General features: G+C 39.1%; 6 protein-coding genes across 6 annotated transcripts; all 6 read right to left on the minus strand.

Annotated features, from left to right (window-relative positions):
* Positions 1 to 6,705: 6,705 nt before the first annotated feature.
* On the minus strand, positions 6,706 to 7,326 carry LOC141641772 (uncharacterized). The gene has a single exon (XM_074450421.1). It carries the CDS (start codon positions 7,324 to 7,326, stop codon positions 6,706 to 6,708), a length of 621 nt encoding a protein of 206 aa, XP_074306522.1.
* A 29,665-nt stretch (positions 7,327 to 36,991) lies between these two features.
* On the minus strand, positions 36,992 to 39,168 carry LOC141643706 (putative xyloglucan endotransglucosylase/hydrolase protein 6). Its single transcript, XM_074452977.1, has 4 exons — positions 38,851 to 39,168; positions 38,544 to 38,644; positions 37,949 to 38,145; positions 36,992 to 37,604 (listed from the first exon to the last, which is right to left on the minus strand). The coding sequence occupies exons 1-4, from the start codon at positions 39,026 to 39,028 to the stop codon at positions 37,208 to 37,210; spliced, it is 873 nt and encodes a 290-aa protein (XP_074309078.1). The 5' UTR covers positions 39,029 to 39,168; the 3' UTR covers positions 36,992 to 37,207.
* A 3,229-nt stretch (positions 39,169 to 42,397) lies between these two features.
* Positions 42,398 to 43,168, minus strand: LOC141643704 (uncharacterized). The gene has a single exon (XM_074452975.1). The coding sequence runs from the start codon at positions 43,085 to 43,087 to the stop codon at positions 42,590 to 42,592; it is 498 nt and encodes a 165-aa protein (XP_074309076.1). The 5' UTR covers positions 43,088 to 43,168; the 3' UTR covers positions 42,398 to 42,589.
* A 640-nt stretch (positions 43,169 to 43,808) lies between these two features.
* On the minus strand, positions 43,809 to 47,572 carry LOC141643705 (uncharacterized). Its single transcript, XM_074452976.1, has 2 exons — positions 46,061 to 47,572; positions 43,809 to 44,600 (listed from the first exon to the last, which is right to left on the minus strand). The coding sequence occupies exons 1-2, from the start codon at positions 47,273 to 47,275 to the stop codon at positions 44,322 to 44,324; spliced, it is 1,494 nt and encodes a 497-aa protein (XP_074309077.1). The 5' UTR covers positions 47,276 to 47,572; the 3' UTR covers positions 43,809 to 44,321.
* A 3,228-nt stretch (positions 47,573 to 50,800) lies between these two features.
* LOC141643707 (plant-specific TFIIB-related protein 1) lies at positions 50,801 to 54,867 on the minus strand. The gene is made up of 3 exons (XM_074452978.1): positions 54,171 to 54,867; positions 52,526 to 52,684; positions 50,801 to 52,016 (listed from the first exon to the last, which is right to left on the minus strand). The coding sequence occupies exons 1-3, from the start codon at positions 54,849 to 54,851 to the stop codon at positions 51,240 to 51,242; spliced, it is 1,617 nt and encodes a 538-aa protein (XP_074309079.1). The 5' UTR covers positions 54,852 to 54,867; the 3' UTR covers positions 50,801 to 51,239.
* Positions 54,868 to 55,592: 725 nt separating this feature from the next.
* Positions 55,593 to 59,852, minus strand: LOC141643708 (uncharacterized). Its single transcript, XM_074452979.1, has 3 exons — positions 59,194 to 59,852; positions 58,512 to 58,727; positions 55,593 to 55,880 (listed from the first exon to the last, which is right to left on the minus strand). Exons 1-3 carry the CDS (start codon positions 59,446 to 59,448, stop codon positions 55,812 to 55,814), a joined length of 540 nt encoding a protein of 179 aa, XP_074309080.1. The 5' UTR covers positions 59,449 to 59,852; the 3' UTR covers positions 55,593 to 55,811.
* Between the last annotated feature and the right edge of the window lie 8,981 nt (positions 59,853 to 68,833).

A 68,833-nucleotide genomic window follows, 5' to 3' on the forward strand; every position in this document is an offset into this window, starting at 1 on the left:
TCATCTCGCCCTCTTCAGCGGTTATTTTCCTCTCCGACCTGTGGTTATGTTGCCATTGAGGGAGCCTTTTCTAGTACCAAAACCCGTTGCTGCAGCATGTCTATTGTACAGAGTGAGTAAGTATTCCCACTTTGTAGCCTTCAATCCGACGAGAGAACCAGAGGTATCAAAATCTGATAAATTGCAGACAAAAGAAAAAAATGAACGATTAAAATCAGACGAAAGAACCTTGAACATCGTATAATTTTGGACGATTTGGATTATTTTGAACCAGAGTTATAAAAAATGAACGAATTAGGAACATTGAACATTGAACATCGTATGATTGAACATCGATGAATTTTCGAGCAAGGACTACAAAAAACGTTCATTTAAAGATAAGGGTGCATACAAAAAACGTTTAACAAAAATCGTTCAATGAAATCGGTAATTATCAATGAAATGAGACGAAATTAGGGTACAAAAAACGTTATTACCTTCTTTTAAACAAAGAATTGATGCGTCCTTCAATATAATAGAACCGGGATTAGCATCTTCATCTACAGATGGGCTGACAATATCGTCGTTATGGAGTGCGGGTATTGTATCATCATTGTCATTAATCATCTTTTAGAGAAAAAAAATGGATGAAAAGAAAGGGATGGCAGAGGTAGAAGATGAAACTGATAAAATATAACGTGGGATAATACAAAGTCAAAAGGGAATATTGTAAATAAGGTATGTGTATTATTTAGTTGCTAATTTTGTGGAAATTATATTTTTTTAATATATGCCTAATTAAATCAACCCATTTCACTTGTTATTTGGATTTAAATAACTAGTATCCGAGTCCGTTTCACTATTGTCGTGTTTACAACGGTTGTAAACAAGAATTTGTGTAGTTTTAAAAGTGTTTTTGTAATTGAAAAAGCAGAAACTAGGCCAAACAACAGAAATTAGGGAGGATTAAAACTGTTTTTAAAAAGCCAAAAGTTGATAACTAACCCTCAAAACAAATTGCTACTTCTACTTCTATTTTTCACTAAAGTGCCTAAAACGCCCAAAAAAGTTGTTAGGCCAAACATAAAATTTTATTAAAAAAAAAACGTTTTTACAAAAGTTTGGCAAAACAACCGAAATGGTTCCAAAATGTAACTTGTAAATAAACTCATTTTAAAAAAAAAGAAAAAAAAAAGAAAAAACAAAAAAAAACTTTGTGGCCTAATTAAGGCCAAACAACACCATAATGTCAATGTTATTTAGGAATTTTTCCGGGGAAGTGGTAAATGACCCCCTTAACTTTACTTGATAGTGAAATCAACCCCCTTAAGTTTGGTTTGTTGTAATTTACCTCTTAATTTTGCATTTAAGTGAAACTAAGCCTCTCACCCAAGATCTCATGAGAAATTCAATATCACGTCACAAAAAGTGAAATCAATTATACTTTTTACAAAATATACTATTAGAATAAAAAAGTTAACAAATGGAATCAAAATTTAAAATGAATTAAAATTAATTAGAGTTTTATGTTATTTTATAAAATCAAACTTTTTATGTTTTATAAAAGAACTGAATATTTTTCCTAATTTTTTTTACAGTTCTTTACAAATAAACATATATATATAAAAAAAATTAGTAGAGAAACTCTAAAAATATATGTGTCTGTTGGGAAGCGTGAGGCAGAGAGGATGCAGAAGATTAGTGAACCAATCGTATATCTTGTTTTATTGATTAGCATGGTATTTATAATACATTTAGAAGTAACAGAATGATTTGTTACTAAAACTACTAGCTAATAATACGTAGAGAATCGCTAGAATATCGCTAAATATGAGGCAATAATATTGTGCTGACTTTCAACAATATTCTCGCCTAATACCCCCCCCCCCCTCCCCCCCAACCCTCTCAAACTGGAGCGTGGAGGTCTAGAACGCCCAGTTTGCGAAGTAAGTAGTGAAATTGTCGGACCCCTAAAAGCTTGGTAAAGATGTCAGCGACTTGTTCATTTGTGGGACCATGTGATGGCGCCACAAGACCGTCGGTAATAGCGTCCCGAACAAAGTGACAATCAATCTCGATATGCTTGGTTCGTTCATGAAAAACCGGGTTCTGAGCTAGGTGTATCGCAGATTGACTGTCACAAAATAACTTCATAGGAGCAGAGATAGGAACATCCAAGCTGGCTAACAAGCCCTTAAGCCATTTAAGTTCACACACAATAGCTGCCATTGAACGGTATTCGGCTTCGGCCGATGATAGGGACACCGTATGTTGCTTCTTGGTCTTCCATGAAATGGGAGAATCACCGAGGAAGACAAACCATCCTGTGACGGAGCGACGAGTTAAAGAACACGTGCCCCAATCAGAGTCACACCATCCGGAGATTGTCAAAGAGCTGTTGGAGCGAAGAAAGACTCCCTGACCGGGACTGCCTTTAAGGTAACGCACAACACGCAAAGCCGCTTCCATGTGAGCTTCACGAGGGTGATAAAGAAATTGCGAAAGAACATGAACGGAGAAAGACAAGTCTGGTCGGGTTACGGCCAAGTAAACAAGCCGGCCGATAAGACGCCTATAGCGTTCGGGATCGCCCAAAAGAGGACTCTCAGTACTGCCAAGTTTATGATCAGTTTCCATGGGAGTAGAGGCGGGTTTTGCACCCAAGAGGCCCGATTCAGTGATGATATCAAGTGTGTATTTTCGCTGATTAAGGAAAATGCCATCCGGATTCCGTGCTACCTCGAGGCCAAGGAAGTATTTCAACGTGCCCATGTAACACCCCGTAATTTCGGACCGTTATTATATTGCGGAAGTAATTTATTAATCAAGTTGAATTTAATATTAATGTATTTGAAGTAAAAATAATTCAAAGAAATATAATTTTATTATATTTTGAAGTAAAGTATTTATTTTGATAGTTTCGAAATGTTTAAAAATAGTTTAAACCGTGTAAAAACTTTTTATTTCGAAAAATGGGCATATCGGGAAAAATGACAACTCTTTTGAAAATTGGGCAAACGATTTTGGAAATGGGTCATATGAGTACTCAATCTTCTTGTAATCTCGTGTTTAAGAACTTTGGCCTTGTCGGAATTTGCAATTGACAAACGGTTCTAATTATCGTCGTAACGAGCCAAAACCGACTCATGAAATTCCGCCAAATCCCGCTCCTTTCCTCTCCTTTCCCACGGCACACCTCCCCTTCCCCTTTCCTTCTGATTTTTCATTGTCTATCTTCATCACCTTGAACATTCTAGCATATCCCAAACCTAAAAACACCATCTTTATACAAAAACCTAAGATTTCTAAGGTAATTTCATCATAACTTCCTCATTTCTAGTCCGATTTTCGCAAAATTTATATTTTCGGAATCCTCTCTTCAAGATCTACATCCTAGTATGTTTTAATTTCAGTTTTCTTTATGTCATTTTAAGACGATTTTGGGCATAATTTCGGTTTTATGCTTATAATTGTGTTCTTATTGTTTATTTAGGTGAAGGTTTAGAAGACGAGTTTGGAGACTCGTATATAGTTGAAGATAGTGGTTAGTTGGCAGATTAGGGTTGGTGTTCAAGGTTCTAATTGCTCATTTTGTTGCTAAAGGTAACATATTTCGAGTTACTCGACGAATTAATGTCACATCCTTGTTTTCTTGTATGATTTTGTGTATGTTAATTGAGTGGTTTATTTCACATGTTACATTAAATATGACATTTCGTGGCTGGGAGGACTCGAAGTTACTCCCCACTGAATTGTGGCTTTCGTGTTTGTATAAAATGCGATTGACAGGTTGGTGATGCTTAGATGGGGTACACAGACGAGTTAGTGAGCAAAAGAACCTTGGACTTAGTTTGGCTATTTTTGTAGTAAACCTTTAAACTTTTGGTTGTGTTTATATTTTGAAGGGACATATGTCTCCCTCTTTTTCTTTGGTTTGTATCACTTTATTCTCGCAGCTTTAGCATAGTTATGTAAATTAGTTTGTTAGTATTTGCAGGTTTTGGCACTCTACATTTGGAAATGTTTGTGAATGGTTTAGAAAAGTTTTAAAAATTACAGGTTTTTAATTAGTTGAACCAATTACAAACATATCCTGTCAGTTTTTCTGTAGAATTTACGTGTTTATTTAACGCTAAGTGTGAGGGTGTCACAGCCCAGATCTTTGATTTTAAAACATTGGTGCAAGTAGTCTTTGAAAACGGAGATAGCCGTGGAGTTATTACCCGCAATGACCAAATCGTCCACATAAATTAAAACATGTAAACGAATATTGTTCATGGAGTAAGTGAATAGAGAATAATCGGAGTAAGATTGCCGAAAACCGTAACTTCGAAGGGCGCCAGCTAGCTTAGCAAACCAGCAGCGAGGAGCCTGACGAAGACCATAGAGAGATTTTTTTAAGCGACAAACCTTATCATCATGACCACGGCTAAAACCCGGAGGGAGCTTCATATAGACCTCTTCACTTAAATCACCATGCAAAAACGCATTATGGACATCCATTTGATGCAATTCCCAATTTTTGACAGCTGCAACAGCTAAGAAAGTGCGTATGGTGACCATCTTAACAACCGGAGCAAACGTCTCGCCATAATCAAGTCCCTCAACTTGGTGATTGCCAAACACAACAAGTCGTGCTTTTAATCTTTCAATCGAATCATCAGATTTGTATTTGATCTTATAAACCCATCGACACCCAAGAGCTTTTTTATTAGGTGGCAAATCGGTTAATTCCCAAGTATCATTTGACTCGAGGGCATCAATTTCTTCCTTCATAGCTTTACACCACCCAGCATCGTTAATGGCGATTTTGAAAGAAGGAGGTTCGACACCCATAGTGATGGCCGCAAGAAAATGTTTATGGCGAGGAGAAAATTTATTACAATTTACAAAATTAGCTAAAACATAAGGCGTACCTGAGGAAGATGATGGAGATTCAGGTGAGTCGGGTGGTGATGGACTGTTAATTGAATCGAGCACATAGCCTTGCAGGCGCGAGTTCAAAAATTTTAAGCGATGTCCGCGGCCAATATTAGGAGGGGGAGAAGTGACGGGTTCTGCTGCTGTAGTAGCGGCCTCGGATGTTGGTGGTTCAGGGGAAGTAACGGGGTCCGCAGGGACCTCTACGGTGGAAGCATGGGCTGCCATTTCCGTGGGGTCGTCAGGAATCGAAAGTGGCTCATTGTCAGGAGAGCCATCAGGCTCATCATTAGCATTGTTAAAATGAAATAAATCCTCATGGAACACAACGTCGCGAGAGACAGTGATAGACCCGGTTTCAATATCATAGACCTTCCAACCTTTTTTTATCATGTGGGTACCTGAGAAATATACACTTCCGACTACGAGGCTCAAATTTATCACCATGGGTTTGTTGATTATGAGTAAAACAAATGCAGCCAAAAACTCGCATATTTTGGTAAGACGGAGAGACACCAAATAAAATTTCGTATGGTGTTTTATGATGAAGAAGTTTAGAAGGAGTCCAATTAATTAGATAGGCAGCAGTAAGAATGCACTCACCCCAAAATTTCTTCGGGAGACTTCCCTGAAAAAGCAAGGCGCGGGCAACATTTAGGATATGTCGATGCCGTTTTGCTGGGGCGTGCCAACGCAAGAAGTTTCGAACCGAATACCTTGTTGTCGAAAATAAACCGCCATATGATTGAACTCCGTCCCATTGTCACCGCGCACCACTTTTACCTGTTTCGAAAATTGTGTGTGTACCATGGATAAAAAATGCATAAACACACTGCTAACTTCCGTTTTAGCGAGTAATAAATAAACCCAAACCGAACGAGAGCAATCGTCCACAATAGTAAGGAAATACTTGGCACCACAAGTAGAAGGAGTACGATATGGACCCCAAAGATCACAGTGAATCAAACTAAAAATTTCGGATGCAATATTGTCACTTAAATTAAAACTGGCACGAGTTTGTTTTGCTAGGTGGCACACGTCACACACCAAGCTCTTATTAGCGGAAAAAGATTGAGCTAAAGGTAAAAATTTAACCACATTGCCTCCCGGATGGCCAAGTCGTCGATGCCATAGTTCATAGGACCCATGGATGTCCACTGTATGCACCGTAGTAGCTGTACCCGTCGAAGGCAATAAGAACAGTCCATCCCGAAGCTCACCAACTCCAATCATCATCCTCGAGGAACGGTCCTGTATAAGGCAGCGATCTTTAGTAAATTGTAATACATAATCATTATCAGCCTTTAATTGGGAAACGGAAATTAAATTACAAGTCAAATGAGAAACAAATAGAACCCGACGTAAAATGATATGCTTGTCGATACAAACAGTTCCCATTTGAGAAGCCAAAATCCGCTTCCCATTAGGCAGGCCCACGGCCCGTGGTGGAATCACCATACTATCCGTAAACAGAGATAGATCACATGTAACATGGTTAGAGGCACCGATATCTATAATCCAAGAGACACACGTACCAGATAATCGATCGGAGGAAATAGTTTGGAGAGCATTAGCATGCACCAGGCCATCAACATTGGGAACCGAACCCGATCCCGAACCTGCCCCGGAACTCGAACCCGTGTTCTTGCGTCGACGCAATTCGGCCAAAGTGCGAGGCCTACTACCCCACCAGTCCGGAAAGTTATTAGTTTTGATAAAGCAAGATTTTATATCATGGCCATGAATTTCACAGTGAGTGCAAAATAGCTTTCGACGCTCCGCTTTTTCTTTTTCGCGTGAAGCCTTTCATTCGGCTGGGGTACGGGTAACTTCAGGAACCGCATACGCGACAATGTCAGTCGCATCGATAGGCGCGTCATCCTGAAGGAGACGCTCAACCTGGAGCACGGCGTGATAGCCGCGGTTAAGTGTAGGCAACGGGTCGAGTTGAAACTGTTGATTACGGAGAGGTTCATACAAGTTACGGTCTAGTCCCATAAAAAATTGATGGAGTCGTTCATTATCGAGTCGCTTAATAGCTTTGGCAGCAATATCGCAAGTGCATTTACCGCACTCACATGCAAACGGAGGTTCATGTATGGAAAGGGCGTCCCAAAGAGATTTTAATTTGCCATAATATTCAGTAACGGACATACCTTTATTTTGGCGACATTCACTGAGTTCGGATTTTAAGGAGTGAATCGACGTACCATCGACGACAGCAAAGCGCTCCTCCAAATCCCGCCACATAGCCGCGGCATCCTCCACATATGGCACGCTCTCGAGGACGGAAGGATCAATTGTAGCCCGAAGCCAGGAGACAATGGTACAATTAACAACTTCCCATTGTCCTAGCATAAAATCATCAGTAGGTTTTTTAATTGTGCCGTCGCAGAAACCAAATTTCCGACGAGATTTCAATGACATCCTCATCGAACGACTCCAATCGTCGTAATTACGATTGTTCAAAATAATAGTAGAAAGTTTGAGGCTTGGCAAATCCCCGGAGCCGAGGTAAAACGGAGAAAGGGGATCGATTTTGGGTACGGAATTATCCGTATGTGAAGCATCTCCGCCAGTCATGGCAAGGAGAAAAAAAATAGCAGGTTTGTGTTTTTAGGGTTTATTGGCTCGATACCATGTTGGGAAGCGTGAGGCAGAGAGGAAGTAGAAGATTAGTGAACCAATCGTATATCTTGTTTTATTGATTAGCATGGTATTTATAATACATTTAGAAGTAACAGAATGATTTGTTACTAAAACTACTACCTAATAATACGGAGAGAATCGCTAGAATATCGCTAAATATGAGGCAATAATATTGTGCTGACTTTCAACAATATTCTCGCCTAATATAATTTTGACTACCAAATATTAGTGATATATCCTTACCTTATAAAAGAGGGAACTTGGCTGCACTGTAGCAATGAATAGTGCACAGCCAAGTCTCCCCTCAACCGTTGGATTGTCTATTTTGATCCCCTCCCTCTATTTCTCCTTTAACTTACAACCACATTCTCATCCAACTCTCTCAATGCCACATTCTCAGCAAACTTTAGCAGATCTCACCCAAATCGAAAAATTCGAAGATCCTCTTCAAGGTATTTCTCCGAAATTCAATTCTGTTTGATTTAATTATAATTTTAGGGTTTTATAAGGATTCCTCTGTTGGATATTGGTTGTTGTTGGTGTTGTGTGAGATCTTGATTCCTTATCTCATCTTGATTTTGGCTCATTATTATTTCCAAGCATGTAAATAGTTTAGATTATTATTGTTATTATTTATTGTTGCTCGTCTCAGAGTTCTTGTTCGGAGTTTATTAGTCTCAGAGTTTTTGTTCAAAGCTTGTTGTTGTTGTTGTTGTTGTTGTTGTCGTGGTGGTGGTGGTGGTGGTAGCTGTCGAACTCTTCATTGTTTTTTAGTATAGGGTTTCCGGGCATGTGTTTACAGGGCATGAGGTTGTTGTTGGGGAGTGGCCTGAGGCGGAATTTATTATTATTATTATAATCATCAATGCTTCAATTGCTTTATGCTTGATACTGTGTTACTATTAGTATTGTTCCATTCGTTTTGAGGTTCTAAATTTTGATCGTTGTAGTTGTAATTGCAGGTGTCGTTGACTCTAGAGATCGGGAGTACAAGGCGATAACCGAGCCTCGTTTTAATTGCTATAACAATATTTGGTGTGTAAAATGGTAACGGGCATGAGGTTTTCTTGTTGAGTATGGTGATCGGGTTGCCGAGTAATGTTTGAATATTTGCTTATCTCTGCTGGTTTTTTGTTTACCCGTTGGGTTTCATTTTGATAAGGTTAAGTTCCTGCCTATTTAATAAGTTCAATCCTGAATCCGTAGAATACCACCCTTATTCTTGGTGCCCATGCATCCTTCCAGCAACTTCCACTATGTTAACGTTTCTGCCTGTTTAGAAGGTATTCTTTTGCTGATTTAATGCTCATGCTTTCGTTCCTGATCGTTCTCTGGTTTGAATACCTTGTGTCCAACAGAAAGGATGTTGCAGATATTCGAGACCTTACACTGCCATTGGCTAGCTGGGATAGCGTAGGTTTATCTCGTTGATCTGCTTTTAGTTAATGTACAAAGTATAGTTGCCTTTGTGCTGATTGCGTGTGTTTTTGACTATTTATAGTGCATTTGGAGCTGGCTACCTTTTAGGTTCTTCTAGCATTGAGGTACCATGCTTATTGGATACGTAAATGCTGCACCTGTCATTTGTGGGTCCTGGACATGTTTGTGGGATTTATAGTTTTATGATTTAATGTCACTATTTACAGGTGTGCTCTACCATGATAGTTCCTATTCTATTCTAAAGGTTAGCGATTTGTCGATCAATCTATTGCTGGTTTCAAGGTCTTAGCTTACCTAATTGCTGTTGTATTGTATATCGTAAATGTTTTGTTTAGCTTGTTTGATTTTGAAATTGGTTGTGTGTTTCATTTAGGATGTTCAATTGTCTACGTGTTTCTCCTTCTTATCGTCTATTATTGTGTTTTTGGGTTTCTAGGCCAATTATTTACTGGGGCTGAAAGTGCGGGAATCGGTTTGTAGCTGGAGCTTTGTTTAATTCTCCTAAAAGGTCAGCGATATCATTTTTTCTCAAGTTGTCCGCCTGCTCATTTTACTGTGTCTCCATTATCATTTGCCCCTATTTTTCTTGATATTGACCTAAATATTAGCAGGTTACTCTCCAGGGTTTGTATTTATGGTGATGGGTGTAGACACCTCGTTTCTGCACCTCCCGCAAACCACCCGGTGATGATTGGGCCGCATGTTTGATTCGCGGAGCGATTTGTGACAGTTCGTAAGATTATCGTCAAGTGTTTGCTCAAATATTAATGTCGACCTCTTAGTTGTCATCTACGTCCTGATACGGTCGTTTTGGCAGTAATTAGAGTACATTCGGAGTCCGGGTCAAAAACCGTCTCCATTTTCTGATAACTGTTAAATCCCGAGTCGGAATGTTCTGGAATGTTCCGGATATTTCTATTCCATATTTCACAAATTTTATCTTTTGGCAAATAATATCCCGTAATATTTATGATAACTATTAAGGATAATCGAATTATTTCCGTCCTACCATAACTCAAACACGGAAATCTTTCTTCAGCAGGAGGAAACCTCCTGGGAATAGACGCAGCAGGTGCTGCGCCTCTTCCAAGAGACGCAGTGTCTGCTGCGCCTCTTCCCAGGCCCTTCTCTGCATGATTTACGTATCTTTTTCATATCTTTCCGAGATTCACTTCCAAAGAGTCTTCGAAACCCTAAACCTTCACGTGATTAGTATAAATAGGAGCCTTCGCTCCTCATATTTCTCACGCGAGTGTCCGCCCTTCTCTTCTCCCTTTGCATTCTAGACTTCGTTCTTACTAATTGGCGCCTACGTGCTTGGACTTCCGACCACGTAAGCTCGGATCCTTCCGGGTACCAGCCTCTCCGTTGCATGACCAACCAATTTGACCAACTACACTCAATCAACTTAAATTAATCAATCGTTTTCCTCTTACGAGGGCACTCTTTCCTTGCATTCGCGTCGAGCATTCACTAGTCGATTCTTAGTTCATCTCGTTCCGTCAACATGTAAGTCTGAGGGTGTATAATCCTTGTTTATTTATTGTATTTATTTATTGTATCAACTCATGTAAGATTTATGTCGAATACACCATTAAAACCGATTTCTAAAACCGTCTTTAAAATCTCTTTTTTACGGATTTCCAGTAGACAGACGAAGAGAAAGGACGCAACAACTGCTGCGCCTCTTCGAAGGAGCGCAGTTCCTGCTGCGCCTCTTCGTGAGGCTGCCGCAGTTCCTGCTTCCTTTCTTCTTCCTTCGTCCTCTGTAATCCGTCAAAGCTTTTTTGTTTTCATTCGTTTGTTCTTTATTTCGTTCATATAATCATCGTCCATAATTCATATGTATATTATTTGTTCATCATTAACATGTTTTGATTATTCAAATCCGACTTAAATCCCTTGTAATCTAATATTTGCGGGTTTTCGTCATAAATTCAATCCGGGTTTTAGAGATTCAATTCGTTCATATTGAGTTTCTGGGATTCATCGTTGATATAGTTTTCATCTGTTTAGTCATCAATTCGTCAAGTTTCATCATGTTTAGTCTAATTAGTTCGTTCGTTTAGTTTGTTAAATCATTCATTAACATCGACCCTTCACATAATTAATCCGTTTAATTCCGTCTCATTCACGTTTCATTGCTTTTATGACATCTTCATATGTAAATAATACATTAAATCACTTTCATCCGAAGTCAATTAATTTAAATCAACCCTTAAAATTAGCAATTGACATTAACGATTTGCAGTTCCGGCTTCACAGCCAGAACTCACCCTTGGAACAGACGCAGCAACTGCTGCGCCTCTTCCAGAGGGTGCAGTCCTGCTGCGCCTGTTCCAGGTTGAGTTCTGTCTCTGAACTCCTCTTCTGCCTTGACCTAGTTTAGTCTACGTAATTAATTAACTATTATCCGTAATATCGCTAATTCCTGTTCGTTAATTTCATCCTTTTATTCTTTTATTTCTTTTTCTCAAATCATCCATTTTAAAGGTATTTTCGACATAAATCGCCTATCCGTTGTAATTAATGTAATTTCCATTATTGTAATTTTTCTTTTATTGTATTTCTTCTTTTGTTTGTATGTTTCCACATGTAAATGAGCGTTAAATCCAACTTCGACTTAATTGTATGCCTAACTACTTGTCTCACCGACTTAGCTAATTCTTCACATGTTAGGATTAAAACTTGGATGTTGCATTGCATGCATATAGCCGACGATATATCAAGTACGAATAAACTCCCTAATCATTAGTAGAGGCCGCTATCGAGGCGGGCGGGATTAGGTGTTCGATCAAAAGAGCTTCCTAATACGTACCCTCACCCCTTACTCCAGATCTCCGTGAGCACCCGTGTTCATTGGCATCCACGAGAGTCATTCTAGACATAGAATGCTAAGGGTAACGATTGCTTAGTGTTCATGTCACTACTTTATGTCTTGACATGACATGAGGTATTCGAACGGTTCCAATTTCCCATAAAAATTGGTGGCGACTCCATACAAAATGCAAACACTTGTTTCTCGCTCCTCACCAAGCGCCCCCGTGGGCGGCCCGCTGTCCACAATGGGTTTCCTTTAATGGGCTTCCGCATTTGTCCATGCGGTTTTTGCTTCCCGATATTAGGGGTTTGTTTTGGTTCTCCGTTGGTCTTCCACTTATTGCCACACGTTTTACCGCAGACGATGGGCAGGTAGTTTTTCCAGTTGCGGGATTTACATTTCTCACTGGTTATAGTCACTTATAATTGTCGCTTGATACCGGTTTGAACCCCGGTCCTATTATTGTGTTCTTTGGTTTCTAGGTCAGTTATGTACTAGCTAAGTCTGGAATTGTGGGCATAGGACCGTAGCTGGAACTGCGTTTAATCCTCTTAATAGGTCAGTGAGCTATATTTTGCTTGAGTTTTATGTTTGCTCATTTGGTTGTGTTTCCTTTATTGTTTGTCTTCCTTCTTATTGCTACCGTTCTGTATATTTGCAGGTTCTTAACTTAGATTTGGTGTTTCTGGTAATGGGTTTACTTGAAGGGGCCTTCTCATTTGTCGAGGCGGTATTGGCTTCCAGATATTTAAGGTTCATTTTGGTTCTCTTTTGGGCTTTCACTCATTGTCATATGTTTTGCCTCAGACGATGGGTAAGTAGTTTAGCCAATTGCGGAAATTACATTTCTTACTGTTTTGGAACTTGAGTACTCTTATCGTTGCTTTAAAATGGGTTTTGGTTATATTTGCTTGGAATTGCCCGTTAGTGTCGTTTGTCGACCGGTGTTTTTATCATTGGTATATAATGTGTTCGAGGTACATTTTATTAGTTGGATATAGTTCGTCCATTTTTCTGCCGCCAAAATTATTTGCTGTTTGGGTTGCGTGGGTTTTAGGTACCTAGGTTTTTTACGGGGAGCTGACTTGATTTGAGGATTGTTTTATTAATTTAGTTTTTAAGGCAGTCTTAAAGAGCACAATTCTTTTTCATTTCATATTTACTTCTTCATTTTTTCAGTTGTGTGTAGCTATTAACAAGTTAAGCGATCCAAAGTTTATGACATGCGAGTGGTATAGCGCTTATGTTTCTTGCATACTCTCCCGACTTTCTCTTATCAATCTCATCCACTCATTTCCGTCACCCTCTTCATTACTTAACAGGTAAGCGATTGTTTGACCTATTTAATGTTCCCTCCCAGACTATTTAACATTGCTTTTGCTTTTGCTTTGATTTCATTCAGGTCGTATGTTTGGCTACGTATTTCTCCTTCTTATCGTTTATTATTGTTGTTTTCCAGATCTATCGATATTATCTGCTACGGCTTGTGTTGTCGGTGTTATACTAGGATTGAGGCACTGCTGCTAGGTATGGCACCTATTTTGGACGACCAATTTTGGGTTTTTTTAAGGTGGTTAATTCAATTTTAGGGCTGTTTATTTCAATTTTGGGTTTTTTGGGGTGAATGCTCCGATTTCCGAACAATTCGACTTTTGTTTGACTACCATGCTTCTCATAACAGCTTTCATATATATTTTAATCCATCAACCTTATACCTGCTTTCATTATATATTTTTAGCTATCCAGTTCTTTGTCTTCCTCATTTATCACTTGATTTAGTTATGTTTGGTTTACAATAATCAGTTGATTTAGTTTTGTTTGGTTTACAATTAGGTATATATATTGTCGGATCTGATATTTGGTGGGGTGATTATTGCTACACCTTCTTCACCCATACTCTTTCTTCCTTTCATTTTTAGCCTCTTTCTTCCTTTCATTCTCCGCCTTTTCTCCTTTTTTTCTCATCTTTTCCTCTTTGTATCATGAGGTTTATAAACTGTGGCGAGCTAAGGAACGATTTAATCAACAAGTTGCAATGATTGGCAACATCATCGCACGTCACTCCAGGTTGTAAACTTTTGTCCTTTAAAATTGTGATTCCGATTGCCATGATGTGTGTATCCCTATCAATTCGTCAAGTTTCATCATGTTTAGTCTAATTAGTTCGTTCGTTTAGTTTGTTAAATCATTCATTAACATCGACCCTTCACATAATTAATCCGTTTAATTCCGTCTCATTCACGTTTCATTGCTTTTATGACATCTTCATATGTAAATAATACATTAAATCACTTTCATCCGAAGTCAATTAATTTAAATCAACCCTTAAAATTAGCAATTGACATTAACGATTTGCAGTTCCGGCTTCACAGCCAGAACTCACCCTTGGAACAGACGCAGCAACTGCTGCGCCTCTTCCAGAGGGTGCAGTCCTGCTGCGCCTGTTCCAGGTTGAGTTCTGTCTCTGAACTCCTCTTCTGCCTTGACCTAGTTTAGTCTACGTAATTAATTAACTATTATCCGTAATATCGCTAATTCCTGTTCGTTAATTTCATCCTTTTATTCTTTTATTTCTTTTTCTCAAATCATCCATTTTAAAGGTATTTTCGACATAAATCGCCTATCCGTTGTAATTAATGTAATTTCCATTATTGTAATTTTTCTTTTATTGTATTTCTTCTTTTGTTTGTATGTTTCCACATGTAAATGAGCGTTAAATCCAACTTCGACTTAATTGTATGCCTAACTACTTGTCTCACCGACTTAGCTAATTCTTCACATGTTAGGATGAAAACTTGGATGTTGCATTGCATGCATATAGCCGACGATATATCAAGTACGAATAAACTCCCTAATCATTAGTAGAGGCCGCTATCGAGGCGGGCGGGATTAGGTGTTCGATCAAAAGAGCTTCCTAATACGTACCCTCACCCCTTACTCCAGATCTCCGTGAGCACCCGTGTTCATTGGCATCCACGAGAGTCATTCTAGACATAGAATGCTAATGGTAACGATTGCTTAGTGTTCATGTCACTACTTTATGTCTTGACATGACATGAGGTATTCGAACGGTTCCAATTTCCAATAAAAATTGGTGGCGACTCCATACAAAATGCAAACGCTTGTTTCTCGCTCCTCACCAAGCGCCCCCGTGGGCGGCCCGCTGTCCACAGTTTGACGACTCCGCTGGGGAATACACTTACGTGTAGCTAGGGTGAAACTTGAACAAGGTTAGGGAATAAGTTTGTACAAGACAATTGTCGGTTTTCATGACTCGGTCTTCCTAGATCGTTTTATTCGGCTTTCCTAGGCCCAACCCAACCCGTTCGACCAATCGTCCCGTCTAAACGGTCCTAATTCTTATTTGGGCCTAAGGATGGATAGCGATTGACGTCATCCATACCATGATGCTTACTCTTGTTTGTATCAAGGGCCTTCACTACTTGAGGAAATGGACTAGGAATCGGCCTTACTCTTGTTTGGCACGAGCCTCTCCACAGACTTCGGGTTTGATGGTTCGGTATGGCAACCCACCCTTTAAACCAAAACCCTTTTAAATGCACTCAGCATCCCGTTATAATGCTTGTACAAATGTGTAAACCTTACGTGATCACCATTTCTAAACAAAACTATGACAAATTTTCAAAAATCAAAATCCTTTCCTTCAAAACAAGAATTTCGAAAAGGGCCTTCAATTAGCGCAAATCCGGTCAAAACTCTGTCCGTTTGTCATGTCAAAATTCGGGCCACGAGCCCATTTCAAAACCTCACTTCGAGTCCACTCCTACAACTACACTACAGTTGACTAGGACACACATTTTCAAAGACCTTGTCTTTCTTCAAAACTCACTCAACACAAGTGGCACACACCCACTTCAAGAGTCAAAACTTTTCCTCTTTTAGCAAGTGTGATAGAATGGTCGATCGTGTTTTGATCCGTCGCCGATCTCTTATCCAGTTTCCAAGATGCCCGGATCAAGTGATGAAACAAATCTCCAGCAACTTCAAGAGAATAGTGATCGAATCCTAGCCGCGCTGGCCCAAATGCAAATCACTCAAGAACAAACCTATGACCGCCTTGAACTTATCGAAGGCCGTATCTTTGAGGTAGAGGGAAGATTGCCTTCCCCTAAAAGTGAAGTACGTTTTTCTGATGACGAGTCTAAAGATGAAAATCCTCCCGTGGGGATGACTATAGCTGAGAAAAGACTCCAACATCTGGAGGAACAATTGATGTACCTTAAGGGAAATGACATTTACATGGAGAACAATCGCAAGTATGAAGCCGTCAACTCCAAATTACCAACTAACTTTAGCATGACGGATATCCCTAAATTCAAGGGGCACGAGAACCCTTTGAACCACATCCGTGCCTTCAAGGATTACATGTCTATCAAAGGCATCAAACCCGAGATGTTCTTAAGGATCTTTCCTTCATCTCTTGACACCATCCCGAAGCAATGGTTCTACACTTTAGATCATAAGAAAGTCGCTACTTGGGAGGACGCCGCAATCGAGTTCTCTAAACAATATGCGGATAATGCCGAGATCCAAGTTAACATGCGTACTCTAGAGGTTCTTACCCAAAATGACAAAGAAGGATTCACCGACTTCCTAAGTAGGTGGAGGAAGACTAGTACTCAACTAGTCGAACGCCCGGATGAGGCTACTCTTGTGGAAAAGTTTGTGGATAATCTCAAGCCCATATATGCCAATCATTTGAGATACCAAAACATCAAAAGCTTCAAAGACTTAACTGTACTAGGGACACGAATTGAAGATGACATCCGTAAAGGACTCTTGTCCAAAACGGTAGGTAGGGGATATCAAGGGTCCACAAGTCGTTCATACGGCTCTACTAGCAAGACCGATGAGGTTAACCTTCTCGAGCCATCCAAGAAAACTAGCCCACTAAGGAAGTTCACAAACCTTGGGGATACTTACTCCAACGCCCTAAAAAGGCTAATGAAACAAGGTAAACTCCAACCCATTGGACCAACTCCCGAACCCGAAAAGAAATCCAAGTTCTGGGATGAAAATTCGTACTGTGAGTACCATAGGGGCAAGGGGCACGACACAGAAAAATGTTACAAGTTGAAACACGTGCTTCAGGATATGATTGAAGATGGTCGACTCCCAATACCACCAGGAGGTAAACCCAACAACACTCAGAATCCTCTTGGAGTTCTAGTGATTACAAGTGATGAATCTACCTTAGATTGCTCACACCTCATTTCTCCCACCGAAAATGAAATTCATGCGATCGAGAAAGAGGGGTTCTACTCTACTATCTCCCCTACCATTTCCGACTTCATCACATGGGCGAGGAGTGTAGATAGACAAGTTTGGGAGCTAGAGAGCATGGTGACAATCTTACGCAATCCCAACGCAATACCCGAAGGACATGCGCCACTAACCTTCTCTCAAAATGCCACTATACAAGAAGTAGTTAACGAGGTTGATAAACTAGTTGATCAAATCATACGACTAGAAAGCGACATCATGAGAATGAGGGAACTAGCTGCAATCAATGGGGTTTGGGCCGATAATGATGAAGACGAGTATCTCATTGAAAACTCCGTAGTCAAGGAAATAGTCCAAAATGGCAAAGACCAAGATGTGGATCACCTAACTCGCTCGGGTCGCCCATATCAAAATGCTACTCAAAACGGTCCAACCAACGTCATAACACCAAATGACAACGAAGATGACCCCACTGATCATTTGCTCAAGCAACTACAAAAGACCAAGGCTGATCTTTCAGTCTGGCAATTAATAGCAAGCTCATTCCCGCATCGCCAAGCTTTACTGCAAGCTTTGGCCAAGCTAAGTGTAGCAAATAACTCTACTCCCGAAGATGTAGTCAACTTGGTCTTCCAAGAATCACCAAAGCTAAGTAATCCTATTACTTTCTCAGACGAAGACTTGCCACCTTTTGGCGCTAGTCACAACCTTGCTCTATACATCACTGTCATTTGTCTAAAGAAGAATGTGCCAATGACTTTAGTGGATGATGGCTCCGCGGTCAACGTCATACCCCTCAAAACGGCATACAAGCTAGGCATGAAAGAGTCGGATTGGACTCCCACCAATCAAGGTGTACGTGCATATGACGGTACACGACGAAAAGTGGTTGGACTTGCTAGCCTAACCATAGCCACGGGACCAATCGAACGAAAGGTTAACTTCCAAATAGTGGACATCGAAGCTTCATTCAACATACTTTTGGGAAGGCCTTGGATTCATGCTTCCAAAGCGGTAACATCCACCCTTCATCAAAAGATCAAGATCCCACTAAATGGCAAAGTAGTGACGATCACTTCGTCACCCATCAAGGCAATAATCGAGAAACAATCAAACAATCAAGTTCTTGCGGATCCCGTATACGAACTTGGGGGCTTCCAAAGCGTAAATGTCATAGAAAGTGAGTTGGCACCCTTATACTACAATCCCTACTCCAACTTAGTGGTCAACCACATACTCAAGTCCCAGGGATACTTCCCTGGAATGCCTTTGAACCCAATTCGGAAGAATACCTTCGCACCACACAAGAAAGGCAACTCAACAAGGATACCACTTGGACTAGGGTACAAACCCACAAAAAAGGAAGTCCTCGAAATGCTGGCCCAAGTCCAAAATCGCAAGCATGTAGGAGTCCAAATGAGGCCCTATCTCCCTACCTTAAATGGATACTTTGTTCAAGAAGGAAGTTCGGAGCTCTTTCATGGATTTCCCGAACCTTGGCATTACCTTGAGAGGAAGCTAGCCGGAATCGAGATCTTTCACGATTGCTACTTCATTCCTCCATAAACGGTTCCTACCGTCAAAACCCGTCAAGCACCTTGCTTAGACGAACAAGCTGTTAGCCTTTTGTTTGGAGAAGACCGATTCATTAGGGCCGCGCAGGATGAGATCATCACTATGATACTTCAGGACGATCGCTTCAACCCTACCGCATTGATCACAGAAACCGACCTAAAGCAGCAGAAAGGATGGAGAAAGTCAATCAAGTGGACCAACAACCAAGGAAGGCTCTTCAAGCTCACCACTGGAGAAGGAGAGATGTTCAAAGGAGAACCAGAAGACGATGAGTTCGAGTCGGAGTCGGAGTCAGAGTCGGAGTCTAGAGAAGTCATTAGAGAGTCTACTCCTGTTGTCATCCCCACTCCCTTCATTTCTCCTAGCTTAGCCTCGAGTAGTCACGGTAGTTCGGGGAATGCCCCAACTACTGTCCCTTTGCCGCCACTGACCATGGATCAGTTGGCTTCTTTCTTTCAACTTTACTCAAATTTTAATATGAATAAATCAGGTTCTGCTTACTCTCTGTGTTCTTTCGAGTGCAATTCTGTTTATGATGATACTGAGGACGACCAAAACCCAGATTTGACCGAAATACCTCCCTACGTAGCCAAAGAAATACTACAGGAAGGGGAAGGGGGACCAGTAATAGAGGACACCGAACCCATCAACGTAGGAACCGAACTAGAACCCCAAGAACTTAGGATAGGGACTACCTTGAGCTCTACCGAAAGGGCCGATTTCATAGACCTCCTAAATGAATTCAAAGACGTTTTCGCTTGGTCCTACAAAGACATGCCAGGGATCGACAGGGACATCGCCGAACATAGGATTCCGATTAAGCCGGGTTTCAAACCTGTGAAACAGAAACTTCGACGAATGAGAACAGAATGGGCTCTAAAGATTAAGGAAGAAGTTGACAAACAATTCAAAGCCGGGTTCATCAAAGTTTCCGAGTATTCTGACTGGGTAGCTAACATAGTACCCGTACCCAAAAAGGATGGGAGAATCCGTGTTTGTGTTGACTTTAGGGACTTAAACAAAGCAAGTCCGAAAGATGACTTTCCTCTACCTTAGTGGACAATACTGCAGACCACGCATTACTATCCTTCATGGATGGATATGCGGGTTATAACCAAATCAAGATGGCCATGGAAGATATGCATAAGACCGCATTCGTCACCCAATGGGGAACCTATTGCTATACGGTAATGCCGTTTGGATTAATCAACGTCGGAGCTACATACCAACGCACCGCAACTACACTCTTACATGACATAATGCACAAAGAAGTTGAGGTATATGTAGATGACATGATCGTCAAATCCAAAGAAAGAGAGGGACATATCGCGAACCTTCGCAAGTTCTTCGCGAGGCTACGAAAGTACAACATGAGGCTCAATCCTCAGAAATGCACGTTTGGGGTAACATCTGGCAAGCTCCTGGGATACGTGGTTAGTCAAAGAGGAATAGAAATAGATCCTTCCAAAATCAAAGCTCTGATCGAAATGCCGCAACCCCAGACAGAAAAAGAAGTCAGAGGATTCCTGGGAAAGGTACAATACATAAGTCGATTCATATCGAAACTTACGATGATTTGCGAACCTATCTTCAAGAAACTCAAGAAAACAGACCATACCATGTGGGACGATGATTGCCAAAAAGCGTTTGACCGAATCAAGGAGATATTGGCCAAACCACCAGTGCTCATGCCACCACAACGAGATCAACCTCTTGGTTTATATCTCACAGTAACTGAAACTGCCATGGGTGCCATGCTGGCTCAAATTGTAGGAAGTGAAGAAAGAGCTATTTACTATCTAAGTAAGAAGTTCTTGGAATATGAGTGCAAATACTCACAGCTCGAGAAGACATGCCTCGCTCTTGTGTGGGCAACGAAGAAGCTACGTCATTACATGCTTAGCTACTCCGTCAAAATATACTCCAAAATGGACCCAGTCAAATACCTCTACGAGAAACCCGTCCTCAACGGACGTCTGGCAAGGTGGACTCTAATGCTCTCAGAATTCGACCTCAAATATGTGCCACTGAAAGTCATAAAGGGTCGCGCCGTCGCCGAATTCTTCGCAGAAAATCCTATCAACGACGCACAAACAATAGATACTTGGTCATTTCCCGACGAGGATATACTTCAAACAGATGTAGACTCCTGGGACCTATACTTTGATGGAGCATCAAACTTAAGAGGATTTGGAATAGGAGTGTTGCTCATTTCTCCTGAAGGTGATCATACACCGATTGTTGTCAAACTCGACTTCGAGGTGACAAACAACGCCGCAGAGTACGAAGTTTGTCTCATCGGACTACAGGCGGCAGTAAGCTTAGGCATCAAAAACCTCCGAGTACATGGGGATTCATCGCTGATCATCAACCAAGTTACAGGATCTTGGAAAATCCGAAGTGAAAGCCTTGCACCCTATCAAGCTAGGATAGACCAAGTGGCTCAATTCTTTGATCACGTAACCTACTTACACCTACCTCGAGAAGAAAATCAATTTGCAGACGCTCTTGCGAAACTTGCATCTTTGATAAATATGCCAGACCACATGATGGACATGCCCTTGTGCATCGAACGACGGTCAGAACCGGCTTATGTCCACCAAATCACCGATGAAGAAGAAATCGCACAGGAACCCTGGTTCCAAGCAATCTTGAATTTTAAGCTCAATGGTACCTATCCACCGGATATGGACAAGAGGGGACAACGTGCTATACGCCTATTAGCTTCCCAATACATTCTCATGCAAGGAGAACTATACAAAAGAACACCTCTTGGTGTAGTCCTACGTTGCCTTGATCATTCACAGGCACGAAAGGTGATGGAAGAAGTCCATGATGGAGAATGCGGTCCTCACATGAGTGGGCCCATGATGGCAAAGAAAATCACACGTTTGGGATATTATTGGACCACCATGGAATCTGATTGCATCAAATACGTGAGACATTGCCACAATTGCCAAATCTTCGGGAATGTACAACATGTCCCTCCTTCATTGCTCTATACGATGACATCTCCTTGGCCATTTTCCGCATGGGGAATTGACATAATCGGAAAGATAACCCCAGCCGGAACAAGAGGTCACTGTTTCATTCTAGTAGCAATTGACTATTTCACCAAGTGGGTAGAAGCGGCTTCCTACACCGCTCTTACGGCTAAGAATGTGGCAAAGTTCATACAAAACAACATCATCTGTCGATATGGTTGCCCACATGAGATCATCAGTGATAATGGGTCACACTTCCAAGATGAAACCGAGCAATTGCTAGCCAAATACAAGATTAAGCATCACCACTCTTCGCCCTATAGACCACAAACTAACGGCGCGGTAGAGGCGGCAAACAAAAACGTTGTCACAATTCTCAAGAAAATGACTGACAACTATAGAGATTGGCCAAGCAAGATACCTTTCGCCTTATGGGGGTATCGTACATCAGTTAGGACGCCCACTGGGGCTACTCCTTTCTATTTGACCTACGGCATGGAAGCCGTACAACCCGTCGAACTAGAAATACCATCCTTGCGTATTCTACTCGAAAGCCAAATCCCTGAAGCCGATTGGAAGAGGGATAGATATGAAGAACTCATCCTCTTGGATGAACGTAGGCTACGCGCCTTGCATAATGTCCAGACATATCAAGCACGTATCAAACGAGCTTTCAACAAAAGGGTTAGGCCAAGAAACATCAAAGAAGGAGACTTAGTACTCAAATCGGTTAGAGCTCTTTTACCTGTCGACCCAAGGGGAAAATTCAAACCCAATTGGGCCGGACCATATCTAGTCAAATCCATACTCCCAGGGGGTGCGGTTAGAATCACAAACCTAGATGGGAATGAGTTTTCGAACCCCACCAACCTTGACCAACTGAAACGTTACTATGCCTAGGATAGGACCAAACACGCGTCTCGCGTAAACCCATGTGTCGCTCTTGTGGCACTAAATAAACGGCCCCTGGCCAAGCTTAAATAAGCTAAGTGTCACTATGCTCTTGCATTTTGACAAACTTGTCGTCCTCATATCATCAAACAAACTAAATTCGCACCTTGAGAACAAACAAAAGCTCATGCTTATTTTCTATGTTCATTACAAGCTCTTGCTTCGAACAATTATTCTTTTACATTTACTCGAACTACGCGCAAGGGTTTGATTTCGCTTTTTAAGTGAATACGTAGGCAATCCTTCGCGGGATTCAACCCATCATATCCAAAATGTAAATAGAAAGACATTTGCATTGCATTTGAAATTCGACAAGAATAATAAAAGAAAATCACAACGGTTTCTTAACCATCCAACCTTTTTTATTCCATTCCTTTTCTAATAATAATAGTACGTTACATAATGAAAATAGAATAGGCTAGGATTCTAAAAATCCCTCCATTTTTACAACAATAATAATAATCAAATAGTAAATAAAGACTAGGGCTATTCATCCATCTTCCCTTTGCCCTTGTCACTCTTCTCATACTTCTTGTCACGACCTCGAGCCGGGCGCTCATGCACCACTTCCGACCTAATCACCAACGGTCTTTCTCGAGGCCTAACTCTTCCATTCTTACCAACCACCACCTCTGCAACAGGAGTAGTCTTTGATTTCTTCGAAGGACGAATGACCTGAAGCCCGGCTTCTTCTTCTCCCTCTGTCAGATGCTTCTCTTTCTCTTTCTCTCCCTCGCGCACCTTGTAGTCTACAGGTTCGCGTTTCCTCAGTTTCTCGCGCTCTTCCGGAGTTGCAGCCTTTCTCCACCTCAGATAGGAATCCGACACCCACAAAGCATTGGCGGAGAAGCTCAAGAACCACATGTTCCTTTGGGCCCATTTGATAGCCCACTCTCTTCGACTCTCGGTGGTAAGCGCTACAGCAGTCTGCGGAACAGTATCAAGCCTCGGGATAGTCTGCTTCAACCCAACTTGCCTCATCAATCTTTCCGGAAAGATGCATACCATGAACTCCAATCCCGGAATGCGGACGGACCTAGTGGGATCCAAAGAAGACGCTCCAGTGACAGACTTGAGGTGCCACCACGGTACGACCCACCTAATCAACGGGCCATCATCACTCTTCAGCTTGTTCTTCCAATAATCACAGACCCGAGTGAAATCCACCATGTACAACCGTGTCCTCATCGCAATCATACGGGAATGATAGGAAAGTGCATGAACTGGGGGCTCGAGCAGTCGGAGCCGTTCCATGAGCCAAACCTACCAAAAGCAGGTATTAGACACCAGCCAAAAAAAAAAAAAAAAAAAACGAAGGGTGTCTTTACCTGTAAGATAACGGGACTCCCCAAATACGGCAACTCGCGGTTGGATTTCCTATTATCCAAACCCAAGATAATCTCTCCTAAGCATAAGCAAGCTGGGCTCCTGCGCAGCTCCATTTGCTCGATAAGGCACAAAAGACGGGGATCACCTCGCAAATCTTCATCAACGTGTCCGTGAAAGACATACACATGCAGCAAACAGAAGCCAAATGCTCTCCTCCTAGCAACATAAGAGACAGTGGGGTCAGCCCTGTTGATGAATCGGTCTACAAAGTCCAGCATTCTCACGCCTTTCGGGGTAACCAAGCGATCCACCTCAAGTCTAGTCAATCCAAGCAGGTCTCTGAATTTGGTCTTATACCCTTGTGAAGTGGAAGGAATAGCGGGTAAATGCTCGGGATCCCACCCACCAATAGCAGCAATTTCCTCCGGAAAAGGACAAATATCGCCACCTGGGAACGCGAAAACATGACAATTTGGGTCCCAGTAGTCAAGGCAAGCATCCAAGAAAGGTTTTACAACCTTAATGAGTTTCAAACTCAATAGAGACCCAAGGTTATGAGCACCCATGTCGTGCTTCTCAATATTCGAGAATTCATTAGTCCATTCCTTCAAGCGGATCTCCAAAGTGTTCATGATGGCAAATTTTCTCTTGAAAATTTATTTTGAGAGTTTCTATGAGATTAACGGAGAAGAGACGGAAGAATTATATGATTTAAAGCTTCGTCGACGCTTCTATATATACTAATCGCTGTTTCCAAAAATCCGCCAGAAGAGACACACTTGGGAACAGGCGCAGCTCCTGCTGCGCCTATTCAAAGCAACGCAGCTCATGCTGCGCCTATTCCCCACTCTCACTTCTATGATTTCCGCGTTTGGATCTTTCCTAATTCTATAACGAATAATCTCCTATTCTTACGGGATTTTATTTTGGTAAATACGAGCAATTTACCATGTTTCAAACTTCCTAAAATCGCGGGCACACATTTCGAGGCGACGTCGACACCTTCGCCATTTTCATCGCACTTAATTCTTCTTTTATTTTTATTTTAATTCATTTATTTATTCTTAGGAAATAAAATTTCATTTTAATTAAATTTCATAAATTTCATTTTAATTTCATTTTTATTTTTTTAGGAAATAATTCTCTTTTGTGTTCATTTCAACATTTTCATTTCTACACTTACAGATTTCTATTTTTTCTCTTTTTTAGGGGGTAACCCTCCCTACCGTCCGGTCATTTCCGACAATATTTTTGCATTTTTTTTTTTGCACCTTTTGTATCCTTTCGAGTCTCTTTTTGCGCTAATTAAGGCCATATGTGTATAAAATGTATGTTTTGCGTAATTTCCATGTAGATTTCGGCAGCACGACGGCGCAAACCGTTGTCTACCAAACCTGTTCAAAAACTAACCTGCAGGTACAAGCAACACAACCCAGCAGCAAAGGCACTCAGGCCGTCGTATATACAAATGTACAAGCCAACTGGGGGCTTGCGCCCCGAACAAAGTCCAAGTCCGAGTAAACTGGGGGCTTGCGCCCCGAAATAAAGTCCAAAAATGTTCAAAATCAGAAGTCAAGATGTACAAGCCTACAAAACTACGCCAGACTACTGCTGGGCACCCTCCAACTCAGCAACCCTCGCCGTAAGAGCGGCAATCTCGGCATCCCGAAACTCGAGCTCCCTCAACAAGCGAGCTGTCTCCTCCCGAGCCTGGGTCAACTCTCTCTCCGACTCACAGCCAGCCTGTAAACAACAACAAATTGGCTCATGTCAATCAATCCAAACAAAATTAGAAATCAGAAATCAAAAGAAATCAAACGAGGTTCGTACCTGACGACCTCGACCACCGACGAGTGCCTCGATGGCGGTAGCTCGTAGCCGGTTGGCCACCCTCCATAGTGCCACGAACCGAGATGGCGCGACCTGCATTTCAAAGAAAGTCTCAGTATATTGAACAAATTCAATCAAGTGTGTTCTTACACGAAAGGTAAATAAGCTGGAGGCTCACCCTCCGAATCAGATGCTGCCAGTCGTCTAGGCCAGCATCCGCCACCGCTACGTCAAAGTCACGCAACTCGGAGATCGTCGTCCTCCCAATCGCGTCAGTGTACTCAAGGGTCTCGGGGTACACTGGGGGCTCGATGCCCGCCGCCTCGACCTCCTGAAAAGACAGATAACTCTCATTAATCGATGATCTTTCGTCGTAATTCCCGAAGTCAATCAAAGAGAAGTAAAGGATACTCACCACTACTGGCCAGTACGCCAACCTCCCGTAAAGGAACGCTGAGTAGTCCTCACCAGGCAGAAGAAGGTCGTCGCCACTGGCACCAGCCAAGTCCGCCTCTCTTTCAGCCTCAGTAGGCTCCCTGAACATCGTCCTCGGAGGATCAACGGGAACCGTCAACGCATCCCGAGAGCACTGACGAGCCAGACGCTCGCCCAGGTACCACACGGGACCCATCGACGTCCACAACAACAGCCGACTCGGGCTCCTAGGTCGAAGGACCTCAGCGACAAAAGGAGGCGCCTCAGCATACTCCGCCCAAGGTCTGGGCACCCACTGCGACAAGATAAAGCAAAGGTCATTCCTATGATCAGATGAAGGAAAAGCAAAAGAAATATAAATGAGTAACACGGATGGGATACTCACGCTGCTCAACTGAAGGGCGTTCACGTCCCGCCGGTAGACGTTGTGCGAAGAACGCTTGCTCTTCGTCAGGCACATCACCCAATCCCTCACCACGGGATAGGCCTTCTCCAGCGGCTCCGTCCTCTTCGGCGCGAGACTCGGAAAGTAGGAGTACACCCACGCCTGTAAAACAGAATAATCAAGAACGATCTTCCGTAATTCGAGTAAGAAAGGAATTTGCTATTAAAAGGAAGGTTCATACCTCCAACAGCAGTCCAGGTCCGACAGCACCTAGAGAAGTCCCCTTCTCCATCAACTCCGGACGAACCATGGCCCTCATGAAGCGGATGAGAACCGCAAAGCCAGCAGTGACCCAGTCCCAACGCCCTAGGGAACTCAGGTCAGAAAGAAAGGGAAGAAGCTTCGTCGATAGCCTCTCGCCCTTGTCTCCGAGATAAATCGAAGACAGAAACCACCACAACCACAGGCGAGCCCTCTGCTCAGCTGTGCAGGGAGGAGGAGCAGTCTCCCTCTTATCGATCGTCACCAGCTCCGGGGTCTTCCCCGCAAAGTAGTCTCGGACGTAGGTACTGGGTACCAAGCCCGGCACTGCAACAGCCTTCGGCGACAGGTTCCAGCCGATCAACCTCCTCGCCTCGGCCGAATTCGCTCTCATGGCAGTCTCCGGCCACACCATCTCCTCGGTCCCACACGGCAGACCAGAAATCATGCCGTAGTCCTCCAAAGTAACTCCCACCTCACCGAAAGGCAGGTGAAACGTGGAAGTCGTGTCCCAGAATCGGTCCAAGAAAGCACGGACCAGGCTAAGGTTAGCCCGCAACTTCCTCTTCACGATATCCCTCCAGACCTGAACCAGAGGACCGAACGCTCCGCGCTCGATCATGGCCCTCTCCTCCGCCGACAGCCGCTCGTAGTGCTCCATCGCTGTCGTGTAACCCGAGAACGACCTGATGTTCCCGGCCTCCTATAATGATTTGAAACAAAGCTATCTTTAGTTTTGAATGAAATATAAAAGAAATTTGGACAAAAAGAATGAAAGAGAGTGGATAATGAGTAGTGAATTCCTATTTACCAAGCTCTTCACCGTCCTGTAGGACAGGTGACCCTCTGCGGCCCACACCAGGTGCCTGCTCTCCCAAGTCTCAGCCCACGCAGGAGCTCCCCTCAGCTGACGACCTCCTCGCCCTACGTTGGCCCGTCTCGGGGCCTCCTCCTCAGCGGCCTCCTCCTCGTGAGCCTCGCCTCCGGTGGCCATCACCGCATCGGTGAAAGCCTGCTCCAAAGCCTCCTCAACCGCACTGGCGTCTATCTCCATGGGAGTCCTCCCAGAAGTAGAAGCATCATCACCTGCAACATTAAAGTAAATTTAGGCCGCGTCACTTGACGGCAAGCCTTTGTTAAGGAGAAATTTTCGAGCCTCCAAAGCCCTGAAAACGCCCCTTTCCGGCCATCCTTGGCCATATTACCGCCAACCCGATCACTCATGTGATAAATTGGGTCAAGTCAAGTTATAGTCAAAGCTTAGTTCCGGGTTCGAGTCGAAAATTCGGCAGCATTTCGTTATAACGGCGATTATGCCCTAGAAAGGTGTCCTGAAAAGTTGTTACAAACCAAAATTACGAGATGATAGGAAGATTACCCATCACTCAAGGATTCCAAATATCAAATCTCATCGCCAATGGACAATCCTAAGGCTATTTTCGAAGCAATTTACGGTTCAGCTGTAAAACCGTCTCAAAATTCGCTCAAGGGCTCAAAACTCGATGAAAATTCAAAGTAAAAACATGGCTATGTTCCTAACATTGCCTACTATCCGTTTCTAGCATCAATTTGGCAAAGCAAATCCATTTGGGGGAAAAGCCCCAAATTTTCGATCCAAAGGGTCAAAAACCCTAGTTCTTGCGGCTCAAAATTCGACAAATACGGATGATTAATGCAAGATTAAGACACATACCTCGATTAGTCATATTTAAGCAAGCTTTTGGATCCAACCTCGACGGAAATGGTGAAGATTTGAGAGAGAAATTGCAAAATTTGTGTTTCGAAATAATGAAACATAAACCTTCTGATTTTCGTGTTTTTACGCGGAAATAGTCAAATTGGGGAAAAGACGCAGCAGGTGCTGCGCCTCTTCCAAGAGACGCAGCTCTTGCTGCGCCTCTTCCTTGTGTTCCCTCCATACGAATTTTCAAAAATTCGTTATGAGTTCGTTATTTGTGGGCCCATCTTTGGTGCGCCTCTTCTTCAACGCTATTATATTCTTTTGGTCCGTTTCAATGATTTTCTTTCGTTCCGGCCCGCGTTTTGTCCAGCGCGACAGTATTTTGCAGTATTGTCCAAATTCATTTTATCCCGCGCAGCAGTATTTTGCAGTATTGTTCAAATTATTATACCCAGCGCAGTAGTATTTTGCAGTACTGCTCACTCGAGATTTCTTCTACGACGATCAAGATGTTCCTAGTCGTCTACCCAGCGCAGTAGTATTTTGCAGTACTGCTCACTCGAGATTTCTCCCATGACGATCAAGATGTTCCTAATCGTCAATTTAATCACCCAACGAGAGTTTGCTTGAGGACAGAGACAGGCAGATTCCCCAAAGTCATCAATATATCACCCAACGAGAGTTTGCTTGAGGACAGAGACAGGCAGATTCCCCAAAGTCATCGCTTTATCACCCAGTGAGAGTTCGCTCGAGACCGACGCAAGCGGATTCCCCAGTAGTTTCTACCGACGTCCTGCTGCTTTCAACATTTCTTGTTTCCCCGCGAAGTTCGATTAAGTCTCAGGTATGATTTCTTCTTATGGCTGGCGAGCTTCCTTACGTAGTCTAATGGACTTTAAACGACCCTCCCCGATAGTCGACAGACTCTAAAATGTTCCCGACGACAGGTCCTTGGCTCGGACCCCTTGAGCTGCCTCGCGTCGCCATAGTCGTCAAGTTGTAATCTTCGATTGACTTGATGGCTATACTTTGACTTTCGCCTTGTCCAAGCCTCGGTCAAAGTGGGGGCTCAGAGACACCTCGTTTCGCACCTCCCGCAAACCACCCGGTGATGATTGGGCCGCATGTTTGATTCGCGGAGCGATTTGTGACAGTTCGTAAGATTATCGTCAAGTGTTTGCTCAAATATTAATGTCGACCTCTTAGTTGTCATCTACGTCCTGATACGGTCGTTTTGGCAGTAATTAGAGTACATTCGGAGTCCGGGTCAAAAACCGTCTCCATTTTTCGATAACTGTTAAAATCAGAGTCGGAATGTTGGAATGTTCCGGATATTTCTATTCCATATTTCACAAATTTTATCTTTTGGCAAATAATATCCCGTAATATTTATGATAACTATTAAGGATAATCGAATTATTTCCGTCCTACCATAACTCAAACACGGAAATCTTTCTTCAGCAGGAGGAAACCTCCTGGGAATAGACGCAGCAGGTGCTGCGCCTCTTCCAAGAGACGCAGTGTCTGCTGCGCCTCTTCCCAGGCCCTTCTCTGCATGATTTACGTATCTTTTTCATATCTTTCCGAGATTCACTTCCAAAGAGTCTTCGAAACCCTAAACCTTCACGTGATTAGTATAAATAGGAGCCTTCGCTCCTCATATTTCTCACGCGAGTGTCCGCCCTTCTCTTCTCCCTTTGCATTCTAGACTTCGTTCTTACTAATTGGCGCCTACGTGCTTGGACTTCCGACCACGTAAGCTCGGATCCTTCCGGGTACCAGCCTCTCCGTTGCATGACCAACCAATTTGACCAACTACACTCAATCAACTTAAATTAATCAATCGTTTTCCTCTTACGAGGGCACTCTTTCCTTGCATTCGCGTCGAGCATTCACTAGTCGATTCTTAGTTCATCTCGTTCCGTCAACATGTAAGTCTGAGGGTGTATAATCCTTGTTTATTTATTGTATTTATTTATTGTATCAACTCATGTAAGATTTATGTCGAATACACCATTAAAACCGATTTCTAAAACCGTCTTTAAAATCTCTTTTTACGGATTTCCGGTAGAGAGAGACGAAGAGAAAGGACGCAAAGCAATCGCTGCGCCTCTTCGAAGGAGCGCAGATTCTGCTGCGCCTCTTCGTGAGGCCGCCGATTCTCGCTTCCTTTCTTCTTCCTTCGTCCTCTGTAATCCGTCAAAGCTTTTTTGTTTTCATTCGTTTGTTCTTTATTTCGTTCATATAATCATCGTCCATAATTCATATGTATATTATTTGTTCATCATTAACATGTTTTGATTATTCAAATCCGACTTAAATCCCTTGTAATCTAATATTTGCGGGTTTTCGTCATAAATTCAATCCGGGTTTTAGAGATTCAATTCGTTCATATTGAGTTCGGGATTCATCGTTGATATAGTTTTCATCTGTTTAGTCATCAATTCGTCAAGTTTCATCATGTTTAGTCTAATTAGTTCGTTCGTTTAGTTTGTTAAATCATTCATTAACATCGACCCTTCACATAATTAATCCGTTTAATTCCGTCTCATTCACGTTTCATTGCTTTTATGACATCTTCATATGTAAATAATACATTAAATCACTTTCATCCGAAGTCAATTAATTTAAATCAACCCTTAAAATTAGCAATTGACATTAACGATTTGCAGTTCCGGCTTCACAGCCAGAACTCACCCTTGGACAGGACGCAAAGAATCGCCGCGCCTCTTCCGAGGGTGCGGTCTGCACTGTTCAGGTTGAGTTCGTCTCTCGAACTCCTCTTCGCCTTGACCTAGTTTAGTCTACGTAATTAATTAACTATTATCCGTAATATCGCTAATTCCTGTTCGTTAATTTCATCCTTTTATTCTTTTATTTCTTTTTCTCAAATCATCCATTTTAAAGGTATTTTCGACATAAATCGCCTATCCGTTGTAATTAATGTAATTTCCATTATTGTAATTTTTCTTTTATTGTATTTCTTCTTTTGTTTGTATGTTTCCACATGTAAATGAGCGTTAAATCCAACTTCGACTTAATTGTATGCCTTACTACTTGTCTCACCGACTTAGCTAATTCTTCACATGTTAGGATTAAAACTTGGATGTTGCATTGCATGCATATAGCCGACGATATATCAAGTACGAATAAACTCCCTAATCATTAGTAGAGGCCGCTATCGAGGCGGGCGGGATTAGGTGTTCGATCAAAAGAGCTTCCTAATACGTACCCTCACCCCTTACTCCAGATCTCCGTGAGCACCCGTGTTCATTGGCATCCACGAGAGTCATTCTAGACATAGAATGCTAAGGGTAACGATTGCTTAGTGTTCATGTCACTACTTTATGTCTTGACATGACATGAGGTATTCGAACGGTTCCAATTTCCCATAAAAATTGGTGGCGACTCCATACAAAATGCAAACGCTTGTTTCTCGCTCCTCACCAAAGCGCCCCGTGGGCGGCCCGCTGTCCACAATGGGTTTCCTTTAATGGGCTTCCGCATTTGTCCATGCGGTTTTTGCTTCCCGATATTAGGGGTTTGTTTTGGTTCTCCGTTGGTCTTCCACTTATTGCCACACGTTTTACCGCAGACGATGGGCAGGTAGTTTTTCCAGTTGCGGGATTTACATTTCTCACTGGTTATAGTCACTTATAATTGTCGCTTGATACCGGTTTGAACCCCGGTCCTATTATTGTGTTCTTTGGTTTCTAGGTCAGTTATGTACTAGCTAAGTCTGGAATTGTGGGCATAGGACCGTATTTGGAACTGCGTTTAATCCTCTTAATAGGTCGGTGAGCTATATTTTGCTTGAGTTTTATGTTTGCTCATTTGGTTGTGTTTCCTTTATTGTTTGTCTTCCTTCTTATTGCTACCGTTCTGTATATTTGCAGGTTCTTAACTTAGATTTGGTGTTTCTGGTAATGGGTTTACTTGAAGGGGCCTTCTCATTTGTCGAGGCGGTATTGGCTTCCAGATATTTAAGGTTCATTTTGGTTCTCTTTTGGGCTTTCACTCATTGTCATATGTTTTGCCTCAGACGATGGGTAAGTAGTTTAGCCAATTGCGGAAATTACATTTCTTACTGTTTTGGAACTTGAGTACTCTTATCGTTGCTTTAAAATGGGTTTTGGTTATATTTGCTTGGAATTGCCCGTTAGTGTCGTTTGTCGACCGGTGTTTTTATCATTGGTATATAATGTGTTCGAGGTACATTTTATTAGTTGGATATAGTTCGTCCATTTTTTCGCCGCCAAAATTATTTCTTTGTTTGGGTTGCGTGGGTTTTAGGTACCTAGGTTTTTTACGGGAGGCGACTTGATTTGAGGATTGTTTTATTAATTTAGTTTTTAAGGCAGTCTTAAAGAGCACAATTCTTTTTCATTTCATATTTACTTCTTCATTTTTTCAGTTGTGTGTAGCTATTAACAAGTTAAGCGATCCAAAGTTTATGACATGCGAGTGGTATAGCGCTTATGTTTCTTGCATACTCTCCCGACTTTCTCTTATCAATCTCATCCACTCATTTCCGTCACCCTCTTCATTACTTAACAGGTAAGCGATTGTTTGACCTATTTAATGTTCCCTCCCAGACTATTTAACATTGCTTTTGCTTTTGCTTTGATTTGGTCGGGTCGTATGTTTGGCTACGTATTTCTCCTTCTTATCGTTTATTATTGTTGTTTTCCAGATCTATCGATATTATCTGCTACGGCTTGTGTTGTCGGTGTTATACTAGGATTGAGGCACCTTTTTGCTAGGTATGGCACCTATTTTGACGACCAATTTTGGGTTTTTTTAAGGTGGTTAATTCAATTTTAGGGCATTTATTTCAATTTTGGGTTTTTTGGGGTGAATGCTCCGATTTCCGAACAATTCGACTTTTGTTTGACTACCATGCTTCTCATAACAGCTTTCATATATATTTTAATCCATCAACCTCATACCTGCTTTCATTATATATTTTTAGCTATCCAGTTCTTTGTCTTCCTCATTTATCACTTGATTTAGTTATGTTTGGTTTACAATAATCAGTTGATTTAGTTTTGTTTGGTTTACAATTAGGTATATATATTGTCGGATCTGATATTTGGTGGGGTGATTATTGCTACACCTTCTTCACCCATACTCTTTCTTCCTTTCATTTTTAGCCTCTTTCTTCCTTTCATTCTCCGCCTTTTCTCCTTTTTTTCTCATCTTTTCCTCTTTGTATCATGAGGTTTATAAACTGTGGCGAGCTAAGGAACGATTTAATCAACAAGTTGCAATGATTGGCAACATCATCGCACGTCACTCCAGGTTGTAAACTTTTGTCCTTTAAAATTGTGATTCCGATTGCCATGATGTGTGTATCCCTATCTGCAAGCATTCTCATTTTGCTCTCGTCAGCTCAGGGTGATGATGAGAAACATGAACAATTCAAGAACTTGCAGCGAAGAAGAAAATTGACTCGGAGACCGAAAAAAAAGGAAAAGGGCATTTCAAATATTTGTGTATAAGTAACTATCTTTTCTGCAAGACTACCTTGTTCTCCTTATATACATTCTCCACTTTGTCCCATCATAATCCCATGTACGATGTACCATGTATATTCATACCTTTATTGTGACTTTCATCCTATATGATGATGCTCACCCACAGTAGTAGTTTTTTTTTTGGCTCACCCACAGTAATGCAGCCAGTCAGGCAGTCAATATGGCCCCTGCGTGGTTTGGCCCAGATTGGCAAAGTAATTCACAAACTATTCTACACACATAAGCACAACACCTACGCGATATTCATATCGGGATTTCATAAAACAGTTGTCCAAATTGGGGCTCCGCGCCCGGGAGGGCGCGGCGCAACAACTAGTTTTAATAAAAATAAGTATTTTTCTCAGGAAACATAATTAAAACCAAAATTTTTATTTTTTCAAAATTTTAAAATATTCTTTTTTTTACATTTAAAGAAAAACAATTCTGAACTTTTTTAAAATAAAAAATAAACTATTTGAGCTTTTGTGGTATGAGAAAATGAATTTCTCATGAGATTTTGGGTGAGGGGCTTATTTTCACTTTTTAGCTAACTTAAGGGGTTTAATCACTCAATCTAAATTTAAGGGGTTTAATCTCACAATAAACCAAAGTAAAGGAGTCAAATTACCACTTTCGCGGTAATTTTTTAATGTCGAAAAGCAGCTTGGCTTCAAACCCATAATCTTGTGTTAAAACAGAAGATATTTTGTTATCGACTCATCTCTATTAGTTGAGGACTACTTGACGAATAGGCCAAACCCATATAATGGGCTTCTCACAAGGCCCATATAATGGGCTCCCTCTTTCAGTCCGTGCTACGAGTCTTCGTCAGAGCAGCCTTTGTCAATATCATGTTGTATTATGAAAGGGCGTCACCGGGTGACACTTAATTTGGGCGTCACTCTCTCACATGGGGTGAGTGGGGACCCCTTTAATTAAGAATGATTGTGAGAGGGTGGCACCCAATTTGGGCGTTATCCGGTGGCGCTCTATCACTATCCTTTTCACTAATCAGTTTGCAAGAAAGATTTACGCACTCTGTTCCATCGAGTATACCATGTTATCGTGTATTTTAACTTGAACTTCCTCTGTTCCATCATCTCAAGGAGATCGATAGTCCTTTAGGCCAAATATTTACCTCAGGAAATCACTTCACAAAAATGATTGAGGATTATACTATACAACCATCTATATATATATATGTATTTGTATCAGTAGTTTTGTAATAATATTCTGTATGAACATTATAGTATTACTACAATTACCACTAACTGAAATACCCTGAAGAAATCGCTTTGCAATTATAGCTAAAAATGTAACTTAATAATTTAAAAAGATACTTATAACTTAAAAGTAGCTGAAAATTAAAAGCTTACGAGAAAGAAAACATGGCCATCAATTACTCTTTGTTCTAATACTATATATCAACAGAAAAAGATTAGATAAGAACCACAAAAATTACATCAACTAAACATCGTCGAAAAGCTAAATTAAATACATTTCCCTTTCAGTGTTTTACTAATTTTCCGTTCCTTTCTCGTCGTAAACAGAAAGCACTATTTGCAATTTATAGACCGCGTGACAACCATGCAATCATGCATGGTGAATTAATCCGTACGTAGCCCAACTATATGTGTAATGTTTTTAGGATAGTGATAGGACGTCATCGGGTGACGCCCAAATTGAGTGTCACCCTCTCACAACCATTCTTAATTAAAGGGGTTCCCACCCACCCCATGTAAGAGGGTGACGCCCAAAATTGATTGTCACCCAGTAACGTCCTTTCATTTTGCATGTTTTTATGTTTAACAAAATCCAAAAGATTACAAACAAATTGATTGAACTTCCATCAATTGTGTCATCCATCTCATATATTCTCATGTTATGTTCAATATTGTCATTCACCTAGTATGAACTTATTATAATCATTTGTTAAAATCACTTGGGTCGGGTTCTTTTGGACTTAATTTCAGTTTAGTTCAATTCAGCTTCAGCTTCATTCAGTTCAGTTCAATTCAGCTCCATAAAGTTCAGTTCATTTCAGTTTAATTCAAACAATTTCAGTTCAAAATAATATAGTCTTAATCACTATGTAGTGGACTAAGTCCTAAATTCATAATGGAAATTTTCTTTAATGATCGAAGTTAAATTAGTTAAATACTTCCTCCGTCCCATTTATTTTTTTACTTTTTTTTTATTCTTCGGAAAAAATATGTTAATCACAATAACCAAATTAATGATTAAAACGAAGGAAGTATTATTTCAATGCAAATTCGAGTTGACACTTCTTGTCACAAATGGGTTAGATATAAAAGAAGAGTCCTTGTCTAAGGCATTTGCGAAGCCTTTGGTTAATGTAATGGCTCTTTCCTTCGTCTTTTTTGTTTCTATTAAGGAGAAGATTAGAGAGAAAATCAACAAAAGAGCATCCTTAAACTATCAAAGCGTGTGGATAATGTGAAAACATTTAGATCCTGGTATTTGGACTTAATTTCAGTTAATTTCAGTTCAGTTCAGTCATCTCCTCACAAATTAACTCTTACTTTTATTCAATTCATCTACATTAAGTTTATCAGTTAAATTCAGCTCTTTCCAGCAAAAAAGAACAGGCCGGATCTTAGAGTAACAACAATATGTAGTGTTGTCTTTTAAGTCTATCTATCTAACTTTTTGGAAGATCATTCAAGAAATAGGAAGCCTAAACAATATTTAGCCATGCATTATAGAATATAGATTGACAAATACGAATGCAAAACGTTACAATAGCCATAAATGGTGCCGACACTCCATATAACATAGTAGTTGATACACTCCTTTAATTTGATTTGATTGTTAAGATGACATCCGATCAATCTCTTATAGACACATTGTTAAGGATAAAAATTCCAAATTATATATAATTTTCAATGTCATAAACATCATTAGAAATGTGAAAATGACATTAATAAATGTACATTATTTGTATGACAAATAAGTCTTTACCTTGTACTAGGCTCCGGAAATTCGACACACAACTTTTATTAATCACTCGACTTTACATATTCATTATCATTTTTGAAATTACATAAATACATATGTAACTGATACATTGTGACGAATTTGAGAACGATATAAGACATTTACAAGAGTAGTACCGTCTTAACGGTAGAATTACTCGTCTTATAAGGAAATACGTGTTGACACGCACGAGCACGGCCATAATAAGTGCTAATAAAAACCGGCTACACATTCAGGTGGTGGTACAGGATAACGTGGTTTATCGGTACAATAATCATAAACCATATGGTTCATGCGAACCCAACGATATGCTCTAGCTTGAACCGGGGTTAAATCGGTGTAGGTTGGACTACGTTCCCACAAATTGGAAGGGTTAGAGGTACAAGACATTGGTCCAGGGACAGGACAACCTTCAATATCAAAGTCTCTATAGTAGGCTAAAAATGGGGCCTTACTCCAATCAATTTTCTCTAATCCACCACGGGTTGCCCAATTATCGGCTTCCCATAATGTCGAATATACCCCCATTGGTGTCGATTTTGGGTACGGAATTCCTTTTGCTTCGTTGTTCTTGTACACTCTTATGGGCACTTCGTCCACCATGAACCTATAGTATATCAAAACAACATAGATTAACATGTTTAGGTGGTCCAACAACAATGGGACAAAGTTAGTACACTCTATTTTGAATGATAGTGGAAATAAAACTCAACCGTTACTTTTTTTTTTTTTTTTTTTTTCAATCACGTGTGCACTAGGTAAACTACCTAGCTAGCATACCTGATAGTCTGCAAATCACGCATAACACGTTTTACCAAGGGGATTGATTCTAACACATCACGAACATTTTAGGCAAAATTGATAAATGAGTGCAACGCTTTAATCCTACTTGAATCCAAACTAAACTGAATTAATTAAAATAAATCAAAAAAAATAATAATATGGACTTACACAATATGGTGATGGTTCCATAAGATAGAATAGGTATGATAAGCGAGCGAAGGATCAAACCAAAGGTTAACTCTTTGCTCCCTCTCTCCTTTTCCTTCGGCAAATACGTTAGTTTGAACTGTATATGGTTGCCCTGATCGATTTCCTAGGAACTCGAAATCTAGCTCGTTGTGTGTCACATCTGCGTCCGAGTTCATCTGCATAAACATACCAATTTAACAACGTTTCAATTTTCATGCACCTACATACACCTACATGCACCCGTATTCTACTTCTTCTGTTCGGTTCAGTTCACTATACTTTCCATATAGTATATCATATGAAAGCGATTTTGAAATTATGTGGCGAAATAGTTTGACAACCAGTAACAAGTTAAAGTACTTAATTAAGTACTTGTATGACATTACATTAGTAACTTGTACTTACATTTCTAACATATGAGCATAATTTTTTTACTTTTATTTTCTCTGTTTCAAATCTTTCAATTATTTATTTACCTTTAATTAAAATACTTCTAACAGAGAATAAAAACAGTAAACAAATAAACGGGATAAAAGGATTAATTTTATTCTTTGTCCTATTCAAAATAACTTACATAGAATGCAGTAACAGTGCCGGCTGAATCTCCAGGAACAAGCTTGATTTTCATGCTAACACGTCCATACATGTACTTGTATTTAGAAGCAAATCCACAACCTTCATTTGGAACAAAAACAAAACAATTTTAAATTTCTTAGCATGTACTACAAAATGTCAAAATATTATATCGCGTGTTATTGGTAGTAAGTGCGCTCTGCATTGGTCGTACAAACTTATTTTCCTTTTAAAAGACTAGTGAATAGTCTGTATCCAAATTTGACGCTAACTCATTTTCCAATACAAAAACTCGAAACAATAACTACCTGAATTTTGATCGAGTCTAAGTTGAATGGCGGCGCCACCTTCGACAACCTTAACATGAGAATCCTCCCAAGCAACCTTGAAATCTTGTAGAAATGTGGCGGGTTTAGCCGAGACGGAAAGAGATAGCAACATAACACATAAGATAAGAGTAGCAAGCATTTTCCTTAAGAAATCCATGGTTATATTTTTCTACTAATGATTTATTTCAGTGTAACATTGAGACTCTTAAATACACAATTTAAGCTCTAGAAAAATGTGGATATTTGTGGCCCGTTTTCGTTTGAGTTGGAATGTGGGCCGTTATTTAAGGCCCATTGCTATCTGTCCAGCTATTGCAAGGGCCCTCTGCCCCGCTCTAATTCACTCACTAGACCCTAGCAAGGAGCTGCTTGCCTACTAGGCGTACTATCTCAAGCCACAGCTCACCAATCATATCACACGACGGGCATACTAAATAACGTCGACAATTAGTATTGTACTTCCAACATTGCCCTTTTATAATTATTCATTAACTTCTCACTAACCTCATTCTACATTCAACTAATTAACTTTGAAATTTAAAAAAAAAAAAAAAAAAAAAAAAGTTTCTATCAAAACGACAACGTACAAATCAAAACGACTAATTAACGTAATTAAACTAACCGATTCAAGCCGCCGCTTCGAAAGACTATCACGAATGACAATTCAAGGTAAACCTGTGGAAGGGGCATACAAGCAACAAAAACGTACATAAACCTCACCGAAACAAGAAGTTTGGAATCCGTTTACAACAAGGGTCAACTTTAAACGGTCATGACTTAAATTTTAGACATGATATTGAAATAATTCCAAGTGGAGGTTAAATCTTATCCTCTTACGGTTCTAACGGTAGGTCGTACGCCTCAAACAGACAAGAAGCGAGGGAGATATGACCGTTTTACGAAAATGCGACGGTATATATAGGGAAACTTTGGATGTGGAACATACACATTCATACTTAGGTTTGGACGTGAATGGTCCACGTCCAGGGCTAGGGTTAGACATGAATGGTCCGTTTTAAATAATAAAACGGATAAAATTGAATAAAACACAAAAAATAGAATACCTAAAAATGACTATTATCTCATCAAATTATATGGAGGATTATGGAATAATATATAGCTCGTGATTAACTTACAATGGATATAACCGTGTTAAAAGCAACTAACTCTTCAAAATTAAAAGATAATTAATGAACGGATGAAACATTACTATTATTGTACTTGACAATAACATTTTACCACACTTACTATTATTATTATATATTATTAAAATATGACATGGCAAAACAGTAAAGGGTCAAATTGTAGCTTTTGAATAGAATCGTGGCTACATAAAGGCCAATCAAGGTGACAAGCTCAATCCATAACAGTAGATATTGGCTGTAGGATGTGGCCTTGTGCACTATAAATATTGATGTGAATGTGATTACATTGTCGGTCACTTAATTGGGCCGAGTACGGTAAATAAGATCTTATCTCCAGTTGTATAATAGTATTGTACAACCAACTAACATCAAGCCGAATTTTTTATATATTTACATAAATGAACTCAGGATATCTATAATAAAGCTCATAATGTTTAAGATAAACTCGTAAACTTCGTTATAAAGATTGGATTCTATACAACCAGTTGTACAATTGGGGTATAGTTCATGAATTGGGCCAGGTACTATTACTAGGTTACCTCAACATTTCCAATTTTAAATATCATTTTCACCCAACTGGATCCGAATATGTGGCCCGATCTTTTTATGCTCTTTAATCCAATAGAGACTTCCGTCCTGGCATGTCACCTTACCCATTCCGACGTGGAGATTTTTATCATATTTATGACCTGGAAATAGGGGTGGTAAATGGGTAATCGAGATAGATTTGGTTCCGGTTATTTCGGATCTGACACATATTTTATTACTGACTAGGTTGAATTATTTCAGAATTTGGGCCAGTTTCGGATGTTAAGTTGTCGGGTCATTTTGATCGGATCATTTTTTGGGTACGGGTCATTTTGAGCTAGTCATATTTGAATCAGTGGACAAAAAAGTTTGATTACTACTGATATAATTACAAAGAATATGTTTCGAATTAATTATTTATTATGAACTGTTGCAATCAATTGATCTTTTATTTTGATATATATAATATTATTGACTTGAACCTTATAATTCTGAGTCATTTCGGATCGGGAAATCACGCATCGGAGGATTTTGAGTCGAGTCAACATTGGGTCAATCAAAGTTCGGGTCGAGTCTAGATCGGGTAAGGCCTATTCGAGTTTTGGGTCATACTCGAGCCAGGTAATTTCGGGTCTCGAGTCGGAACAGCTTTGTCAAGTCTACCTGTAATAGCTCGACTCAAAATTCGGAATAAGTTCAAATTGTATACTTTAGAAGTAATGTTTAAAATCGGATTAAAAGGGCCCGTATTAAATCAAACTCAACATTAACCCTCCCTGAAATATTTCTAGTTTAAAATCATCTGAATCGTAATAACAAAATTAACACATAGATTAATTACAAAGATTATAAAATATGGTCTAAAAGAAGAATCATAGTTAGGGGTGGGCATAATCCGGTCTGGACCAGAAAAATGGACCGAACCGGACCGGAACCGGTATTTAAAATTCCAGTCTGGTGTTCACTCTTCAGTCCACCATTTTCTAACATTCCGGTTTTCGGTCCGGACCGGTTTGGACCGAAATACCCGAAATTATTGTAATTTGCATTTTTTTTTCCTTAAACTTATATTTTTAATCCGGTCCAATGGACCGATGCCCAGCACTAATCATAGTTATGAGTCAACAATGACCAAGACCTTCACAAAAGAGACCAACTGAATTAATAGGTACGGAGTATATAATTACCAGATGTGTGCCAATTACCTCGAGGTAAACCACCAAAGTAACTCGATGCATGCCCAAAACCAAGATAACTTGGACCCAATCCAACTTAAAATAGCACCACAATAGATTTTGGGTTCAAATTCCCCTACATCCGATATTGTATTGCCTATGTGGCTTATTTGCCAAAAAAAAAATACAACTTGATATGGTTAAAACTTAAAACCATCGGTTAGTCTTGCTGAAGACGGATCGGACCAAGTGACAGGTAATGCCACTCACAAAACAGATAGGGGGACAAGGTGGGGCACCCCCATGTGCTTCCCTCTCTCCTCTATTTGGGTCAATTTGTGAGAGGAAATGGTATCCGTCACTCCAAAGTGACGGATACGTGCCGTCTTAAATGAGATTTTGGGTAAAACCATATCCTTCAAAAAAAAAAAAACTTAAAACCATAACCTCATTATGTAGCTCAACTGCTCAAGCAGTAGCTATTGCATTTCTTAAGCACCGTTTCAAGTTTTTATGTTTTCTCTATTTGAGATTGCATCGCAGACCCGTATCCTTAAAGGAGGGTTTGTATCTCAGGGGAATCATAATCATAATCTTCCTGCTGCTCTTAAGAACAATGGCAGTAAAGATAATCAAGAATTGAAGTCGTCGACTTCAATACTTGCTTGACTCAAATCATCAAGGAAATTAACAGATTAATAAATTGATTGCATTATGAGTAGCAACTAGCAACCAACTAACTAGGTACAATAACATTCAATCAACTAAGTACAAGTAATCAAGTTAAACAAACTCAAATTTCCACTCCACATTAAACATCCAAGTATATTGATTGCAACTTACTTAAGTACAGTACATGAAAGTATGAAACTAGCCAAAACACTGATCTCCAGGAAGCGGACCGGGGATCGAACCCGTCTGAAAAAATTGCAGTCCAAAAACCACAATAATAGCAAGCAAGCTTAGATAAGACAACCCTTCTACAGCACCCAGCAAACCAAACGGCCCATTCGGCAGACCCGACCCGGTTTTAGACTTGGTATACAATGACCACCCAATTATACCCAATACAGCCAGGTAGCTAACCCCTTCTAGAGCACCTAATGACCCACCAGGCCCAGGCGGGAGCCCACACCCGGTGGTCTTCAGGGTGTACAGGGACCATCCGATCACCGGCGTAGAGATTAAGCCTCCGCTGATGGCTGCTATCTCTGCTATCCCAATTTCGGGTTCGTTGCTTGTTCCCTTAGCCATTGCTACTACCTTCAATGTCGGCGAATATGAAAAACGTCGTAAATTCCCGGGGTAAATGCCATTGCGGCAGTTAACCGGACCGATGAATGAAGTTGATGGAGGAGATAATAACATAGTGAAGATTAGAGAGTATCAAAAAGAGAGATGGAAAGCACAACAAAATGAGACACGTATTGCAATATATCTTATCCCATTGGATATGAGACAAGGGATGGCAATTGTAGCCTAAAATGAACCGAAAGTCCGAAACCGAATCACCCCGAAAGAAGAAATTCGATATTCAAACCCAACTCATAAGCACTCATATACCCGATCTGCTATTTAAAAATCCATATCCAAACCTATTGTTAGGAAAACCCGAACCAAATGTGAACATGATCCAATCAAATATTTGTGGACACTTACGTTGATCAAGTTTCGGAACGAGTTTTGGATTATATGTTAGATCAGGTATGGATTTGAAAAAAGTATAATGAATCGAGTATAAATTTTAAAGTTTTGGATACAGAACAAGTTTGGATAATGATCAGTGATCCAAGTGATCAGTTTGAATCTCGCAAAACCCAATCCAACCCGCTCTTGGTATTGATTGGTTATGCAATTTTGTTGCAAATTTGGGTCAAATGAACAAAAGCCCAACATCATCCATCATATACTGAACCCAAAATCAATAGATTAGCAGCCCAAAAGGGGAAATGATTAGATTCCATAGATTACCTTTCCGTAGTGGTAATGGTTAATATTCAATATTTCCACTTTGCCATCATTTAAGGGGTACTTCATCAATACTAAACAATACTACAACACCAAGGAGACATTAAAGAAAGAGTAAAAAGGTGGAAAAGACGGAAATACCCATCAAGTTGAGCATCATTTACAAAAGAGGGCAAAGAGAGATCCATAAAGAAGCCTTTTTATACAAAATTCTCCAATTAAAACATGCTGGAACAAGTAAGAGGCAGGCAACAAGGGAATACCGGGAATTCATACAAATATTTTCCCTCTTTTTTAAATTAAGTACTTGAACATTTGAACCCTTCATTTTAACTGTCATTCAAATATCAAAGTAACGGCTATATCCATAGTAGTAGAGACACCAACCAAAGGGAGGGAGCCAAAACCCATGTCTAACCACTTTTTGAACATCATTTGAAAACCCATTATCAGGGTACTACATGTTTTCCCTCCTAATTTAACCAACTGTCTGTTCCAACACACCCAACCGCCTAAACAAAAAAACCTGCCTACCATATCCATTATCCACTCAATAACAACAGACTCCATGACTTCTATCTCCGAGACACCGCCATGGAAGAAGAACAAGAAGAAGAAGAAGGTAGTAGCCTTGTCAGTGATGCTTTTTTGGAGATCTTCTGTCCTCATCGTCATCATCATCTTCATCGTTGTCGGTGTCGTCTCTTTTTCTTTTTGGCTGAGAGGTAGCAGGTGCCATGACTTGGCCTTCACCGAGGTCGTCATCATCTTCTTCATCAATTTCCTCCCCTTCTCCATCATCATCATCATCATCATCATCCACATCGAGTACAGGCTCCATGTCACTGCCTTCTGGGTTATCTGTGGGTTGTCTGACCCGTTGGACTAAGTAGCCTTCTTCTCCATCTTCTTCCTGCCATAGCCATACACAGACAACAACATTACAACCGGCTACAGAAAGAAACAAACATTGAAGTAAATAACAATCAAAAATCAATATAGGCTGCTGTTGCAGACAGGCACATAAAGCCAGATACACTCGATATACACATAAACACACAAATGGAAACAACACAAGACCACCACCATCCATCCCCTCTGGCCACAAACACCAAACAGAAACCAAGAGAGAGCACAGAAACACATCTTGAAAAAACAAGGCCCAGAATCATCAACAACAAAATACAGAAAAAGGAACCAACAATATAATCAATACCGTTCAGGATAGCAGCCCAGATCTTCATCAACCCACATGAACATATAATCAACTTAAAATAGCATGAACAAAGGTCTCCAAAATACAAAATTAAACCGGAACAACAAACTACACACTCCTATGCCCTGTTCCACATTGTACAGAGGAATTTCTGTATAGGGGTATGAACACAATATTGTCAACTAGACAAGGCGGACAGTATTCGGAAAGAGAGAGTACAAATACCATCGTTGTCAATTTGCTGAAAATTAGGCCACATAATCATAAGTACTGACCACACTATACCCACAAAGTCTAAAAATAGTCAAGGATGCAACTGACAATCAACCATGGGAAAAACAGCTAAAAATATCCATGGAAACTTGTTATACGATTACTATCTGCCATTCAGGAAAATTCACACAGAAGCCATTTACAATCACCTGAACCTGTCAATGGCATTAACGAAACAATAGAGCAAGGTGACGATAAAAAATTAATACTGTAAGCAGGGGTGGATCTTAGAAGGTCCGAGCAATATAGTTACGGACACATAAATCAAAAGCCCGGGAAAAAAAATAAGTACAACTTTAAAACCTTTCAAATTCAATTTCTGAAAGTATTTAACAAGTTCAAAAACCAGGATCAAGGAAACAAAACACCCTTTTAATCAAAAATTAAAACACAGGCATCTACGCCAGTGGCAGCGGATATATTCACAAATGGGATCTTAAAACATTCAGGCTTCTTCAAATATGGATGTTTTACCCATCAGATTTTGCCAGGTAAGAGTATAGTTTATGACCTCATAGTAAACCAACTAAATGACCCAAAACAAATAACAATCTCAGAATCTGATCTTTTAGCTCCACCACCGGTCATTCAAAACTAAATAAGACCATGCTATACCATCCCAAAACTCATGAACAAACCAGTGGCACTTAATTGGACCATATCAACCCCAACATCTACAAGTTCACTTCTACTCGTAAGAAAGATTATTCACATAAAAGAAAAAATGCATCAATCAGGCCAGTAACCGACATGCAATGAAAAATTAAGCACAAATCACACAATTTTCACACATTGGACACGAACCAATCAACCAGAGTGCAAATTAGCTTAAAATCAGAAAACCCAAAAAGGCAGTGCAGTACTCATTAATTAATTAATTATACCTCATCCTCCCCATCATCACCATCCCCGTCACCCGCAACATCATTATCATCATCATCATCATTCCCATCCTCAGATTCCGAATCTCTAACATCCTCAACACCAACCTCCTCCCCCGTCTCCCCATTATCATCCTCATCATCCTCCCCATGTTCATGCCCGTCAATCTCTCCATCACTCGACGATCTCCCAGAACTCTCACCTCCAGCCACCTCAACCTCATCATTATCCACCTCATCCTCTTCATCCACCTCATCATCAAACTCCTCCTCCTCATCATCCCCCTCCCCATCCTCATCATCATCACTATCCCCTACATCATGTACCTCCACCACATCCTCCTCCTCCTCCCCATCGTCCTCATCAATCTCCTCCGCCGATTCCTCATCCTCCTCCCCATCTTCCCCTTCCCCCTCATCCTCCACCACAGCCTCCACTCTATATCTATCCTCCTCTCCATTATACACCCCATTTTCCCTCCTCTCCACCGTCTCCATCACCATCTCTTCCTCATCCGCCTCGCTCTCTTCCTCATCCACATCAACAATATCCTCCCCCCTACCAAACCCATTACTCAACCCAACCAAACTTCCCCCATCCCCATCCCCATCAACCTCCCCACTTCCAGGATCATCATCCTCCTCCACATCCTCAACTTCCTCAATTTCCTCGACTTCTTCCTCTTCGTCCTCGTCTTCCTCATCATCATCATCCTCCTCATCGGACTCCTCCAACCGTTCACTCCCCTCAACATCCATCTTATCCAAATACCTCAAACTCTTAATCAACCCAAAAACCCGAACCCGATAATCCTCAACCCTAGTAACCGGACACTCATACAAATCAAGAGAAACAATCCTTAACTCGGCTAACGGAGCAAGATCCTCAACAAACCCAATCCGATTATTACTCAAATCCAAATCCCTCAACGAATCCAACCCGGCTTCAACCAACCACTCTAACCCACCCGATATCCGATTATCCGACAATACCAACTTCTGTAACTTCCTCAACCTCGGAAACTGTTCCAAACTACTTACCCCTATATTCGCTAACGACAAATGCTGTAAATTCTGATACTTTTCCAAAATACTCCTACCAGGTAAACGGCCGTGAAGACACTTAACGGCGCCGTCTAGGGTTAGGGTTTTAACTGTTGTTGAATCCGTTTCACCCTCTAACGCCGTTAACACCGCTCTCTCCCAGATCTCGTCCATCCAATATATTAAAACAATTAATTATTAATTAATTAACTTACCACTCCGGTCTGTTTTTAAATACGATAAAACCGTGTATGAAAGAGCAACTACGTTTGTTTACGTTTGTTTGTGCTGGGTGGTGATTTGCAGAGTGTTTGAGTTTTCGTGTTTTTTTTTTTGGGAGGGGAGAGGGGGATATTGGGTGAGGTTAGGGTTAGGAGGAAGAATGTGGAGCGTTGGATTAAGGAGATGAGGATCGGTGACGTGGAGGAATGGAGGGTGAGGATGAAGGAGTGAATGTAGGTGTGTTTGTTTATGATCAAGGGTGAGGATACGCGTCGTTTTATATGGTGTGAAATTGTGGATGGGTGGGAATTGGTGAATTACTGAAATACTATCTGGGTTGGTTGGAATTTGACCTGGGTCTTGTTAAGAAATTACCAAATTGCCATAGTAATCCGTAACTTTCTTTTTCAAGTAGGACAGATGGAGACATTATCCAGGCTCTAGAGTCTAGCCTTGTCTAGACGGGTACAAAGAAAATTCGTTCAACCCGTTTAAGGCAGACTTGATAGTTGAATATAGTGATTTTCCCGGATTCTTATTTAAAACGGCACTATTCATCTTAAGTTTAAGAAGAGTTTAGTATGTCTCACAGACAAATATTTTGTTTTTCCTAATGCACTGTTAACGATTCTTACATGCATAAGTGATATATATTTAGACCTGTCTTAAACTTAAGACGGATATTGTCGTATTAAGAGAGATTTACTAAGGGATTTTAATGAGGTAGATTGGTATATACACGCGAGGACTCCCTTTGTCCCAGATTGTTATCATTTACCTTTTGTATGCTCATTTCGTTTCATAAATATTAGAGTACTCCGTATCTTTTACTTATATAAGTGCAAAAATAACAAAATTTGGATATTCTTAATTTACTTATTAAGACCAAACAAAATTTCGCATAATTATATTTTATATTACGTATTACAGAGTAGAAATTATTTTAAAAATCCTCTTTCCAAGTGTCCAAAAAGCAAATGATAACAATTGACTGTGTCAGAGGGAGTATTACGCGTTAGTGAGAGACTGGGAGCAGGACAAGTACAAGGTATTTGCCTACGGAGTAATAGCAAAATAAATAGAATTATTGCAAAACCACATAAAAAAGAAAGGAATTTGTGAGACCAATAAGTAGGGGTGTTCAGAATAAACCGAACCGAAATCATGGATTTTTAAGGTTCGATTAACCGAACCGTTTCGACAATGTGGTTCGCTGAACCGAATCGTTAACTTTATTATGGAAAAGGTTCGGTCAAGGTTCGCAATTTTAGAAAACCGGTTAACCGTGAACCGAACCGTTTCACAAAAAAGTAAGCAAAAAATTAAAATATTATGTAAAAAATTGTTCTTTCGTTTAATTTTCTTAGTGTATCCAAATTAAAAATTTCTTAAATTGATTAATACTAACGTTTACCTAATTAACTTTATTGTTGAATATAATATATCATGAAAATTTAATTAAACTACTAGAAAAAGTTAACGAAAACTGGAAAAATAATATATGTAGAACGATTATCGGTTAACCGGTAACCGAACTGCTAATAACCGTTTAAAGTGGATAACCGAACCGTTTCTAACCGTTAGAAACGGTGCGGTTTAGGTTCGGAGTTTTGTCGAACCGCACCGTGTGCGAACCGAATTAAATTAGCAGTTCGGTGAACCGAACCGCGAATGAACACCCCTACCAATAAGTACAATAATAATAAACTCTTTTAGTAAAAAAATAAAATATTATTGTTTGTTATTTGTTGAAAAATAAATTAAAATCCTCAATTTGAAACTTCAGAATCAAACCATTTGAAATTTATAGTGATTTAACAAATGAGTACATTGATACATACGTATATGATTTTGGGAAGATTTACGAGTCGAGGGTGATAGGACAAATACGAGTACACGCAGCCCACCCCATCCCTAATAAGATTCCTAATCCAGTTTCTCAGGTTTTCTTCATATGATGTCCCTAGCTTAGTTTCAGGTCTGAGCTACCTTCGCAAACAGAAGCAGACATACACTCATACACCAACTCACCAACCATTGTCATACTTCTTGCCATACAGACAACTCAAAAACACGGCCCTATGTAATACACCGGATTCAGTCAACCCTCTAGCAAGTCCAGCATCGGTTATATATGATTTCATGGGGCTAAGTAAAAATCAATTTAACCAACATTATAGGAGCATATTAGATGTCGAATGTGGCATATTCATAACGAATTAGGCAACCTTGTCCTTGACAGAACCAACGACATAGTGGTATGAAGAATGTGACGATAAAAAAAGATTCAATTGTCAGAACCAAAATGAAGAGTGAACTATAACCTATAAGAGGCATACACTTTGAAATGCAAATGGGGAAAGAGTCTAAGAGAACCGTGTTAGTCACGAGGTACCTTTTCTGAGTAGTAGTCTTATTTAGGCTATTAAGATAAGAGAGACTCCCGAAAAGCAGCACCTCAGTAGGAACTTATACCGAGTGCAGTAACCAAAAGTCCGAAAAGAACGCCAAGAAAATCGACAGACAGTACTTCACAAGCATGCCACATGGAGTGTACTGCAGTTTCGCACAGTTATGCTTCTCAGACGAAAACATGAGCAAGCATCTTCAATTAGTTGAGTATGTCAAGGAAAAAGATTGTGTTTGTATGCCATATCAACTACCGGGTGAAATATTCTACGGCAACATGACATTCCATGGTGCGTTTCCTTCCCCCCTGTTGCATGCATTTTTAAAATGAAAAAAAAGTTGTGACCCAGAGCGTACCTGAGCAGTTAGCTGGAGGCAGGTGCCAGGTGTAACTGAAGTGCACAGGACGAGCTTGATTACAATGGAGCTCAGGAATGCTAAGAAAAGGTCTCAGACAAGAGTGGCGTAGAGCCGTCGACCGTTCCAAGTTCATACAAGTGACTAAGCAAGCCTATAATGAACTTGCAGAGAGCTTCACATGCAAATACACTAATACAGCGGTTCTAACAAATTGGAAATACAAGCTGATATAACAGAATGTAAAAATTCCACTGAACAAGACTAGTACACCCATTAAGCATTTTACTTGTAAGACATTTACCTATAGAGAATTTTCATTCTTCAAGACGAAAACAATAATTATTCATCATATTGATAGAAATAAGGCAACGACCAAATGATTAAATGGAATAGAAAAACAGAAGAAAACTCTCAAATTTGTATTTCTCAATCTCATTTATAAATCATATCCAAATGCAAATCTGCAAGAAAATTTGATGTCAATAGGAACAAAGCTGATCCTCTGTCCCATTTCATGTCCCATTACTTCTCCTAATGACACATTAGCATTAGGAGATATAATATTACCATTTTTATCACTTCAAGTGTGATGTGTCAAGATCTTAAGGGAATGGGACACAAGATGGGACATAAAAGTGGGACAGGTGATCTCTACTCCAATAGGAATGAAGAGGGGTGGAGGGAAATAAATACATATACACAAAGTTCAAACTTCAAAGCATTAAAAAATACAGAAAGGGGCATATATAATATGACAAGGAAATAAACACGCAAAATTCAGAAGTTGCAGATTCCTATCTTATTTTACGAGTCTGCAAGTGTGATTCTTGATTACCTTCTTGCTAAAATAAACTCTGGAATTTGCACACAATTTCTATTTTAAGAGGAAGACAATTAGCATCACAAACAAAAACCTAAACTAAGAGAAGAGATCAGTAGTCATCTCTTTTCCTCTTCATGCCTATTTATATCCCCTTGTGTTGTGATATTTTCTTCAGATTTGTTGAAGGAATGAGACGAGGAAATACAAACTCTTGAGAGTATTCTTCAAATTTCTTTTCAATATAATACCGTTTCCTACATTCTTTGTACCTAACCTGACGACGTTTATAAAATCAAATTTCGAACATCTTCACCAAGACAGTTATTACTTCCCCTTGGTTGCTTCAGGACCTCTGCCACTATTATGTCGTCCATTTTTCTTATGTTCGGAAGACCCTACTGCTGCTTGGTACTGCCCTGGTTGTGAAAAGGATGTATAAGGTGAAGAACTGGATGAAGGCGGAGTTCGTGCAGTCGACGTTGCTCCCAAAACCTGGGCCGCTGCAAATGGGTTAGGTCTTACAGAGCCAGTGACCTTTTGATCTGCCTCTTGTGTACTTGTATTGAACTTCACATTAACACCTTGATTGACTATCTGACTTTCACCACTGGTCTTTCCGACATTAGTCACAAAAGGTGGCACAGGTTTCCAAGAAGGCAGTACATTATTTGTAATAGGTGAACTACAGTCAGTTTCTGGTTTACCCTTGTCCAGATGGAGCACCTCTGGGGCCTGGTTTGTTTTGGGCTGTTTCGATTCGGTCTGCCTTTCTCGTTCCAAATTAGTGATTTCATGGGGTTCGCCTCTAGGGGTAGTGGAACGGCCAGAGGCTATGGTGGTGGTTGGAAATGCTTTTTCAGGAGGGACAACCGGAGTATAATTAGATGGAAGTAAATCATCCCAATTCTCAAGTAGCTCCTTGTAGACCTTTCTAAGGGTTACCTCAGTTAGACCTGTCACCTTGCAAATCTCTGCCTGTGTTTTTCTCCTATCCTCTAACTGACAGGCAAGGTAAATTGCAGCAGCAGAAATGCTTATGGGGTTCCTCCGAGTGCAAAAACATTTGTTCATTACAACTTCTCCAATGTGCGTTGCTAGTTCCTATACAATGTTTCAGGGTTATATATATTCATGTTCTCCTTTTATAAAAGTGAAATTTGAATAGATAGAAAGTAGTATGTGACACGAAGCGTCATTCTTAGGTTTTGTATTATGAGGGAATAGAGTAAAATGGCTCGCTAATCTAATTGCACTTCTTTTTATAGTGAAGTAACTGTTACACAATGCAATTTTCATTGTCATTTTTCATCATGTAGCATCTAAAAAACGGCCTTTCTTGGCGTTATACAGGGGTAATGTTGCATACATCTAATCCCCTTCCACCACCACTGATGGGAGCCTCTTCGAACTGGGGGTACTTTACAAAACGTACTCCAATTGACAGCTGGTTCATTTAGTTATTGCCTATTGAAGAAAACCGAGCATGACTTGTAGTAAGAAAATATTCTACAAGACCAAGCTCAGTCTCCAGAGAACAAAAATAAAAATATCTTACTGAACCAGATGTCTCATCAGTAATCAACTAATCATGCCATGAACAAATGGCATACCTGAGCCGACTTGTTAAGCTGGAGAAGATTACAGAATCGTGGCATATGTACAGCAATGGAATTGCTATTAATTGGTTGACTAAGTTGCAGAGCCTCTCCCAGGATCTTGATGTACTTTCCAATTTCCTTTTGCGGAAGGTTCGCTGCAATAGAGATTTCCTGTTGTATGACAAAAGATTTAGCAAATTGCATTATGTACATGAGCTCAAGAAATCATCTAATTTTGCCATCACAAAGTCAGCATGTACAATACTACTTCTCAAGCTACAACGGATGCATCGCTGCACAAACGTCAATGACTATAATGTTATACACAAGACCAGGTAATAAAAAGGGTTCTCCAAATAGCCTAGATTTTAGATCGTAGTGATGAGTCACTAAAGCAAAATGGAGTTAAATACTCCCTATCTATAGTTATAAAACACGGTGGAATAAAGCAAAAAAGGTACTCCATAAGTTGGTTGTAACTTGTTTTCCTTGCAAATTAGGTCATCCGATGCAATTCTCAAACCGATTCTCTTAACGAGTCATCTAAAACAGTCTTCATATGCTCTCAACATAGGGCTAAAGCTACTCACCTCCAATCACCCCCATCATTTACAACACTGTTGGACGCTGAATATCTTGTGAGTTGTGAAAAGTGCCACGCTTTAAGCCCAAAATAAAGTGTTAAGTGTCAAGTTGTAGTCATGTTGTATAGTTTAGGAGGATCGGATACACGAAATAACCAAAATGAAGTGACAAAGTACCATAAGGGACAGGAACCAACACACAAACTCTCTTCAATTGAAAATGCTAGCACCACAACTCTACCTATATTCCATATTATCAACTGAAAACTTATAAAGAGTTATCAAACCCCGGCACAAACATGAAATGTTCATACGATTGACAAAAGGCAAAAAGAAAGAGTGAACCCAAAATTGAAGTGACGAAGTAACCAAGGCTTCTACGATTGACAACAGCCAACAAGAAAGCATACAAAAACACTCTTCAACTCGAAGTGCTAGCACCACGAGTCAACAACCATACTTACCTAACGAATTCAAAAGTTACAAGAACCACCAATCCCCATCACAAACATGAAATAATCATCTAATCAGGTATTTTAATTACATCCACCATTCCACCATTCCTCCATTTCATTTATACAATTCAATTACCAGAGAAACCCTTACAATAAAAATGTACTTGATCAATTAGCATACTACACCCTCCGTCCCAATCAGCATACTACACCCTCCGTCCCAATCATTTGTTTACCTTTGATTACAAATACCCCTCACAAATAATATAAACGGTAAACAAATGATTGAGAGAGAGGGGAGAGAGCATTAAATACTCATGACTAGACTAGAACAAGGTGTTGGGTTTTTTCTATCTACAGTTTTTTGTCTCAATTATTTGTCTACCTTCGATTAAAATACTCTCTCCATCTCGGTCAGTTGTTGTCCTTTGGTTTTGGCACAAAGACCAAGAAAAGAAGAGAGAGTCAATTACTAAATAACATGTGGACCAAATTGAGTGTGAATAAGCAAATTGTTCATCAAATACATTCCTAAAATAGAAAGGACATTAAATAACTGAGACACCCCCAAATTGGAAAAGGACAACAAATGACCGGGACGATAAAATTAGGATGGACCTGAAGAGTGCGAGGCTCCTGAGCCTCACGAATCGCCTGAACAAGCGATGCAGTAGCAAGAGCTTCAACACTCCGATTTCGCAAACAAGTAGCAGAAGAACAATCCCTAAACAACTGAAACGCATGATCAGAAATATCCCTATCCAAACCAAGAATAGACGCGACATCAACAATCTGCAGGTACGCCCTAAGATTATCAACAACAACACCGGAAGTCGACTCGAGAGTGCGCTCGAGTTCAGCGAGGTGACCGGAGAAGGAGACGGAGGAGGAGGCGTAAAGGGGGGAGTACTCTAAGGACCAGGTGGAGAAGGCGGTGATGAACCCGGTTTGAGTGAATGGGTCTGATGGGTCGGGTTGAGGTGGAGTGGGTGGGGTTGGGAGGTCGGAGGTGGAGAGGAGGAATGGGGTGTCTTGGGCACGGAGGTGGAAGAGGTGGTGGGGTTGGGTTTGGTGTTCGGAGATAATGCGACCGCATGTGGTGCACTCGGTTATTGATCGGCCGGTTGTTGTGGTGGTGCAGCGACCGGTGGTGGCAGTTGGGGTTCCTGTGGTCGTGCAGTATGGGCACTTCATTTTTGTTGGGGGGTTTGGGGGTTGGGTTTGATTGTCCCGGGTATTTAGGCTTCTTCTAGTGTACCCAATTACCCATGATTGGACCTTTGCAAATGGGTCTTTCATCGGGTGGATAGTTTTGATTGGGTCGTTTTGCAATTTTAGCCATTTAGGCCAGGATTTTGTTTAAATAAGTACTCCCTCTGTTCGGTATTTGTCCATTTTTGTGTATCTCAGTCAATTGTTTCTATTTTAAGAATGAACTTGATGAACAATTTATTCTTTTACACAACCAAATGACAACAATTGATCGAGACGGAGGGAGTATGTTTGAATCTATTATAGATATTTTTGGTCAATTCGAGTCGGATCTGGACCCTTACTTGGGTCAAGTTCAAGGCTCACTTTTCGAGTCTCGAGTCAATCATTTTTGCCCGCTCTACCCATCAACCTGCTCTTTTCGTTTTTTGGGGAGTTCGGCATTCAATTCGATTTATTTCAGTTCGATTTAGAGTTTTTTTTAATGAGTAATGCAAGCACTCATTTGATAAGCATGTTTACATGTATAGTCATCATGACATATATGGATTATGATTAATTGGTACTTTTTTATTTTACTAGGAGTAATTTCTATACATTTAGTTGTGCCACATTCATAGAATCATAGCCTGGGTCGTTCCTGCCATGGACGCTGGTTGGACAAGGGAGTCGGGTCATTCCAGTCTCACAAAAGCTCCCCACTAGCTTATGATCACAATCCCAATTCCAAAGTGCCAACTTAGAAGATATATACGCTTAAAAAAGGTGAAGGTATTGAGCTGCAAAAAGAACAGTAGAAGTGCAACGAAACAAATGAAGTCGACCGAATGAAACGTGGACAATCGACATATTTAAATTAACATATGATAATCATTCTCATTACATTATGATTCATATAAGCAAGTCACTTGAATCAAATTCTAAATAAGAACATGGCATTCCATTCCTTTGGTAAATATGATCTGCTCCCTTTGTCCACAAAAAAAGGGATAAAAATCAGGATTTGCTGGATATAAGTTCACCTCTTTTCGGGATAAGCTTCCATTGTCAGCCATTCCCTCCTGCAGTTGCAGTTTTCCTAATTTCGGCATGCTTCAGACTCAGTTCTCGAGCGCCCTGATAGCCCAACAAAACACAAACGAAAAGACTTTAATACATGATTTTTATAGAGTAACAAATAGAGAATAAGATGCAGTATCCTGAAAGGATAAAACACAACAATGCTTTCAATATTACCATTCTCTACAGTCAAGATTTGCATCCCGAGATGACAGCTACCACAGTAACAAAAAATATGTGATTCCAAGTCTCACCCACTTTTGGGGTGGTGCGAGGATACTGGATAGCATACATGGGTGGTGCACTGATTCTGTGGTGGTGGCTGGGGAATGGATAGGGAGTGATGATACTGGTTGGTGGTGTGTAGTCGAGTTTTGGTTTGTGATTGATTGATTTTGGAAGTAAAGTGGGATGTAGAACCTAACTGAATGTGCATTTAGTTATTTCATCTTGGTGTCTTACACGCCAACCTAACTGAATGAGCAATCTTTTCTGTCATGGACCAATGAAGGGAATATATCTTCATCCATTCTAAACAAAACCAAAAATACACAAGACTTGCTAGTTTCTCCATCAGCTCCACTTCACCAATTATGTGTAGATTAATCAGTACTCCCTCCGTCCCGGTCAATTATTGTCCTTTGGTTTTGGCACAAAGACCAGGGAAATAGGAGGGGGCCAATGACAAGTGGAACAAATTGAGTGTGAATGATCAAATTGCTCATCAAATTCATTCTTAAATAGAAAGGACAACAATTGACTTAGACACCCCAAAATGAAAAAGGACAACCAACGACCGGGACAGAGGGAGTATTTAATAATTCTCCCTCCAATCTATATCAAAGTACCCGTATTTCTATACACCCATAATCTCTTTAAATATTAGGATAATGAGAACTTGTGTGCGGATTAGAGCATCCGCAACAATGGGGTTCCCCATATTTTATCTCTCTTTTTCTTATTCGTCCACCTCATTTTCCACTAATTTTCCCATCTACCATCCCCAATTTATAACTATATTTATGCAATAATGAGGTTCCCCATTTAAAAACAAAATTTTGGTAACCTCCCCAAAGGGAACACAATTTACCCTTACTTTTTGTTGAGAAGCTCTTCTAAAAATGGTGGAGCCTCAAATTATGGGAAGGTTGGTGCATTAGTGAGGTTACTCATATGAGGAGAGAGGGTGCATATGGGGAGCTATTTTTCCACCTTTGCGGAGAGGTGGTATTAGAGCAAAGCCGTGAAAACTGAAAACATGGGCAGTAAAATCAGAGCTCTAGAGACTTAAATCTGCTAATAGCTAAAATTGTGTCTTTCTAGTTTCTATGAGTGAAACAACCAACGGAGTTCCATTTATATGTATTGATTTACAGAAGTAAATTCAAGTGGTGATTAAAAAAGAGAAGTGAAATGCCATGTCTATGTACTACCGTCAAATAAAAGCGCATGCTCAAGACAATAGCTCCTTTCATCAAGTCTTTTCATCAAGTCTCAAGTGTCCCTGATAAATGATAGTCTACCATACAAACATAGATCTCAACAACATACCAACATAGATCTCCAATCCAACTAAAATTAGCCATGCTCAATACAATAGCTCCTTTTATCAAGTCTCGAGTGACCCTGATCCACATGCCTAGTCTTTGTTACTACTTAAAATCATCACCACTTCCTTCAGGCAAACATCTCCAAATAGCTTAAGTCATCGACATCTATATATATATAACAGCCCTTCTACTCCATAAGAAAATATCCAATTAACATCACTACTTCAGTCTAGCAGACATCTTCAGCTAATTTAAGCCATGAAGCCATAAAGATCATGCACACATAACAAACCTTAACACCCCTAAAGATCATATTAACAACATTGTCAGGTCCTTTACGGAAATCATCTCATTTAATCCATAAAGGTCATGAATACATAACCTATGTTGCTCGGACTCGGTTAGAACTTTGAAGCATCTGACACAGATGCGTGTCCAAGTGTCAGATTCGGGCTATTTTATGAAAAAAAAAAATAAAAAAAAAATTGCATGTTTTTGGCCTAAAATGAAATGTCCGAGTGTCTCACACTCTCAACCATGTCCAAGTGTCGAGTGTTCCACACATGTACCCTCACCAGTTACCAACTCACCAGTACTCGCCCCACAGAAAAGATCGAATAGACAACATCGCCACTTCCTTATTACAATTATCTCCCGCCAATTTAAGCCATAAGCATCATGCAATTGTACAACCCTTTCACAACACCCTTACAAGATCCAATGGAGATCGCCACCGTATCCTTAAGAAGACATCTCCAACAATTAAGTCATAAAAAACCCAAACACGAAAAACAACTCTTATATGACATCCTAAAGAATCCGCTCAATCCCCAAAACTTAACATGTACAACTAGCTAGCTCTCATTTACTCACCAAGCCTCAAGGATCCCAACAGATACACAAAGCCTATGCATAAACAGAACATACTTCAATGAATCACCGATACAGAGCAGTCACCTCAAACATACAAAGTTCTAAACCCGAGTTCACCTTTGTACCTCATTCAAAAACCACATCAATCAAATATGACAACAGTACAACACTATCACAAGATAAACCATGACACATAACAAGTTAACAACCACGAATAATACTGTAATAAAACATGAGCTACTACAAGCAAAAATCAAACACTAACCGTGAGATGGACAGGAGGTGGATCAAGATCAATAGACCGAATAGACATCTTAGCAATCTCAGAAATAGCAGACTCTCTAACCCCAGCAACATCACTTGTCATATCCTCGTACGCCGCCTCAAACGCCTGCTGCCAGAACTTGGGCAACCTGATCCTACGGCTGTTAGTATACACATCCCACATGTACTTCACCACCTTTTCTCTTTCCTCCATCTCCTACACAGCACACAACAACCACATTACCACAACATCACAAGCGCTCCCACAAACGACAGGGCAAGGGCATCGACTATAAATAATACTCCCTCCGTCCCATTCATTTATTTACTCTGTACGTTCTAATCATTTGTTTCCCTTTCTCATTCTATGGGAGGAGTATTTTAATCAAAGCTAAGCAAATGATTGAGGCGGAGTGAGTATAATCAATCTTACATTACCTTCTCAATAGCACATAATAAAACAGTGACCCACAAATAAATACCATCGACTCATATTCAGGAATCTGAATTCGACAACAACAACATTACCCCAATGGCTTCAACAAATTGCAACCCTATGGCCAATGACCCATAAAGAAAAACAGTGACCCACAAAAAAGTAAGACCGACCCAGATACAGAAATCCGGATTCATGAAATGGGTCACCGACAAAAAACAAATAAAATGAGGGAATCGAAAATTACAAGGACATCAAGATCGTCAAGAAGAGGCATATCAAAGTCATCGGAGAGGCGCGTGAGGTTACCGGCGGACCAACGGAGAGTGACGGTGCCGGTAAACATGGACCATAAAGCGAGAAGAAGAATGGCGGCAAGTGCCCAGAATTTGTAGCGACCTTTGCCGAAGAGAAGGGCATGGTGATCTGAAGGAAGGTCTTTCTTATTTGTTGATGATGATGATGTTGTTGTTATAGGAAGAAGAGAATCTTCATCCTTCATCTTATATTGTAAATTATTTATGTTGTTAATTAATTATTAGTGTTAATAATAAATTAAATTAATGTTTAGTATTATTATTCCTAGGATTTGGATGTTGATATAGGTGAATTAGTTGGTTGAATGATTGATTGGTTGGTTAATAAATTAGTGAATAGTGCGTGTATATGATTTGGGAGACCAATGGTAGTGGAGGTTTGTGATGTTTAATAATGGATGGATGGATGGATGGATGGAGAAACAATGGAAGATCAAAGATGGAGGAAGTGGAGAGGAAGAGGTAGAAGAGGGTAGATTTGCTCTTCTTTTCGCCTTTGCAATAGGCACTCTGGATTGTTAGTCCCTCCACTCCAGAATTACGGAGTACTCGTACAAGTATACAACATTTCGGTGTTGTTTGCCCTTGTTTAAATAGTTTTCCCGTTTTAAAGGGGCATCTTAAATCCCGTGCATAATTTTACTAAATTTCGCGTATTTTTTCCCGTTATTTCGAAATTATCCCTCTTATTTCTCACACCCACCCCAGAGACAAAAAAAATACACAAAATAAGAAAATTTCTTCATCAATCGTCTACTCCTGCTCAACCGACCACCTTCCCCCACCCCCTGCTCTGCACCGCCCGCCCGTCTTGTAGAGAACCACCAACACCCTTAGTCAATTGTCTTCTCCTACTCAACCGACCACCAACACCCCCACAAAATTAAGGCTGATAAGTTAGTAAACAAGCCACCATTTTGTAGTATAACCATTCATATCATATTCAAGAGCAAGTAAAAAATGGGAGGGGTGATCGGCGGTGTGCCGGCGTTTGAAGGGTGGTGGAGGAGGGTGTCGGTGGGTGATTGGCGTTTCTCAATATTTGGTTTTTAATTTCTCATGTTTCTCTCTCTTGTTTCTCTCTTGGTGAGGGTGAAAAATGGGAGAGGTATACTCAGAATAAAAGGATAAAATGCGCGATAAAATGCGCGGGACTGAGTACATTAGTGCGCGTGATTTAGCAATTACGAAAATGTATGGGTTTATTCACAAACTACTTTCTAGACAAATTTGGTTGTTTGGCCATACTTTTGTAAAACTGTTTTTTATAAAATTTATATGTTTAGCCTATCTATTTTCATCAAACTTCTTTTTGCTTTTTCATTAACCATGTCATTTGTTTGGCCATACTTTTATAAAACACTTGGGTGTCATGAGATCATAGAGGTAATAAAAGGGAAATATATGTATATGAGTTTAGAATTGGTCAAGGTTGTAGTCGAATTAGGGCCAAGGCTCTCGATCTTACGGTCTCACCTAGGTCGAGTCGGGTTAGCTCTCGCGTACACCCGGTCTTCCCACCAACATCATGCAAGGTCTAAGTACTCATGAGGTTCTCGATCTTATTATAGGAGAAGTTGAATAGATAGAGATTCATGCAAGGTTGTCAATCAAACATTTCATCAAACATATTGTGTGCACTAGTTGGAACCACAACTTTTAATCAATTATTTAGAGACTCAATAAGCATGGATCTACCCTTTAATCATCCCCTAATCCCCTATTAACCCTAACTAAAAGACTACTCACTACTCATCATGATTATCATGCCAATAATGTTTTCATACATCATAACAAAGCCACACATGATGATTAAGTAAAGTAATTAATAAAATATTAAGTTGAAATTAAGAAATTATACCAACTTAAAGATGATCAAAATAAGGATGAACAATACAAATCCTTGATTAGATGAAGAATTGTCACCTTCTTCGATGAAAACTCGAGAAAATTTCGAGTACAAGAGTAGATCTAAGACTAATTAAGGAATGATTAACCCCCCTAAAACTAAAAGAATAAGAAAACACAATTGTTTTCCCGCCTAAGTGCTTATGCCTATAGGTGGGCCTATTTTTTTTATCATCTTAACTCAAGAATACAATAATTTAGTGGGCCAATGAGAGATTAAAAACTTCAAGTTTACACATTGGGCTCCATAATTATTGGCTCAATCTTTGTTACAAATAAAATTTTTGGCAAGAAATATTCCACAACTTTATACCATATTTAATAAAATATTCTTGCATTCAATTAACTTCCTATTTAATAACGCATTCCACACTCCAATCTTCATAAAAAACCTGTTAAAAAACATATTACTGTAAAATACGAAATTAAATAAAATAACATACTGATATTTTAATATAAAAACCACAAGATTAAACACAAGACTAAATAAAAAAGATAACATACTGATATGATTAAGCATCTCCCTAAAATATTATACAAAAATACATTCCTAATTAACATACTTATTTTGATTCATTTATGTTTGGGTCAAATAAAAGGCCGTCGGGGAGTTAATTGATTGTATTTGTTTTGTCGTGGGAAAGGGGGGTAATGTATTGACCCTATACTCAAAGGTCGACATCATAGAAATCGGGTTGATTAATGGTTGGTGTTGGATAGTGGTTGGGGAAATGTTATACTCTCATTTGAGTCGGGTTATTGTTTGTAAGAATATGGACAAAATAGTATTTTTAATTGTTTATGAATCGTCCGTTTAAATGTGTCGTGTTATTTTTATATATGTTTCCGTTATAAAGTTAATATGCGATTTACTTACATTTCGTTTTTAACGCAATGCTCATATCCCCTAATAAGTAGTGACCCTATATTAGATTATGTTTTTGAATAATAGTCGGCTTTCATTATTTTTAATAATAAAAAAAAGGTTCGCACAAAAATAATGTAATCTAAAAGTCCTTTAAATAGTACACTTTTTTTGAAAATATCACTAACATTATAACCAGTACATTAGAAATTATAAGTACAGCTCATTTATATGAATATCTTAAATTTCCACTATATAAGCCAAGCTACAAATGCCTTGCTTTAGCTCTCAAATACCGTGCTTTAGCACGGGATCTCAACTAGTGAAAGATTGAGCTAATTCACTTACTAATCTAAATGCTTAGGGCTCAATGGTATTGTAATAAGATGCGCCTCTAATTAATTATAAGAAAGTATTCATACTTAGTACAACTGTAGGGTTAACTAAGGGCTTAAATGAAGTGTTGGCCAATAAGAAAAACTGTCGCCTTGCAAGACTTCCCCTTAGCTCGTGAGGGTTGGGCCAAAAATGGCCAACCTTGAACTCCAACTTTCCCGGTTTGCGTTCAAGTCGCCCGAGTTAAAGGTTGACTCGCCCCGATTTGGTTCTGCAAATGGCTTTCGCTGCACCAAAACTCGTGGGGGCTGATTTCTCATTGCTTAAAAACTAGATTATTGACCTACGGGTCGTCCTTGGCTATGATCTTCGTTTTATGCTTGATCGTTATATGCGTCTATTTAGCTCCAAAATGCCCCGTTTATGCAAGATTGACGCTCTTTTCTTACGAAACACAAAATCTCATAAAATAGCAAATAGGAAGCTAAAGACATAGGAAACGACCCTAATTGGCACAAAAAAGCATGCGAAACGAGGCTAGTTAGAGGGCTAAAAGTGCGTAAATATGAACCACATCACCATGCCACCAACCCACCACCACTCAACAATCAATTATAACAACCCGACCCACCACGGTCGTAACACAACCCAATAAGATGAGATACGTACCTTTGGGCCCATTACTTGTCCTCACTTAAGCCCAAAAGCACAAGGCCTTGTTACTAAGTGGTGGGTGGAATCTCTTATAAACATATCACAACCTCCTCAATTCCCCGATGCGGGACAACCTTACTCTCAATAACTGGGGTGTTACATCAATCTTCCAAATCAATAATTTATGACTAACCACAAACCTTAAACTAAAGCAAAGTAATTCAAAAAATAACAAAACATTAACTATATTAATAATTATACAACTAACAAGTTAAATACATGTTCTACCTTCAAATTATTTTCATAATTGAAAAAATATGATTAATTTAAGTTGTATCATTACTAATTAAGAGAATTAGGTGTAAAGAGTTTTTGAAGGGAAGGGTAGCAAATGGAAATATTGCGTAAAATGTACTAAAATGAGTAAAAAAATGTACTACGAAAATAAACTATCTAGTTATTGAAAGTCTTGAGACAAGACTTTGGTAAATATTAACACAAGACTAACTCAAGACTACCAATAATCTACCAAAATTTTAACAAAGCTTTTAATTCAGTCTTGGAATTCTAAGACTCAATTTAAGACTTTGGGTGAGTCTTAACCCTACTTTCAATGTAAATTATCCAATAGTGGATCCATGTGACATTTTTTTTTTAGTTTGTAAAGAAAAGAAGTTAAATGAAAAGGTTGAGTCTGAGGTAAGTCTGGCTGATAATAAGGTGAGTTTGAGTTGAATATGAACAATAAAGAAATAATTAAAGTTAGTGGAAAGTTGATGTGACAGAGTGTTAAAAAGTTTGATAAATCTCACCCAATAATCATACCCCAACACTACCTCTCTTAAAAAAAACTCTCTAAAAACTATAGCCTCCATTAATTCTACTGGGGGGTAAGCCCCAAAATTGCTTTATTTTTTCAACCAATAGTATGCAGATCTATCTTCTATTCAATAATAGTCTCCCTTTTGGTGAGATCCGTTTTTTCGTCCCTTATTTCGGGGGTTTTCAATTTATTCGTGTGTCTAGTCTCATCAGTAATATAGTCAAGAGTAGTTCGTTGATGGTTTGTAGCGTGTTCTTTAAAAGGGTGCAAGTGATTTGTAAACGATCTTTGAAACCAATTAATCTGAGGTAAATTTTATCTCAATCAAACGAAGGATCCCCTCAAAAGCTACATAAAGATAGCGATAATATGACGAGCCGAATTGTCAACTCATGTGTTGAGATCCCTAGTTTCTAAGAAAAATAGATTTCTTTGGTTTCTATTAGATTGGTTTTCGATTATTTATATCCTTCGTAAGTGTCGTATGACATTCTATTAATGAAATGTTACTTCCTTTAAAAAAAAAAAATAAAAAAAAATAATTCCCGAACTCGTTGAAGTTTTTTGCTCAAAAATAAAAGGTGCTTCAATTACGTGAAACACGCATTAGGACCATCAAGGCATCAATATCCCTTAATCACAAAAACTTTAGAGAGACGGAAACCACGACATTTCTAATTGTTTGCTTCAAAAAAACGTGGTAGCTCCAAAGAGTAATCGTTCTGCGTCTTTGTTTTAGGGGGATTAAAATATTGCTTTTATTCTCTAAGTTAAATGTTTTGTTTCGTAAAATTATCATAAATGGTAGCTGAAATTGAAAAGTTAATTGAAATCTGAAAAAGGTAACTAATAAGGTATCTGAAATTATGAATTGATAAGATACTTATCAATACTATATATTAAATCCAGAAACCAAAGGACTTCAATGTAATTAAAGAAAGTTATACAAATTAATTATACTATATTTTTTTAAATCAATAGCACCGTGTGATGTACCCGATTAAGGGATCTCAATGCAAATATTATATAGTTTGAGTTAAAATTAAATTATATAGAAGCTTGGTAATTTTCCTAAACATGGTCAATTTCCTTAAAATAAAATAATTAATTAAGATGGTCAATTTACTTAAAATAAAATAATTAATTAAGATGATCAATTTCAAAGAGACTAAAAGAAATAAATAAGATGTCTGGTAATTTTCCTAAATATTTATAGAAGACTAGAAGATGGTCAATTTTCTTAAAATAAAATAATTAATTAGTATAAACATGCACACTTATGGTATTAATTATTATCATCATAAAATTATATATTACATTTAAAATCTATGCAATTTTATTAAACTTTATAATTTATTAGATGTATAGAGATATTAATTATTTAACATACAAAAATATAATAAGTAGGTTATAAATAATTCAAGTTAAATTCCATAATATATAATACTAGTATTGGTGCCCGGCTTCGCACGGGCTACCTCTACTTACCATTAATTTTTTTTCATTAAATAAAACTACTTAAAGTTGTATAACCCATAAATTTATCATTAATATATTTTTCTATGACATATCCTAAAATTACGATGAAATAAATTTTGAGGCAAATTCACTACTCCCGCTATTAATATTTTATTCTTATTAATGAAACAATAGTAATAACATTTCACTACTTGCCGGTAATCATTGTTACTTTCACTACTCCCGTCGTAAATGTTAAATAATTAACATCTCTATACATATAATAAACTATAAAGTTTAATAAAATTGAATAGAGTTTCAATTTAATATATACTTTTATGATGATTAATAATTAATACCATAAATGTGTGTGTTTATACTAATTAATTATTTTATTTTAAGGAAATTGACCATCTTCCGGTCTTCTATAAATATTTAGGAAAATTACCAAGCATCTTCTTTCTTCGAGTCTCCCTGAAATTGACCATCTTAATTAATTATTTTATTTTTAGGAAATTGACCATCTTAATTAATTATTTTATTTTAAGGAAATTGACATGTTTTAGTCTCTTACAAATGTTTAGGAAAATTATCAAGCTTCTATATGATTTAATTTTAACCCAAGCTATATAATATTTGCATTGAGATCCCTTAATTGGGCCCATCACACGGTGCTAGTGATTTAAAACTATATAGTATAATTAATTTGTATAACTTTCTTTAATTACATTGAAGTCCCTTGGTTTCTGGATTTAATATATAGTACTAGGTTTGGTGCCCGACTTCGCCCGGGTACCTCTATTTACCGTTAAATTTTATTTCCAATGAAATAAACTATGTTGGGTTGTCTAACTCACACGTTTACTATTAGTAATATATTTTTCTATGACATATCTTGTAATTATGGTGAAATGTAAAATTTATTTTCAAATTATGAGACATGTTCACTACCCCGCTATTAATATTATTAATTTCATGACATTCTTTGTTAATATCATTATGTTCACTACTCCCGTGGTTACTATTGTTTCTTTTACTAATTTCTCTATTTTTTTTAAATTAATTATTCCCGTTAATTTTATCCGGCCTATATTTAAATAAATAAAATATTTTCTTTAGTCGATTAGTTATTTAAGTGTTCATACTTTTTCTCATGCACTGTTACTTTCACTACATTCATTGTTACATTCACTACTCTCACTGTCATTATTATAATTGTCACTACTCCCACATTAACACCGTTAATTTTTTTATTAATCTCGTTGCTGCTACTATTACTTTTACTACATTTAACTTAATTTATAAATCTATGATGATGCTATCTAATTCCATAAGTGAGGAATGTTAATTTTAAGAAAAATCACTATATTATTGTGTTTTCTAAATTTAATTACTTTAATTTAATGTAGTTTCCATAAATATTCTTCATCAAAGAATCTTTATATTATACTTTTAACCAAAACTATATAATATTTACATTGAAGCCCCTTTATCAGGTCCATCACACGGTGCTATTGATTTAAAACTATATAATATATTTAATTTGTATAAATTTCTTTAATTACATTGAAGTCCCTTGATTTCTGGATTTAATATATAGTACTAGTATTGGTGCCCGGCTTCGCCCGGGCTACCTCTACTTACCATTAATTTTTTTTTGTCATTAAATTTACTTAAAATTGCAAAATTGATAAATTTATCATTAATATATTTTTCTATACATATCCTAAAATTATGATAAAATAAATTTTGAGACAAATTCACTACTCCAACTATTAATATTTTACTCTTATTAATGAAACAATAGTAATAACATTCATTACTTACCCGTAATCATTGTTACTTTCACTATTCCCGTCGTAATTATTGTTACTGTTACTACTGTCGCATTAATATTGATTATTTCACTACTCTCGCCGTAATAATTGTTACCTTCACTATTGCCGCATTAATATTGATTATTTCACTATTCTCGTTGTTGTTTCTACCACTTTCACTAATCTCGCTGATAATATTGTTACTTTTATTATTCAAATGATTGATTACTATCATATAACTATATCCAATGTTACTACAATTCTTTTCTTTACTAACGAAATTACTTTTACTACTTAGGCATGCACTTTTAATAGGATTATATATTTATATAAATATATTACATATATGCATTAAATCAAATCGAAAGAATCTATATATATATATCTATATTAATAAAGGAAGCTTTTTTCGAGCGTTTATAGAGTCTCCAACTTTCGTGAAATACTTCAGAGAATACATTAATATATTTTGTGATAGTTGTATAAATAAATTTTGTTATTGTAGTAGTAGCAAACTTATAACGCCGTCCATATTTGTTGCTAATAGTATTTGGGCTGGATTTGTATACTTATCTCTATATAAAAGGAATTGATATCCTATGTTTGTTCTACGTAGCATACCTCTTCCCAAGTTTATTTATTGTTTTATTGCTCTGTATTTTCGGTTTGTGTTTTTGCTATTCGTGTTGGTGCACATGATTTTGTATAGTGACTACTTATATTGTGGTGCAAATTTTAATTTTTTGGTAGTTTTTATTACTTATCTATTTTTTTTTTTTTTTTTTCTTATGCAGATCGTATTTTTTAAGCTTATTACACGTAGATGGAGAAGGTGTTGATCGTCTCATTGAGGACATTGACACACATTAAAGAGTGTATTCATGGTAAATCCTCATACATCATAATACCTAACATGTTATACGAGTAATTTTGGTGGAGTAATGATAATTGATTTAACATTAAAATTGTGAGTCCGTTTGGAACATTATGTTAAGTTTCGCAAACTTCATGCTAATGTGTACTCAAGCACACTACACGATTTCGATGAGTTTTTATATTGCTTAAACGTCTTTTTCTTTGAAGCTATGATATAAATGTCTCTTCAAGTTTGTTTTTGTACAAGGGTAAAATTAGTTTCAACTTTTATTATGAGTAGAAGAATAACTATCAATTTTAATAGTTAGCGTTACATACTAAAAATATATTTTCTCTGTCCCGATTATTTGTTTATCTTTGATTTTGGAATAAAAACCAAGGAGTGAAGATGAGACCATTTGTGATATTATCAAGAATGACAAGTGGCAAAATATTCCCACTATAAAAAAAATAAACAAATGAATAAGATACTCGAATATAAAATAGGTAAATAAATGACTGGAGACGGAGAACTAAATTGATTTAGAGAAAAAAAGGTACGCTCATAGTAATGTTGTTTGTTCGGCTACGTATCTTGAATTTCTCACTATCGAATGTTCTTGAATTTTTGTTGCCCTCGGCAATACACATGCAGTTATTACACATCATTGATTGTGATTTTTGTGAGATTGGTTCATTTTTTGTGATATGTAAGATTGTTCGGCTACGGATCTTAGTCATACCTCATAATATGAAAGTTAAATTAAGAAGATATTATGGCAATAAATAGATCCTTATCAGAGTAAATTCTTTGGACAACGACTTTTTACAAGAAAATACGCCTGATAAATAGT

The sequence above is a fragment of the Silene latifolia genome, chromosome 2, assembly GCF_048544455.1.
Source record: "Silene latifolia isolate original U9 population chromosome 2, ASM4854445v1, whole genome shotgun sequence".
Classification (NCBI taxonomy): domain Eukaryota; kingdom Viridiplantae; phylum Streptophyta; class Magnoliopsida; order Caryophyllales; family Caryophyllaceae; genus Silene; species Silene latifolia.

What these genes read in the sequence shown, in the direction of transcription:
- LOC141641772 (XM_074450421.1), bottom strand. Translation starts at nt 7,326, where the DNA reads ATGTCATTGAAATCTCGTCGGAAATTTGGTTTCTGCGACGGCACAATT.
- LOC141643706 (XM_074452977.1), bottom strand. Translation starts at nt 39,028, where the DNA reads ATGGATTTCTTAAGGAAAATGCTTGCTACTCTTATCTTATGTGTTATG. An exon ending in TAGACTCGATCAAAATTCAG is followed by an intron (nt 38,645 to 38,850) that starts GTAGTTATTGTT and finishes TTCCAAATGAAG; the next exon opens with GTTGTGGATTTGCTTCTAAA. An exon ending in GCACTGTTACTGCATTCTAT is followed by an intron (nt 38,146 to 38,543) that starts GTAAGTTATTTT and finishes ATGTTTATGCAG; the next exon opens with ATGAACTCGGACGCAGATGT.
- LOC141643704 (XM_074452975.1), bottom strand. Translation starts at nt 43,087, where the DNA reads ATGTTATTATCTCCTCCATCAACTTCATTCATCGGTCCGGTTAACTGC.
- LOC141643705 (XM_074452976.1), bottom strand. Translation starts at nt 47,275, where the DNA reads ATGGACGAGATCTGGGAGAGAGCGGTGTTAACGGCGTTAGAGGGTGAA. An exon ending in GTGATGATGGGGAGGATGAG is followed by an intron (nt 44,601 to 46,060) that starts GTATAATTAATT and finishes TGGCTATGGCAG; the next exon opens with GAAGAAGATGGAGAAGAAGG.
- LOC141643707 (XM_074452978.1), bottom strand. Translation starts at nt 54,851, where the DNA reads ATGAAAGACCCATTTGCAAAGGTCCAATCATGGGTAATTGGGTACACT. An exon ending in AGGAGCCTCGCACTCTTCAG is followed by an intron (nt 52,685 to 54,170) that starts GTCCATCCTAAT and finishes GTCATACAACAG; the next exon opens with GAAATCTCTATTGCAGCGAA. An exon ending in AGCTTAACAAGTCGGCTCAG is followed by an intron (nt 52,017 to 52,525) that starts GTATGCCATTTG and finishes AACATTGTATAG; the next exon opens with GAACTAGCAACGCACATTGG.
- LOC141643708 (XM_074452979.1), bottom strand. Translation starts at nt 59,448, where the DNA reads ATGAAGGATGAAGATTCTCTTCTTCCTATAACAACAACATCATCATCA. An exon ending in TTGACGATCTTGATGTCCTT is followed by an intron (nt 58,728 to 59,193) that starts GTAATTTTCGAT and finishes TGTGCTGTGTAG; the next exon opens with GAGATGGAGGAAAGAGAAAA. An exon ending in CACCTCCTGTCCATCTCACG is followed by an intron (nt 55,881 to 58,511) that starts GTTAGTGTTTGA and finishes TTGGGCTATCAG; the next exon opens with GGCGCTCGAGAACTGAGTCT.